The sequence below is a fragment of the Hemitrygon akajei genome, unplaced genomic scaffold, assembly GCF_048418815.1.
Source record: "Hemitrygon akajei unplaced genomic scaffold, sHemAka1.3 Scf000146, whole genome shotgun sequence".
NCBI classification, from domain to species: Eukaryota; Metazoa; Chordata; class Chondrichthyes; order Myliobatiformes; family Dasyatidae; genus Hemitrygon; species Hemitrygon akajei.
This window is the reverse complement of record NW_027332032.1, coordinates 1,489-73,577: the sequence shown is the minus strand read 5'-3', so window position 1 is coordinate 73,577 and position 72,089 is coordinate 1,489.

Here is a 72,089-nt window from a genome sequence, read left to right as displayed (position 1 = left end):
TCTGATGAGCGCCAATTCTATAGTGTCAAGATGAAAAACACTGCGACTGCCTCCGGGAAGAACTTAGATATTATGTTTATCAATTAATGGAATAATTGCCAGAAATGGACATTTCTTTACACTGATGAACTGTTGCTTGAACTTGGTCTTCGTTACCCCATAAATAAAAGTGTTTGTGCAGCAACTTAATGTTAGCAACATCTCTCCGGAGTTGTTCTGTGCGTTAGATGTAGGAATTCTGGGATATCTCCAGCGTTCCTGATATACACATCTGCTCCAGGGTGGGGAGCAGGTGGTCGCAGTGATATGGTGTCTGGCACTCTGGTAGCATGGAAGAACAGAGAGATGAAGACTGCGATGGTGATGGAAGATGAAATAGTCAGAGGAACAGAGGCTAGATTCTGTCGACTCGATAGTGGCACCTGGACGGTATGTTTCTCCGAGGCACAAGGGTCAGGGAAGTCTCTGATTGCTCCACGGCATTCTCACGGGGGAGTGTGAGCAACCAGAAGCCGAGATACATCTGACCACCGATAACATACACGGGGAAATAAGCAGACACTGAAGAGAGATTTTATGGAGCCACACAGAAAGTGGACGAACAGGACATTCATGGTAGTTATATCTAGACCACTGCCTGTGCACTCGCCAGTGAAGGTAAGGATAGGATGATCTGACAGGTGCATGTGTGGCTGAAGAACTGGTGTAGGAGGGAGGAATGGATTATCGGGATCATTTTTTTAGGGAGACATCTGTGGAGGCCGGGTTATTTGATATATAAAAGGCAGAAATTGATAGATACTTGATTAATCGGGGCATGATGGGTTACGGGAAGACAGAAGATTGGTCTGAGAGAGATCGGAGCAGACTCGATGATCCAACTGGCTTAGAGCTTTTTCGTATATGTTACGGTCTTATTGTCTAGCCGGAAGGGTCAGTTGGGAGGTAACCCGACAGGACGCGTCTGATCGCAGAGTGTCAGCAGAGGATGGAAACCGGAGGGATTCGGTGAAAGGTATTTGCCGGGGAGGGAGCAGAACAATTTTCACGCTTAAGCGCGGCACGGGGTCATTCGTTCTCTCATGTAGCTGCATCCACTAGTTAAAGTGGAGACGGGTGCATACTTAAATGATGGAGGAGCTGTGGGCGATGGTGTCCGGCATAGGAGAGGAGCTGAGACATGGGAGGATTAACCATGGTTATACAGATTGCCAGCGGTAATTTTAGGGGTCGTTTGGCCTCCTGTGCTTTGCTCTGCTGCGAATACCGGAACAACCACAGGGTCGGTCCATTGCAGTTCGCAGGCAGCCTGTGTGCTCCGCGTCCCTCACTGTGTTAACGAGATGGGTGGACAGTCAATCTCCCAGAACTGCTACTCCTCCCTGAACTCTCAGTGATCAACCCTCCGACGCTCCACCCATTTCTCAGGGGGCCACTGCGCAGGATCGGAAAGGCTACAGAAAGTTGCAGTCTCAGCTAAATTGATGTCGGGCATTGTCCTCTCCAGCTCCAAAGGCATCTTCGACAGGCGATGATCAGAGATAGGGCATCGATCACTAAGTATCCCCATCACCCAGGACACGCACTCTTCTCATTGCTAACGTCAGGGGGAGTTAACGGTGCCTGAACACCCACATTCAACATTTCAGATACAGTTTCTTACCCTCCGCCATCAAATATCTGAATAGAAAATGAGCTCATATATACGCCCACATAATTTCCCTCTCTTTATGAACTACGTATACATTGAAAAATACGTAATTAATATTAATATATATTTTTCAATGTAATTTATTCTTTTGTAACTTTGTATTTTCTGTCGCAGTGCCATAAGACAACAAAAGTCTAGATATGCGCCAGTGATATTAAATCTGATTCTGACATCCCCACCGTCAAACACACGGCGCTCCCTCCCGGGACCCTCGGTAATCAGACTCTCCGAACTCATCCACATCTCCCCCCCCATCACCTCCACAGTCACGCCCAGCCACAGCTCCCTTCTCAGATGTTGCTGTTTACGTCTCCGAGCCCCTCGTCCTCTCTTCACCCCAATACTTTCTCTCTCTAAACAATTATCACCCCCTCCGGCAGCAACATCACCTCCAACGGTATCCACACCACGCCCCTCCCTGGCCCGTCATCGAATGCCCCCTCTCCACACGCTGATTCATAATATCACTGTTCTCTGATTCTCACACCTCCCATTCCAGATGTCACTGTCTCTCTGCAAGATAACGTTATGGGTTTGGTGCTTCTCCCCGAGTAGATTGACAGTCGTGCGAAAGGATGGAGGTGGTTAAGAGGGGGAATGTTGTGGGTATGGCGTCTGTCCAGTGATAGCTGGTAAGTCAGGCATTACCCCACGGACAGGTTATCCTCCTGCGCTCTGACTATCCGAGCCATCAACTCAGACCTATCTAACCTCACGGCATGTGATACCAATATGGTGGGAGAGACAATTTGGGCTGTAGGCCCACGTTAGTAATGTGACTGCTTGCATTTTCCCTGACGGTGTACCGCTCCGGTTCCACACGACCCTCCCCGCACCCCAGGCGGCGTCACTATCAGCTGACAGTTTTCCACAGAGTGGCTCAGTGTTGGAAGGGAAGAGGGGTGAGCTGTTAGTATGGGTGTGTCAGCATGCTGTTTTCACTGCCCTAGGAGCTGGTTATTCCCGGTGGGGCTGAATGTACCTTCCCAATGAACAGTCGGATTTGACAGCAGCGAGCGTTTGACAAGAGATGCAGACCAAGTTAATGCAAACAGAGTTGGCTTTATTGATTCATGCAGTTAATTTGGGAAATGGTTATACCACCGCGGGACAGATGTCAGAAAGGCAGTGTGGTCAGTAGTGAGCTCCGAGAAGGAGCTGCCACATGCCGTGGAAAAAGAAATATTAGAACCCCTGCTACCATCAGAGTACACGAGAGTGTTTACAGTTACATCAACACAGGAGGTGGATCATATCAAACATCCGCCGGCTGTTCTGCCCAGTATTTACATAGCTCTGGTGCCGAAAACCCGTGCGGTCCGACAAAAGTGGCCCGTGTCTCTTGACTTTCCGCCGTGCACTCGCATAAGAGACACAGACCTCCACTCGAAACTCAAACGTCAGTCTGGGATTCCTCGTGGTTTTGGACGTGTTATCTATCATACTGTTACGCCGGGAATGAAAGAGATCCTAGGAAACGTCCAATCTGTCTGGTAATCGTGACAAATCGAACCAGGCCGACAAGGTAATATCATTTTTGGGCCACATCGCATTACAAAGGTCAGATAGTCCTGTGTCAGCCGTAGGACCATGGTTGCCAATGTCCCAGAACTGGGCTCCCAATACAGCCACTCTGCGGCCCCTGTGAGAGTAGGTGATGATCCCACACGGGTTGGTCACGGGTATTCGATCTCTGGCATTACCCCACGGGTGAACAGGCCAGTGCTGAGATTACTGAGTGATGGTGTTGGGAGTGAATTAACAGTGGAGAGCATGTAGAAAGCGGCGTTTAACAGGAAGCAAGCGGAGGATCCAAAGCGTCCTCGTTGGCCTCACGGGGCCGGGCAGTCGAATCCGCCAGTGGAAACGAGCCATATCTCCTGACTGAAAGATATAACAGAGAGTTGAGGGGAATGTTCCTGAGTGTGGAAGAGCAGTCCCTTTACTGAAAGTATTGTTCACTTCATCATTAAACCGGTCCCCCTCCAAAGGAAAAAAAACAGCGGCGTCACAGAAGCAACGGGTGACTTATTGCTAGAATTTTCTAAGCTAGAAACTCCCGTGTCTGTAGTCTGACTTCCTACGCCCATGAGATTCTTTGTTTCCGCCCTTTCAAGCAAAATCACATCCCTTCAATATTGTAGTGACCACAGGTGTGTACACAATCCTGCAGGTGAAGTGTAAACAACATGATGAACAGTTGTCAGGTGACCTCTCAACTCTGGGTGCCAATGATTTTACAGCTGCAGGGCAACGGGTCAGACATCTTCACCATCTCTCTGTCTGTGTTTCCAATCCCCCCGATCCACCATTTATCCAGAGGGATCCATTGTATGTCACCTTTCAGCTATCTTACAATTTGGGACCGTGTCAGACCTCTTGTTTACCTATTCCAAACACCTGATCAAATTTATGGAACGTGATTTTCCTTCTACAAAGACACCCTGGCTATGCCTAATCACACCAACCTTTCCAAATAGAGGTGGATCCTGTATCCCAAAACCCGCTTCGGTAACTACTTCGCCTCATGAACTGGAGGGAAATCTTGCAGACAGGTTTGATAGAGGTTGCGGGGAATGGAAACATAATTCGGGAGGGGAATGGGATATGTCAGAGGTAAAATCAGTGGCGTATTGGGACATTGTGAGGAAGGAGAGGCGGTGAACCTACAGATAGTAGGTTGGATTGTACTGCGCCTATTTTAATGCGTGAAGTGTGGGAACAAGGGAGCTGTATTTCGAGAGCAGCTCAGTACATGGAACTACAGAGTTATGGCCATAACTGAGGCTTTGTCGTTACAAGGGCAAGAATCACTTCTGGATGTTCCAGAGCTTCTATGTTTCAAACGGGACTGGGGGGAAAGTGCAAGAGTCAGATAATCTCACAGCAGCACAAGTAGAGGAGTCGAGGTCGGATCATTCAGTGAGTCAATATGGATGGAGTCAGAATCCAGAAAAGTAGATATGTTACTGGAAGTATGAAGTAGACGGACCAGTTAAATAGCCAAATAACAACCGAGGAACAATTCAGGAGATTAGTTTTGGAAATATGTAAGCATAAAGACGTTTAGTATTGTGACATTAACTTCCCTTATATTGATTGGAACCTCCTTTGATAAAAAAAAGTTTAGATTGGCAGAATCTGTTTGAGGAACCCATAAATGGTTTCTGACTCATTAGTGGCAGAACATCTGAAGGAAACGCCATATTAGACCAGTGAACCAGGTCACCTGCCATATTTCCCGATGCGATACTGCCAGACCTCCTATCACAGACAGTGACCACAACTCCTATTCTTTACCCTGGCATTGAATGAGGATAGGAAGAGACGGTATTATAAATCAGTTGATTTCTGGGAGATCGAATTACGATGCTATTAGTCAGGAAGTTGGAAACGTAAATTGGGAAGAGAAATACACAGGGTAATGCACAACTGAACTGTGGATTTTTTTTTTAAGGAAGAGCTGGCATGTTCTTCTGGATAGGTTTGTCCCATTGAGACAGGGTCGGCGATGGTAGAGAAAAGGAATCATGGTTGACAAGAGATAGTCCAGAGAGAGGAAGAAGCAGACTTAAGATTTAGGAAGCAGGGATCAGAGAGGTTTCAAATGAACTACAAGTTAGCCAGGCAGGAGCTTAGAAACCCAAAGGCCATTTACACCTATGTGAAGATCAGACGGATGACTGCGTAGGACCGATCAGGAATAACAGAGGAAATATGCGCCTGAGGTGGGCCCAGATAGTGAAGGTCCTTAATGTATATTTTCTTTCAGTGTTCACAATTGAGAGGGAATTTTTCAAATGTGAGCATGATGTAGAAGAGGCTGATATGCTTGCACATATCGATGTTTAGAAAGAGGATGAGCTGAAATTTTCGAGAACAATAGGGTACATAAATTCCTATTGCTGGAGGGGATGTATCCCAGTTTTCTACAGGAAGGGATGGAAGATACTGCTGCGCCTTCGGTAATGACCTTTCTGTGTCATCTGGCTATTGCAATAGTATCACAGGATTGGACGTTGACATTTATTCGTTTATTCGTTTGACCAGAGAAAGAATGGGGGAAAACGCTGGGAATCACAGACCAGTAGGCCCAACATACCTGCGGTCAAACTGTTGGAGGATATATTTCGACAGTATTTCTGGACAGTTGAAGAGCGATAGTCTGATCATGGCTGTGAGAGGGGCAGGACATGTCTTAGGAACTGAATCAAATTCTTAATTATTAGACAAAGCACACTGATGAAGATTTTAGGAAAACTTTCTGAGCTATGGGCGGCAGACAAACGTGGCTACTGTAGATAGAACTAGCTTACCCACAGAAAACAGAGTGTGGTAATAGGTGGAGGGTATTTCGCTTGGAGGTCAGTGACCAGTGGTGTTTCGCAGAAATCTGTTCGTGAAGCGGGTGATTAGGCTGTTCCATTTCCAGATGACATTTCGGGATAGTGTGGATTGTGATGTAGGTTGCAACAGGGCAATGAGGAATGCAAAGTTGGGCTGAGAATTGGCAAACTCTGAGCTCAATGTGGAAAAGTGTGAAGTGATACACTTTGCAACGTCGAATTTGAATGCAAGATGCAGGGTTCATGACAGGTTCATTATCAGTGTGCAAGAACAGAGTCATCTTTAGTTTCACGCTCATAGACTCATGAACGTTGACACGCAAGTTGACCAGGTTGTTATGAAACTGTATGAGATGTTGGCCTCAGTCGTTGAGGGGTTGAGTTCAAAGCCGCGAATAATGTTGCCGCTCATTTAAACTTGGGATATTGTGCTCAATTCTGGTCGCCTCAGCACAGGAAGTACGTAACAGCTTTCGAAGCTAAAAAACTGAGATTTACCAGTATGATGCCTAGACTAGAGGGATATTCATATGAGGATAGGTTTAGCGAGCTATGGCTTTTCCTTTTAGAGCGAAGAGGGTGAAAGGCGACTGCATAGGGTTCTACAATTTAAACGGCATAGGTCATGTGGTTGGCCAGACATTTTTCCCAGTGTGGAAATAACTACCAAGAGATATAATTTTAAAGTATTTAGACGGAGGTATAGGGGCTGCCTGGCGTATCTATTTACACATAATGGTGGGTGTGTGGAACGCGGTGTCTGGAGTCCGGTAAGATACATATTTATCAGGTACATTTAAGAAACTCTTAGACGCATCGATAATAGAAAAAAAAAGACAGCTCTGTAGGAATGAAGGTCTTGAGGCGGCAACAATCAAGGATAATGGGCGAACATAGAGGTCTAGTGTTCTATACTTCCTGTTCCTGACCGACCGTCAGCATGAGCACCCACCTGATACTGCAGCATCTCTGATTCATTAACTGACCCAATCACAGTCACAACATTCCCCTGCACTTACCCTTGCGACCAATGATCGAACTCCACTGGCTCCCTAATCGTGGTTGTGAAAAAAACAAACAAAGAATTAGAGACCGCACATCAACCAATTAACTGTGACCAACTCTTCCCTTATCACTGCCACCCTACGCCTGAACCCTTCCAAAGATGCTCAGTGGCAGCGCTGGGATACCAGCCCACCTTCCCTCTGGGCACACTGACCCCTTAGAAGTCAACATCAAGTTCAACAATCCCACCAAATTCCTTCCCTCTATTGATGCCTGAACCGGAGAGTTCTCTGGAACACTGACCGAGCTTCTCTCTCGGGACACACAGTGTAGCCTTTCACACCGTTTCACCCCTCGGAGAAGCAGTGTGATAAGCGAGCCTTCTATCTGACAGCGCCAGAGCGTTCCCACCATTCCGTAGGCACGGACACCCAACCGATCCTGCAGCGGCTCTGGTTCATCTACCGTCCCGCTCGCAAACAGAACAGTCCACATCCATTTACACTCTTTTACCTAAAGCTACAGACTGTTTCAAGGATAAGATGAAGGTATAAAATTAGCGAGAGACTCTCAGGTCAACGATAGATGTAGTTTTGAAGAATGAGCTGGAAAACCATGGACCATTGAACGGCCTGGTTAGAGTAGCTGGAGAGAGGACGTTTCCTATGGGGGATTGGGGTTTGGAGCAGAGTGCGTAACCTAAGAGAGGATGAAGAATTCCTTTCGCTAGAACATAGAAGATAGAATAGTACAGAACAGTGCAGGCCTTTCGGCCGCAATGTTGTTGTCGACTCTTAAACCCTGCCTCCCATATAATCCCCAGCTTAATAGAACATGCTGTAGTACAGCACAGCACATGAGGATCGGAAGATGCTGAATTTGAAGAATTCATTGCCATGGATGTGGAGGCCATGTTTGTGATTTTATTTAAGGTGGAGTTTGATCGGCTTTTGATTCGTAAAGGTAACAAAGTACAGAGAATTAAACAGGAGAAATGAGACGAGCGGGATAACAAATCAGGCAAGATAACATGGTGGAGAGTCTCGATTGGCCGAATGGTTCAATACTTCTCCCACATCTCATTATCTTATGGAAAACTAATTATAAATCGTCCGTGTACCGCTACCTGCTGATGAGATTTTTGAGTCATTATTGAGGGTGAAACTTTGGAGTATCTTGTGATAAAACAGTCTCAGGCCAGCAATGTTTTGTACAGGGGAGATCTTGACTGAGAAATCTGTCAGGAAAATTTAAAACGCTTAAGAATTTATTGCAGGGCTCTGTGATCGAACAGCATTCAGCCATTCACTTTTAGAGACGAGGACAGTCGTTCAAACGGTCCCTTCCCTTTGAAAGAGCAGCGTGAGGTGATGGGGTTTACCAGGGGAGAGTTTCCACCCCTCTGTCAGCGTGAGCACCCTAATGATACATTGCCTCTGATTTATTTATCGCCTCGCTCACAGAGACAATCTTCCTCATGCATTTACTCGCCTATTCCGAGCCTTTGGCCGCTAATTGTTTTTTGGCACCAGAATCTGAAGAAGCCTCAGTCGTGTGCAGCGAGGTGAACCCAGAGACGTGGTTCACTGCTCGCTCAGCAGGACGTACACAATGCCGCCTCGCACAACACGGGGATTCATGGTGCCTTCATGCGAGGTGCTGTCTTTAGATGGGACAGTGATAATGGTATGATTCTGACAGTGCATGAAGTGACTTTGCAGGAAGGTGGGACAAAGATGCTGATCAACTGTGTCTGGGCATCCAAAACAGGACACTACATGGTGGCTCTGCTTTCTGCTCTCCGTTGTCTCAGAGCACCAGCAGATCTTTTGCCCGGGACAGGGATTGGGAGAGGGAAGAGTGCTTGTTGGTTAACCTGGGTGAAATCTCGTGTTTCACTTTCCAGTGCTGTATCTGCATGGGGTTAAGACATTTGCTATTGGTGACGTGGTGAGAGTGATGGATTCACCCTCGGAGTAAGTGTTCCTCACACCACGGGTGTGTGGTTGTCCTATGTGGAGGCATGCTGCTGTCATTGGATATTGGGAAACTGTGGGATTGGATGAGGAAGATGTGCACATGATATGTTGGCTCCTAATACATGGTTACAGCACGTTCTAGGAAAGTGTTAATTAGGCTGCCTGGTAATCTTTCTTCTAGAAAACACTTGTGAGAGAAAACCCTCAGCCCGTTGGCCACTGATCACACAAAAGACCCAACTAAACGCCCTCTGTGTGACCTACCCCAAGCAGGAATACACAAAGAAGTTGGAATTGTTGACAGCGACATTCTGCTCAGTGAGCGTGCGGATGAAATCCTGTGCGTCGATTATGACTTCCCAAAGGATAATCCTGGCAAACACATCCATCATTGGGAAATGAGTGATAAACACCTGAAAGATGCAAACAGCGTAAAATTGGAACAGGGAAATTCCAACTCACCAACCCCCTCTCTCGGCCCTGTTCTTCCATTCAATCAGTTGTCAAGTCACATCTGAGATCACTTTGCAGTTCTGCTCACCGCCCAGATTCCGGACCCGCGATACTTTCCCCTGCAGCCCCTACACCTCCTCTCCCTTCAGTATCTCGGGACATAAACAACCCGTTAGAAACGCACCCACCATGACTCACTGCATCTACCTCAGGTTCAGATTCAGATACACTGATTTATCACACTTCCTCGCCTTGTTTCAGACCGGACTGTCGTTTCCTCAAAGAATACCTGCATATTTGTCAGGCATGATTTCCCTTTCAGATAATCATGCTATGTTCGTCCTTTTGCACCGTGTGCATTTAAGTAACCCCAAACTCTTCCTTCGTATTGGACAGCAAAAGCGTCTTGCGGTGCCGAATTCCACACCCTCCTGGAAAACATTGACATTATTCGGTGCTGACAGATCTCTGGGACTTAATCTCAAACACCTGAACCAACTCCAGTTTTTCCTCCTGGTCAAGTACTTGTGTCTGATTTCAGATGCTGATAAAGAAGTTACATTCAGACGATTCTGCAGGACTCCTTCCTGAACACCTGCCTCTCTAGAGATTGAGGGGGATGGGGGTCAGACACAGTACAACGTATTGTCCGCTTTCAGCTGGTACTCACTCGTGGGTCGGTTGCTGTTGGAGGATTGTCCCAGAGCTCTTTGGGAAGCATGTGGTAGACTGCAAACGTTCCATGCCCGATGAATGAAATGAGAACTTGTTGAGACAATTGGATCTCCATCCCTAAAAGTGTTGTAGAATATTATAATCCTTAAAACATGTCTTTGGAAACACTAATATACTAAAGCGTTAGTTTCAATACAAACCCTACGTTCCGCGGTGTTGTGACTACATTACAAGCTATTTTAAGATCAATCTGAATTTTCACTCCCACACAGACCTCCATATGCTTATCAAGGAGTTTCCTAAGTGATCTATTGTGCCTGCTTCTGACACTACCCCGGGCAACACACCACACGCCTTCTCAATAACCATGTCAATTTCTGCTGCAGGTTTGATGGATCTGTGGTGCGGATCCCAAATTTCCTTCTACAATCTAACTTCACACTTGTCGGGGTTGAACAACGCCTACTCTTTATTAGCCTTCCGCCACATCCTGTCTCTGTTCTGCTGCAGCCTACAGCAATACTCCACATTATCTCCAAGACAGCAAAGCTTCTTGTCATCTTCAAGCTTAATATTCCAATTTACACTGCCTCATCCAGTTCATTCTGAGTCATGGAGTCATTGAGTTATAGAAGAGAGCAGCACAGAAACAGGCCATTCGGCCAACCTGCTCCGTGCTGAACGAGTTAAAGTGCCCGATTCCTTCGATCACCACTGGGATCCTAACCCTTCGTACTCCCCCCATCTATGTTAGTATCCAAACTTCGCTTAAACTTTGAAGATGATCTCGCATGCACCAATATTTGCTGCCAGGTCTTTAAACGTTGCCATAACTTTTGAGTTCAGACGGATCCCCTCAAACTTTTCAACTTTCACTCTTAACCTCTGCTTGTATTCCCACCTAGCCTCAGTGGAAAACGCCTGAATGGTTCAACCTATCTATACCCATCATAATTAATAAATCTCTGTGAAATTTCCTCTAAATGTTCTGTATTCCAGAAATTAAAGCCCTAACCAATTCAATATTCCCTGATAGCTAAGGTCCTTAAGACCCAGGAATTCCCTATAAAAATTCTTCTATTCTCTTGCAAACTTGTTTATTTCTCAGTTTTGACAACTTAAACATAACTTCGCATCTCCTTTACTCAATATTTTTATTTAAGACTAATCTACAAACATCTTTTATTACGACCCGATCAACCTGTGACGCTATTTTCAGTCAAATATGGACCTGTATTCCCAGATCCCTTTGCTCTGCCGCACTCCTCAGTGCCCTGTCTTTCACTGTTTTAGATCTACCGTGGCTGGTCCGACCGAAGTTGCAAATCTCGCACTTGACTGAATTAAGTTCCATCTGCCGTTTTAAGCACAATTTCCAGCTCGCCCAAATCCCACTGCAAGCCATGACAGTATTCCTCACTGTCTACTACATTCCCAATCTTAGTGTGGTCCCTGAATTTTACTAATCGAGCTAACCACATTATCATTCAGATCCCTTAGATAGATGGCAAACAACAACGGACACGGCATCAATCCCTACGGCTCTCTACTAGTCACAGGTCTCCAGCCAGAGAGGCAACAATGTACTTCGCTGCTCCGCAAAGCCAGTGTCTAATTCAAATTACTACCTCATCTTGAATGCATCAAAACTTCTTGACCAAACGCACACGGGGGCACTCCTCAACCGGAATACTGAAATCCATGTATACAATGTCCATAGCCTTGCTTTCATCAACTTTAGTGGCAACGGCCTCAATAATGTATAAGCAGGAGCTAAGCTGATTAATCTTCATCCATGTAAAAAACAGATACTTATGTATCCATTTGATTAGAATACCTTCAACTAATTTTACCACTATTAGTACCCGGCTGACCGCCCGATAGTTTCCTGCTTCATGATTACAGCAACAACATTACCTATACTGCATTCCTCTGATACATCACATACTGCTGACTATCACTTTTAACACGCCGTTGATGTTTCCACTTGCATCCCTAAGTTGCGACAGGGCAACAAACACGTCCTCCTCTGTGAAGATGTTGCCGCTTTGCCTCTGTGCTATAGATGCTGTAGCGGTCTACTGACTAAATACAGATGAAAAAGAAAAATCATTTATGACCTCCCCACTTCTTTTGACTACACACATGGAATACCATTCAGTTTTTCCAGAGGAATAAAATTTGTCCTTTGCAATGCTTTTGTTCTTAACATATATGTAGTATCCCCAATCATTCCCCTTTACTTGTCTTTTGGGGAAAACTCATGCCTTCCTGTGGGGCTCCTGATTCCTTTTTATGTGTTCCATTGCATTAGGGTTACTCCATAAATACATATGTTGTTCCTACCTGCTTATACGTGATATACATCTCCAGTTCTTCTCAGCCTGCGCCTCCACATCTCTAGATAACCACGGTTTTCTACACTTGTAATTTTTACCTTTTACATACAAGCATTGTACTCTCATAACGACAATTTTCAAAGCCTCCAACTTAACAAATACATAAGGGTCTGAAACAGCCTGTCCCAGTTGACAGACGACAGATTCTTTCCGATACCATCAAAATTGGGCGTTCTCCTACCTTCCGAGTTTAGCTGTTTGAAATAGTGGTACAGCGGTGCCATGACAGCTCTGCGAAAGATGACCGGGCTGACGTGCATTCCGACCCAGACCGATTCATTGTAATGGCGGAACTGTTGACAGAGGATGGAGTTCTTACTGTACGGATTTGTAAGAGGGGTTCGGTGATGTGCGTCTCAGAATTGAGGAGGAAGGCTAGCTTACGGGGAGGCAGAACGATATGAGCATAGCAACGAACAGAATGTCATGACACTGACCAGTGTAAGGGCTTAAAGTAGCAGAAGTTCCTCTGAACAGATACACTCAGTAATGCGCACATGTATCAATAGTCCCTTCGTGGTCCGAAGGTACCCTGGCAAGGCGGCAGCGTATTGTAACAACCAACGTAGAGTTTTATAGCACTCGCAAATGGGTTCAATTCCCCGCCGTCCACATCATCCTTCTCGGCTGTAAAGAATTCTCCGTTCTCCCCGTGATCGCGTGGGTTTCCTCTGGGTGCTCTGGTATCCTCCCATATTACAAGGACGTTTTGGTCATGGAGAGTCATTGGTGGGAAGATATGTTGGCCCTCGAAGCGTGCCAATCCTGGCGAACTACCACTGCACATCCTCAGAATGTGTTGGGGGCAAATGATAACGGCGGATTTACTGTCTGTAACAAGGTAGCTGTGACAAATCAAACATGGAACAGGGAACATAGAGAAGTAGAGGAACAGGCCCTTCGGCCTACAGTACTGTGCCGGGTCAATTAAAATCGTAATCAACTGGCTAACTAAAATATGTCCCTCTCTCTTCACGTTGTCCATACTCTAACATTTTCCTTCAGGTGTCTATCTAAATGCCTGCGAAAAAATCTCTAATGTAACTGTTTCCACTAAAATGAAAAGGCTGAAAGGGATATTGTATGAAGAAAATCTGGCAGCTCTTGGGCTATATTCCCTGGAGTTTAGGAGAATGAAGGGGGATCTCCTAGAAACATTTAGAATGTTAAAATGCCTGATCAGAGTAGATTTGGCAAAGTTATTTCCCATGGTAGAGGATTCGAAGACAATTTGCTCCGACTTCAGAATTGAAGATCGTCCTTTTAAAACTGAAATGCGGAGAAATTACTTTAGTCATAGGGTGGTAAATCTGTAGAACAGGTTGCCACAAGCGGCTTTGGAGGCAAAGTCATTGGGTGTATTTAAAGCAGAGATAAATACATTCTTGATTAGTCAGCGCATCAAAGGGTATAGGGTGAAAGCAGGAGAGTGGGGATGAAGGGAAGAATTGGATCAGCCCACGTTTGAATGGCGGAGCAGTCTATATGGGCCTAATGGCGCATTTCTACTGCTATACTTTATGGCCTTATGGTCTAACAACACAGGTCGCACGCACGAAGCATTCAGCGCACTCGGGGTGAAAAACCTTGTCCGTAAAATCCCATGGAGACATAGAGAAGTACAACACAAGCCCGTCAGCACATCTAATCCATGCAGTGACAAGTTGAACTGTTATTGCAGTCGATCTGCACCGAGACCAAAGACTTACATACCTCATCATCCATGTAATGATCTAATCTTCGCTTAAACGATCAAATCCAGTTCGCATCCCTCACTTGTGCGGGTCGCTCATTCCACACACTCATGATCCTCTGAGTGAAAAGGTTTTTCCTCATGTTCCTTTCAAACTTTTCAACTTTCACACTGGACCCAGGATGCTGGTTGTAGTCCCACTCAACCCCAGTGGAAAAAAGTACTCCACTCGTAACATTGTAAACATCTTTCAAAACCACTCTCAATCCTTTAAGAAATACTGACGAAACTTTTTACAATATTTCCTTGTAATGCAGATGTTCCGGTCGTGGCAATATCTTTGTAAATTTTCACTGTACTGTTTAAATCTTAATTACATCTTTCCTTTATGAAGGTGACCACAACAGCAGACAATACACTAGATTGGGCTTAACCAACGTCTGAAACATGTTCAACTAAACATCTCATCTCCAGCACTTAATACATTGATTAATGAAGGCCAATGTGCTGAACGATTTTTCTACGACCGTATCTGCACATGATGACGCTTTCAACGAACTATGGACCGTATTCCAGATCACTTTGCTCTACCACATTCTTCAGTGTCCTGACGTGTGTTTAGTCCTGCCAAAGTGTAAAGCCTCGAACTTGTCTGCTTTAAGTTCTACCTGCCATATTTTAGGCGATTTTGCCAGCTGGTGCATATCCCACTGGAAGCCAAAATAGGCTTTCTCGCTGTCCACTACACCCCCAGACTTGGTGTCATCGACATTTTGCTGATCCAGTTAACCACATTATCATCAGTCGCATTGATATAGATGAAGGAAAACAACAAAGAACACAGCACACTTTGTTGTCTATAACACATCAGTACTCCCCGGCCCCAGTCTGAGAGACAACCATCTACTACCACTACCTGGTTTCTCCCACAACGCCTTGCCTTCATCCATTTATTTTCCTGATAACTTCCTCGAAAAACTCTAAAAAATGGTTAGAAATAAACTACCAGGCACGAGCCCATGCCGATGGTACTTAATTAGTCAACATCTATCCAAATACTTCTAGATCACGTCCCTTGGAATAACTTCCTGTAACGTTTCCTCAACTGATGTCAGAAATTTCGGCCTATAATTTCGTGCTTTATGCTTAAAGCCTTAAAAACAACGGAATAACATTGGTTATCCTCTCATGCTCTGGTATCTCTCCAATTGCAAAGGATGTTTTAAATGTTTCTGCTCAGGCTCAAGCAATATGTGAGTTGGCAGCCTGTGGCGTCCGAGAGAACACATTGTCAGGTCCTGGGTATTTATCCAGGCTGGTAAGCCTCAGGTTATGAAGTTTCTGCCGCTTGGCTTCACTTCCAAACAATCCGTGTGCAAATCTTTAGGAAAAACAAATGCATTAAAAGGTACTTAAGATCTCCCCCATCTGTTTTGGCTCTACATGTGGATTCTAATCTTCCAGGCAGGCAAATTTGGGTCCTTGGCAATCCCTTTGTTCTTAACATTTCTTTTTTTTAAATTTTTTTATTAGTTTTTCAAAACATTTTACAAATTAAAAACCCCAAATCCCAATGAGGAACATTAATACAGTGCAAAATTAAGCATACAATAACAATATGCTACAAAGGAAGAGAATTTAACAAAAAAGCACCTAAATTAAAGACAAGTAAGCTTAGTATCCTCCCCAAGCCCCACAACACAAGAAGAAAACAACAACAACTCCAGATCGACCACAACACAATATAGAGAGTATAACTCAGGACAGTCAAACTCCCAGACTGTGAATACACTTAGCAACAGAGGATAATAATGCCTACTACCAGAAAAAAAAGGGAGCTGAAAGCATGGGACCGAAAAGAAGGAAAAAAAACCCTAGTCAAGAGGAAGGTTATGAAAGTACTCGATAAAAGGACCCCAGACTTTATGGAACTTCAGATCCAAATTAAGAACTGAATAATGAATTTTTTCGAGGTCCAAGCAGGCCATAATGTCGTTAAGCCATTGTGCATGAGTGGGCGGGGCAACATCTCTCCATCTAAGGAGGATCAAGCGTCTAGCCAGGAGAGAAGCAAAGGATAGTATTCGGCATTTGGTCGGACCCAGACATAAATCTATCTCGCCCCAAAAACCGAACAGAGCAATTAAGGGGTTTGGTTCTAGGTGCTGATTCAGAATACACAATAACGTAGTGAAGACATCTTTCCAGAATTTCTCCAAGTTGGAACAGAACCAGTACATATGGATGAGAGAGGCCACGCCCCTCTTGCATTTATCACAGAGCGGGCTAATGCCAGGGTAGAATCGAGATAGTTTAGATTTAGACATATGGGCTCTATGAACAATCTTAAACTGTAAAAAGGCAATGGCGACCACAAAGAGAGGTTAAGTTAACCGATTTGAGAACTGAGTCCCAGCTCTCCTCTGATAAGGAGATATTTAAATCCTGCTCCCAGGCCATTTTAATTTTATCCACAGGGGCCCGTCGTAAGGCTTCTAGTTTATCTCGGATAATTGATATTAACCCTTTACCTAGTGGATTAGTGGAAAGAGATAGGTCCATTGCATTTTTCGCAGGCATTTCAGGAAAGTTAGGAATTAAAGGAGGAATAAAGTGTCGGATTTGGAGATATCTGAAAAAAGGAGCGTCAGGCAGATTGAACTTAACAGAGAGCTGCTGAAAAGAAGCGAAGCGATTATCAATGAAAAGATCTTCAAAATGTCTAATGCCCTTCCTATACCAAACATGGAATGCTGAATTGTACGTAGTAGGTAGAAAAAAAAGGTGATTATGTGCGACACGGCTGGAAACGGAAAACCCCTGGAAACCATAGCATTTCCTGAACTGAGCCCATATACGCAAAGTGTGTCTAACAAGAGGATTAGCTATTGATCTGGGCATACTACTAGGGAGTGCAGAGCTAAGAAGTGCAGAGATAGATAATTCTTTAGTGGAGCTCAACTCCATTGCCACCCAGTTAGGGCACTCGGGGTGGCCGTGGAAGAAAGACCAAAAGGTAGCACAACGTATATTAGCTGCCCAATAATATAAACGAACGTTAGGTAAAGCCATGCCACCCTCTTTTTTAAATTCTTGGAGATGGATTTTATTAATTCTAGAGCGCTTATTCTGCCACAGATATGACAAAATAATAGTCTAAGGAATCAAAACAAAGATTTGGGAATAAAAATTGGGATAGATTGAAATAAGTATAAAAATTTGGGGAGAACATACATTTTAACAACATTAATATGACCTACCAAAGACATAGATAGAGGTGACCATTGTACCAGACTCTGTTTTATAGCATATGAAAGATTGGCAAAGTTTTCACGAAAGAGATCTTTAAACTTCCTTGTGACTGTAATTCCAAGATAAGTAAATTGATCATGGACTACTTTGAAAGGGAGATCACGAAATGTTAGTTCTCTGCTTCTTTATTAATTGGGAAACGTTCACTCTTATGTAAATTAAGTTTATAGCCAGAGATCTGGCTGAACTGGTCAAGAAGTGAAAACATTAGAGGTAAGGATGTAGACGGATTTGAGAGAAGGAGTAATAAGTCATCAGCATAGAGAGAAACTTTATGCTCAACACCCCCTCTCCAAATCCCGGTCAATTCAGGACAGTTTCGAAATGCTATCGCCAGAGGTTCTATAGCCAAATTAAAGAGAAAGGGACTTAAGGGGCATCCCTGACAGGTGCCACGTTTGATATGAAATACTTGGGATTTCTGAAAATTAGTTAAAACAGAAGCAGTAGGACACAGGTACAGCAATTGGATCCAAGAGATGAAACTTTGGCCGAGGTCAAATTTTTCTAAGACTGCAAAAAGGTCGTTCCACTCTATACGATCAAATGCTTACTCCGCATCCAGTTGGAGCTGAGTATAAGATATTAAATAAGCGCCGAATGTTAAAAAAAGGGAGACGGTTTTTAATAAAGCCTGTTTGGTCATCAGAGATAATGGAGGGAACAACGGTTTCTAATCTATGAGCCAAAACTTTAGCTAAGATCTTTACATCAACATTGAGCAGAGAGATCGGCCTATACGAGGAACACTCTGTTGGGTCTTTGCCCTTTTTTAAAAGAAGAATAATAGATGTCTCATTGAAAGAGGGTGGCAATTTGCCGTAATTAAACGAGTCAGATAATACTGAAAGTAACTGAGCAGAAAGAAGTGAAGAGAATGATTTATAAAATTCTACAGGGAACCCATCAGGTCCAGGAGATTTCCCTGAGAACAGTCCAGAAATTGCAAAAGATATTTCTTCTGATGATATAGGCGCATTGAGTTTGGCTTTGAAATCAGATGAAAGTGAGGGCATATTCAGATTCTGTAAAAATTGATCAACAGAGATATTGTCATTCAGAGATTCAGAGGAATAAAGCCGTGAAAAAAAATGTTTAAATGCGTCATTAATTTCTAACTGATCAGATGTAAAGTCTCCGTTCTCCTTCCGGATCTTTGTAATATGTTGTTTGGCTTTGGAACGCCTCAGCTGAGTGGCTAGGAATTTACCAGACTTATCCCCATGAATGTAAAAGCGACTCTTGCTTTCGAGAAGTTGGCGCTCGACAGGTTGAGTGGACAGAAGGTTAAATTTGGTTTGGAGTTCAACGCGCTTCTTGTATAATTCAGGGTTCTTAGTTTGGGCATATAATTGGTCCACATCTTTAATCTGGTTAATGAGGTCTGCTCGATCTGCACGGGATCTTCTATTGAGATTTGCTGTGTAAGAGATTATTTGACCCCTCAGATATGCTTTCTTGGCATCCCAGACAATCTGGGATGGCACTTCAGGTGATGTATTTGTGTTAAAATAAAAGGGTATCTGATCCTTAATAAATTTTAAAAAATCATCATCCGATAATAAAGTTGAATCAAACTGCCAGTGTTTATTCCTCTGAGGGACACCAGGAAAGTTCAGAGAGAGGGTAATTGGGGCATGGTCAGAAATCAGTATACTCTGATAGTCACAAGAGTGGGCAAATGGAATAATTTGGTTATCGAGTAAGAAATAGTCAATTCTAGTGAAGGTATGGTGAATATGTGAGAAAAAAGAATAATCTCTCTCCGTAGGATGGAGGAAACGTCATATACCAGAGATACCAAAATTAGAGAGAAACGATTGGATAGTTAAGGCAGATTTAGTAGGTGATCTGGTAACAGAGGACGATCGATCCAGATTAGGATCCAACCAACAGTTGAAGTCACCACCCAGTATAAAAGAGTATGAGTTTAAGTCTGGTAGTGAGGAAAAAAACCATTCAAAAAGTTAACATCATCAAAGTTGGGGGCATACAGGTTTGCTAGTGCAACTTTAGTGTTATATAGTTTACCAGAAACAATAATAAAATGGCCATTTGTATCAGATATTTTATTATGGAGTTTAAAAGTAATATTTGAGTTAATAAGAATGGAGACTCCCTTAACTTTAGCGGCAAAGGATGAATGAAAATGCTGACCCTCCCACTTTGACAGAAGCCGGGAGTTATCAAAACAACGAATATGAGTTTCTTGAACGAAAGCAATGTCAGCTTTGAGTTGTTTGATATGTGAGAATACCTTCCTCCTTTTAACAGGGTGATTCAATCCCTTTGCATTCCAGCTCACGAATTTAAGTGCACTAGCCATTATCAATTACTAATGCATAAAAGGCAGCAGGCATGTAAAAAGTCAAGCAGTACAATAGCAGTCTGGGAGCAGAGATGTAAATATAGATTCGTAAAATCAAAACATATACATGTCCTGAGCAATAAAGAGAAACAATAAATACAGTGAGTAATGTTGGAACTGGAAAACCCACCCCATTCACACAACCCAAAACTAGACGGCTACCAAAACAAGTAGCTAGCTCTACCAAAAAAATTAACCCAAATACAATTTCCAGATCTGCGTCATTAACAGCAGTTCCGTACAAATACTATAGCAAATAGTAACTAATTTATGCACTAGAAAACATAACTACAGATTAGAACACCTTCTGCAGAAATATAAAACTTAATACAGAGAAAATCGGAAGAAAACCAAAACTAACCTACCCGCGAAAAATTATAGAAGAATAAAGTAAGAGAAAGGGAGAAAAAAACAGTAAAAAAAAAGGAGAGGAAGGAGAAAATCATAAATTCAAGACGAGTATTTATCAACTCTTTACAGAGAGGAGAGAAAAAAATTCAGAGATTAGAAAAAAGGGGTGAAGAAAAGAAAAAAAAATAAAATAAATTAATATTAAAAAAAGGAAAAATAAATCAGCAATTAAACTGTGAACCAACAAACAGGGAGGCCTTCACTAAAGACTTTGAACCTACAAAACAAGTTAGAGTCAGTTGTAGAACTCTGTAGATAAAGTTATACAAGAATAAAAATAGATTACACACACACCAAATCCAGTGAGAGATTGTCAACAGCCGTTAGAGTTTCAATGAATAATGTCTGAGTGATTCAAGTAAAGTCTGAGTCCAGAAAAAGTAATTTTACTACGAGGAGTACTTATCCACCATTTTAGGAGGTCCGATCGGATTCCGAAAATGACTGGATAGCCGGAGGAATTGCCACAAATGCTTTAGCTTCCTTCACTGATTTGAACCACTTGTATTTTCCAGTCTTAAGCTTGATTCGTAGATTGGCAGGAGTACGAAGAGAAGGTTTAAAACAACGTTCAAAAAGCACTTTCATTGCGCCTTTAAACTCAGCGCGCATCTTTAAAGTCTGGGGTGCAAAATCTTCCACAAAGTGAATGGTTGTATCCTGGAAAGTAAACGAACCCCTGCGACGTGCCTCTACAATCAGACTGTGTTTTACCTGGTATTGATGGAAGCACAAGATTACTGGTCGAGGGCGGGAGCCCAAAATTCTGGGGGGAACGTAGACTCTGTGTGCCCGTTCGAGCTCAGGCGGGTTCAGAAGCAAATCTTTCCCGAATATCTCACAGAGAAACTTGGCGATAAACTTTACGGTTGATCCCTGTTCGGTGGCCTCTGGCAATCCAAGAATTCTAAGATTGCAGCGTCTGCTGCGATTTTCGAGATCCACCATTTTGGAAAGGAGTTTGTTACATTTTTCCTCTAAGCTGGAACAGAGAGTCTCCAAGTATCGAACACGACTTTCTAAATCTTCAGAAGTCGAATCGATGCGAGATAGGTGTTCAGCATGCTTGTCCACTTTATCGTTGATCCGATCCAGTTTGTCTTCCAACTGTTTGAATGCGGTTTTAAATTCCTTTAAAATTTCGTCTCGGAGCTTTCCGAGCGCAGCCAGGGTCTCGTCTGAGAGAGCCGTAGCTTCCTTTCTCCCGGATTTAGAACTCTTGCTCGACATTGTAAGTTAGATATGTTCACAGGCAAGTAAGAGATACCGAAAAAATTCCTAACTAAGGTTTAAAGAATGGAGACATTTAGTGCAAAGATAGCAACAGTAACGGAACAAAAGTTCGGAGCAGCTAAACAATCGCCATCTTACCGGAAGTCTCCTTCTTAACATTTCTGTATAATTGCTTAGGGTTTATCTTGCCTACTCGTTATGCCTTCGTTTATCCTTCCTGAATCCTTTCTCAAGAGTTATCTTGCAATTCCTGTACCCCATAATCACCTCATTGGTTCCTACCTGGCTATACTTGTGACGTTCTTTTTTTTTTCTTTTTCTTAATCAAGGCTTCAATAACTTTTGAAAACCAAGTTTCTCTACACCTGTTATTCTTACCTATTATTCTGACACACGCATAGAAGTTTTGTAGTCTCAACATGTTGTATTTGAAGCCCTTCCACCGACAGACAAAAAAACCTCACAATTGACGGCCTCCTACATACTTTTTATTATTACCGCCTCTCACGTGAAACACGTCAGCGTTACTTCTAAAACTTTTCAACCAATAATGACTTCGCTCAGCTACCGCTCCTGCAACGAAAGCATTCTGAATGCGCACAAATTCCTACTAGAACACGGACCCACTAATTCAATAAACATCCTGGTAAAGCTTCTTCGTACACTCTTCAAATGACACATCTTTCTTATAGTCCTTAATTTACTCTTCACCCTCCCTCCCTGGGTGAAGTGGGGCCATGGTGGGTATTCAGCCGGCTGCTGTTCTCAAGCTGCGTCTGACTCCCCGGTGCTGACGGAAAGCAATTCCAGGGTTCAAAACCAATGACGGAGGAGCGGAGACAATTCGTCCCTACGGCCTGAGGAATAATGGCGTGGATGGGAATCTGCACGTAGCGGTGTCGGGTAATTAGAGGCTCAAGTGTCAACAGTGAACAATGACCTGTGACAGGGAGGGTCTCGGGAGAACGGATGTGGCTGAAGGAGAGACGGGACGTCCGGTGGAAGGAGGAGGAGAAAAGTAATAGTCAGCAATCACATTACCTGATAATCCGCAGTGGTACAGAGGACATCATATCCCCAGCAAGGACTGGAAGCAAAAACACAATGAGAGAATCAGAAACTCAATAGACAATTCAAACAAGCATCCCACACTTTCCACAAAACAGTGGATTCTTTGATGTGTGCCATCAGAAGAGAAGGGCTCTCAGATCAAACGCGACAGTGTAACAAGTTACGACATTGAGAGAGCCGTGCGCTAAACATGGGGGATGTTATCTGGTGGGAGGCTGGTTTGCAGAAGGACGCCGTGTTGGAGAGGGGAGCGCGATTGTATATTGTTAAAGGAGCTCGGTTCGAGGCTCTCATTTGGTATGTTGCCGAATGTCTACGGTTACTAATTTGACTCGGTACAAATGTTTAATCCGAGTAGCAAACACGAGGAAATCTGCAGGTGCTGGAAATTCAAGCAACACACACAAAATGCTGGTGGGACGCAACAGGACAGACAGCATCTATAGGGAGAAGAGCTGTCGACGTTTCGGGCCGAGACACTTCTTCAGGACCAACTGAAAGGAAAGATAGTAAGAGATTTGAAAGTAGGAGGGGGAGGGGAAAATGCGAAATGATAGATGAAGACCGGAGGCGGTGGGGTGAAGCTGAGAGACAGACGGGTGATTGGCAAAAGAACTAGAGCTAGAGAAGGGAAAGGATCATGGGACGGGAGGTCTAGGGAGGAAGAAAAGGGGAGGGGAGCACCAGAGAGAGATGCAGAACAGGCAGAGAGAAAAGAAAACTAAATATATCAAGGATGGGGTAAAACGGGGAGGGGCATTAACGGAAGTCAGAGAAGTCGATGTTCATGCCATCAGGTTGGAGGCTACCCAGCCGGTATATAAGGTGTTGTTCCTCCAACCTGAGTGTGGCTTTATCATGACAGTGGAGGAGGCCATGGATAGATATATCAGAATGGGAATGGGGGGTGGAATTAAGATGTGTGGCCTCTGTCATATCCTCCTTTCTCTGGCGGACGGAGCGTAGGTTCTCCCATTTCCCGCACATCTGCCCTCACCCCATCCGCCCACCACAGCACTCAGGATGGGGTTCCCCTTGTCCTCACCTACCACCCCACCAACCTCCGGATCCAACGTATAATTCTCCGTAGTTTCCGCGACCTCCGACGGGATCCCACTACCAAGCACATATTCACCCCCCCCCTTCTGCTTTTCGCAGGGATCTCTCCCTACGCGACCTCCTTGTTCATTCATTCCCCCCATCCTTTCCCACGGAACTCCCTCCTGGCACTTATCCTTGCAAGCGGAACAAGTGCTACACCTGCCCTTACACTTCCTCCCTCACCACCATTCAGGGCCCCAGACAGTCCTTCCAGGTGAGGCGACACTTCACCTGTGAGTCGGCTGGTGTGGTATACTGCGTCCGGTTCTCCCGGTGTGGCCTTTTATATATTGGTGAGACCCGACGTAGACTGGGAGACCGTTTCGCTGAACACCTACGCTCAGTAAGCCAGAAAAGGCAGGATCTCCCAGTGGCCACACATTTTAATTCCACGTCCCATTCCCATTCTGATATGTCTATCCATGGCCTCCTCTACTGTCAAGATGAAGCCACACTCAGGTTGTAGGAACAACCTTATATACTGGATGGGTAGCCTCCATCCTGATGTCATGAACATTGACTTATTTAACTTCCGTTAATGCGCCTCCCCTTCTTACCCCATCGCTGTTATATTTAGTTTATCTCTCTCTCTCTCTCTCTCTCTCTCTCTCTCACCCCCCCATCAATCTGCCTGTTCTCCGTCTCCCTTTGGTGCTCCCCTCCCCTTTATTTCTCTCTAAGCTTCCCGTCCTGTGAACCTTTCCCTTCCCTAGCTCTGTATCCCTTTTACCAATCACCCGTTTGGCTCTCAGATTCACCCCACCCCCTCAGGTCTTCTCTTATTATATCGCATTTTACCCTCCCCCTCCTACTTTTAAATCTCTCACTATTTTTCCTTTCAGTTAGTCCTGACGAAGGGTCTCGGCCCGAAACGTCGACAGTGCTTCTCACTATAGATGCTGCCTTGCCTGCTGTGTTCCACCAGCATTTTGTGTGTTGTTTAATCTGAGTACTCAGTTGTCGTTCTTTCCCCAGGTTCCGTGCAGGGAGAACCAGGATTTCAGCGATGTGGATTGGCGAGGCGGAGATTGTGAAAGGACGCAGGTTTGGGAAGGGAGGCTGGTCCAGGAAAACTGATGGAAGGTGGGAGGCGAGGCAGGCAGTGCCTGGTCGGAGGCAGCACTGGGCACTGAGGCAGCACTGGGCAGTGAGGCAGCACTGGGCAGTGATACAAGGCATCGGGATAGAGCGGCAGATGTGGCGGAATGGTGGAAGGAAAGGAATTTGGCTCACGTCTCACCCTTTGCTCAAGACTTCCACGCTGACCAGCGAGGCGACAAGCAGAAGCACAGGCAGCATGGTTACCCTGTGGGGAACAGAAACAGTCACTATCCAGTATTTGCCATTCACAGGGTTATACAACAAAGTGTCCATCGGCCCGGCAAGGCAATTCTGGTATCATTATATTGTATTGCTTTGTATGGTATTGTAGTGTATTGTATTGATAAAGATTTCGTAAATTGACTATAATGCCACAATTTTAGTTGGTTCACCTCGACTGAGGATGCAGTGCCAGCGTATCTCTATCCAACCACTATCCATCCCACTCCGCCGCAGCGCAGTCTAGTTTGCATCCTCGCCACCAGCAGAGCGAGCCCTAGTTGTTTCCGGTCACTTTACTATCCTGGTGAGCCTCTCAACCCGCCTCTTAAATCTATATTAGTTCATATTGAAACATGGGATAACGTTCCCACTGTGTGAACTATCCATACCCTCCATTGCTTAGAACACATCAGGTAGACTCCTCCGCGCCAGGAAAATACAGAAAGCCTGCAGAGTTTCTGTTAGAGAGATGCGGAAGGAGGAAATGCGATAGAATAAGCGGGAGAGGAAAAGTGATTAAGTGGAAGTGGACGAACGCGGTAAGAAAGGTGTAAGAGCGGGTTGAGGGTACGACTGGTCGGACACAAGGAGAGAGTTTGGTGCAGAGTGTAAAAATAAGCTTTGCAGTGTACCTCATACAAGAGATAAACCAATTCAGTCAAATCTCAACCGAGCAGAGATATTTCATTTCTAAAGCGTCTTCCCACCTTCTCAGCTGCCCTGACCAACTTATGTTTCTCTCCTTCCTCAGTTCTAATACAGTGTACTTCATCTGACGTCTCTCCCCTTCTTCCCCCGACAGCTCCTGTCTGCCCTAAATATTTATTTACTGCAACTTACAATTTTTCAGTCTCAAGCTGTGCAGTTGGAACAGAAGCAGAAATTGTACCGAATATGTCAACGATGATACACTTCATTATGAGATTGATTGTCAATGACATCGCCGGATGATGGAGCAGGTCCCTGAGACAAAACATCTGAGTCAGGGAAAACATCCTGCTGAGACTTTGCCCATTGGTGCGTGTCTATCTATCTATCTATCTATCTATCTATCTATCTATCTATCTATCTATCTATCTATCTATCTATCTATCTATCTATCTATCCATCTATCTATCTATCTGTCTGTCTATCTATGTATGTATGTATCTATCTATCTATCCATCTATCTGTCTATTTCACTATCTATCGATCTATCTATCTGTAAGGTGTTTCTTCTTTTATGTTGCTGCTAAGGCTAATAAAATATCTCCTTTGTTATGATAAAAGTAAAAATGCTTTTTCCCCAGATTATTCCCAGATCGGGAATAATGTCACTGTTTGTACCTAGATTGTTTTTTTTTTGTGACTGCAGGAAGGGTTGGCGAGTTATTTAGAAGTCATGAGGACATGACTAAATTTGGTGGGGGGGGGGGGGTGGAGTGTAAGAGCTTTCTTCTTTTATGTTGTTGCTAAGCCTAATAAAGAGGCTTCTTTTTTATGTTAAAAGTAAAAATGTTTCTTAGTTATGTTAACTGCTGAGAGTGCTTTCTCTCACAGCTTGTTTGGTTTATAATTACTGATATTGAGATTTGTATTAATTTGTTAACCAATTGTGATAGATGTTATTCTTTCTTGTTGGTCTGTAAGCGGGCTTTGGGGGAGAGACGCGATGCTGTAAACTAGGAGACAGAACGGACCCCGGGCAGGAGTCCGAGGTTCAGGGTCTTCGGCGAGGAGAGGAGATGAGGAGAGATTCGTGTGGAGCATCTGGTCGACCACCGTTGTCGGACCCAGGCGGCGGATCGAGTAGGTCGGAGGAGATCGAACAGTGGCAAGAAGACTTTGTTAACTCAGCTCCAGCGGTTGTGCACGAAGTGTTTGGACTTTGATAAGTTTGGAACCTTTTACTTTTCCTTTAAAATTGTATCTGTATTAAGTACATAGTTCCAATAAGATCTATAATGTGTAATCATTTAATCGCATATGGTGTACTGTCTGTTATTTTGCGCGGTGGGCACATTGCACAGCGTCGACACAAGCAGATTACACAGTTCAGCGGGGCTGAAGGCGGCTCCAACTAGACGGAAGGGAGTTGAGCGAGCCTGAGACTTACCAGGGGGCTACATATCTATCTATCTATCTATCTATCTAATTTATCTATCTATCTATACTGATGTACTTATTGCTAACTTTCTGTCTTTGCACTGTATTGCAGACACTGTATGTCAGCGATAGTAAATATGATCCCGAATTCTCAAACGAGAGAAAATCTGCAGAAGCCAGAAATCAGAGCGAAACACAAAAATGCTGGAGGAACGTAATAGACCAGAAAACATGAAAACATCTATGAAAAAAAACATATACAGTTGACGTTTCGGCCGAAAACCTTCGACAGTACTGGATTGAAAAAAAGCTGCGGAGCAGTATTACAAGGTGGGTGTGTGTGGGGTGTGAGGAAAAGAGAGGGGGGTAGAGCGAGAGGGGGAGAGAGAGAGAGAGAGAGAGAGAGAGAGAGAGAGAGAGAGAGAGAGAGGGATAGAGAGAGAGGGATAGAGAGAGAGAGAGAGAGAGAGAGAGCGAGAGAGAGAGAGAGAGAGAGAGAGAGAGGAAACATCAGGTGATAGGTGAAGCCTGCAGGGGGAGTGATGAGTTTGTTTGGTGAAACAGACAGACGGCCATGGAAGATAAATAAAAATGGGGGAGGAATACGAGGGAGGCGATGGGCGGGAAAGGAGATAGGGTGAGAGGGGGGGAGGGGGAATGGGAAATGGTGAAAAGGGAGGGGGCGTGGGGCATTACACGAAGATTGAGACATCTCTTTTCGTGCCGTCAGGTTGCACCTATACCAACGAAATATAAGGTGTTGTTCCTTTAAACTAAGCGTAACCCCATGACGACAACGGAAGAGGCCATATATGGAGAAATCGGAATGGAAATACGAATCGGAATTAAAATCGGTGGCCAGTGAGCGATTCCGCTTGTTCTAGTGGATGGATTGTCAATTTTCTAAACGTCCAGTAATGCCCTCCAACCACACCTCCCCCCAACTTTCTATTTCCCATCTCTTTACCCTCTTTCACTATATCTCCTTGACTGCCCATCGCTTCCCTCTGGTGCTTATCCACTTTTTTCTTCTTCTATGGTCTTCTGTCTCTTTCACCTTCCAAGCTATTTACTTCATCATCCCCTCCCCGCCCCCAGCTCCTGGTTTCACTAAACACCTGGTGTTTCGCACTCCCACCCGGTGCCTTTTAAATCTACTTCTCAACTGTTAATTTTCTGCAGTCCTGCCGAAGTGTTTCGCCCAAAATTACGACTGTGCTTCTTCTTTCAGAGATGCTGCTTGGCCTGCTAAGATCCTCAAGCATTTTTTTGTGATTCTGATTCTGATTCTCCACAGATCAGAGACCAGTTTCCACCATGTTTAATCTTAAATTAAAGCTGTCCACAACACAGCGGGTACATCAGCAAAAACAACGCGCAAAATTGGACGCTTCTGTAGTCAACCTGCCCGGGAAAAAGTACCAGCTATAGACTGGATCAGCGACTGTTCCCATAAGGTGATCTTTAGTCTCTGGGTATGGTGGTACAGCTCCACAAACTGGGCATCACCACCAACAAATCTTTTTCCGTTTAATAATGACTCTGTCTTCTGCAGCAAAGTAGATACCCTTATAGGAATCCACATGATTTTCCATTGCCACCTTCCCACACACTCATTCAGTCACAACATATCCCCTTTCATCATCCCACGCCCTGCCCTTCGCTCATACCTTCACTCTGGCGACTGTTGTCGGAAACGTTGTTAATAGGAACAGTGTCACCCCTCAGTTCATGGACTGACGTCGCTGGGACCTGAGCACCACTGACCATGATTTCTCTCTTCTCATAGATGACAGAGATGCATGTAGACCAACTGTTCGTTTTGTAATTATTAACCGACCGCCGAGTTTAACCTCGCCAACATCTCCGGCACGCTGATTTGTCTGACACAGATTCCCTTTGTATGGGATGAAGACGATATAGGAGGGTAGAGATCGAGGTGGATACATGTACTTTAGCAGAAACGGACGGCTGGGGGCGGGGTATTGGATAATGGGGACACAGGCAGAGGGAAGAATGACGCACAGAGAGAGAGACAAAGAGAAAGAAATGATATTGTAAGACCGATACAGGAGGAACTGGGAGATAAAAGAGCCATAACAGAGATAGAGAGGTAGGAGATGGTGAGACTGAGAGAGGGAGAGAGAGAGAGAGAGAGAGAGAGAAGGAGAGGGGAGAGGGAGAGAGAGGGGGGAGGGAGAGAGAGAGAGAGAGCAAGAGCGAGAATGATATGTACAGAATAATTACTTGCCTCTCTCATCCAGTGACGACAGTTCCACTGCAGAGACGCCTGGTGCTTTGGCTGACAGTGTACCGTGCTGTTCTGATTCTGTGCTTGTCCACAGCCTGTATATATGGAGAGATGACACGGGCTGTTGCTATAGAGAACAGCCAATGCAGGAGAAGAAAAACAACTCATGATTTTAAGTTCTTCAACCGCAAATGTTACATCATCTTGTGCAAACCGAAGTTCATTATTTGACTCGGAAACCAATTCAATATCACAAACATTAGTCGATCCAGACATCTGAATCCAGCTCCTACTTTGCCTACTGGGACGTCAGTATCTGAGACAGCTCACGGTTCTCCAGATGAACCTGAAACACTTATGCAAACGAGGAAAGGCATCTGTATCGTTAAAGTCCCAGTTTGATCACCATCGCATTTCCGCGGTGACAGGGAGCTGCACCTGTTCTGTTGTCCATCTTATCCAAGTTAATGTGTATTATCGGGGTAGGTTGGGCTGCGATAGAACTGTCAATCCCCAGGTCAAAACCAGTGGCATCAGGTCCTGCGACTGACCTCAGGTAAACATCCCTCCATATAGGAATCCCTCCTGCAGAACTGTGTTGTCATGTAGTATCACGATAAGTAAAAGCAAAGAGTCGGCAAACAATGAAGCCAAAGTTAGTGGGAAGATAGAGGATTGGGAAGAGTTTAAAAACTTGCAGAATGAAACTAGGAAGGTCATTAGTGCGGAGAGGCTGGCGACTAATCACAACGAAGATTCTGAAAGATATTTTGAAAGAATGATTGACATTTTATTTTGGTCACTACAAAAAAAAACAAAAAAAAACATCAGTTGTAACGATGGTTTCACAGAACAACAAAAACGTAGATATTCTTTAAAACAGACCAAAAGGGTGAAGGCTGAAGCTACAGCTTATTACGCCTATCCCTCTTCCTTATACAAAAACATATTTGGCATCAATCTTCATAACAAAAGAAAAAAATTATTATCTTTAACACAAAATTCCAATTCCGAGAATCATTTGTTTACATTACTCCCATTCATTTTAAATCATGTATTTTATATGTGTTCATTAAATTATTTTTAAATATTTTAAACTTGTGAAGTGTGGTACATGCTTTTTTTTAAAAAATTCACACTACAACTGTTCCATAGCTTCACCCCTCTGACTGAAATACAATGAATTTTTTACATTTGTTCTTATCCCTTGTTTTTGAAATATACATGTTCCTCTCAAATCATGTTGCTTTTCTCTCATTTTAATCAACCTTTCGATATTATGTGGTAATTGACCATTTTTACTTTATTTATTATTTTGAAATCTACGAAATCTCTGAATGTTAAAGTGTTTAGTTGAATAAATAGTGGAATGTTTGGCTCATAATAACTTGTCTTACTTACAATTGGTATGGACTTCTTTTGAAGTAGAAAATTTGAGTTTCAATTTGTTTTGTATGTATTTCACCATAACTCTACACAGTCAGTCATGAATGGGACTATGATAGGAAATCTTGTGCTTTGTACATTATTGCAATAAATTTTGACATTTTTGCTTTGACATAATTTATATTTTGTTTCCAGCTTAATTTATTATCTATTACCACTCCTAAATATTTGTTTCAGATACCTTAACAAATTCAATGTCATTTATTCTAAGTTTACTATATGAATTTAGTGCACGGTTTCCAAATATTCTGAATTTAGTTTTACCTATATTCAGTGATAAATTGTTAGCATCAAATAATTTCTTTATGTTTTTTTATTTTATCTCCACTGTATCCAAAAGTTGTTTCAGATGTTCCCCACTGCAAAGTATAGTTGTATCATCAGCAAGTAATATACATTTTATATCTGAGAAACCATTCATGTATTGTTTTTTATACAAAATGAACAGCAATGGACCAATCACTGAACCTTGTGGAACCCCACAAGTTACCCTCAAAAGTTTTGAATTCTCAAAAATTAGTACCCTCAAGTTGTTTATATGTACATACTGATACCTGTCTTCCAAATAACTAGTTAACCTGTCATGCGTCTCCCCTCTAATACCATATCTTTTTAATTTTGTTAATAATAATTGATGGTCCATGGTGTCAAATGCTTTTTGTAAATCAAGGAATATTCCCACTGTACATTCAATTCTTTCTATAGCTTTTGATATTTCTTCTAAAAAAGCTATTAATGCTCTTGTAGTGGTTCCTTTTTTTTCTGAAAACATTGTTGTTCACAAAGTATATTATGTATTGTTATGAAATTATTTAACCTTCTTAATAATATGTTCCAATATTTTGGAAAAGTATGAGAGTAAAGAAACTGGTCTATAATTAGAAAAGAGAGATTGGGGGGAGAGGGGCCAGACTGCGCAGGTGCGTGACGTCAGCTAGTTGAGCGCGAACAGTTTAAACAGAAGGCAGCCGTATCCAGCGGGCAGTGTCGGGAGCAGGCAGCAGATTTAAAGGGCCTTGGAACAACGGGCTTGGGCGGTAACGGGAGGAGGCGGGGCAGATGTTGATTCCGAAAGGAAGTAGTATGTGTGTGAGGCCGGTTTTCTGTGGTCGGTGTCAGATGTGAAAGGTCCTGGAGTCTCCCGGCGTCCCGAACGGCCACATCTGCACCCGGTGCATCGAGATGCAACTCCTAAGGGACCGTGTTAGGGAACTGGAGATGCAGCTCGATGACCTGCGTCTGGTCAGGGAGAGTGAGGAGGTGATAGAGAGGAGGTAAAGGCAGGTGGTCACACCGGGGCCACGGAGAACAGAGAAATGGGTCACAGTCAGAACAGGGAAGGGGAAGAGTCAGGTACTAGAGAGTACCGTTGTGGCTGTACCCCTTGACAATAAGTACCCTTGTTTGAGTACTTGGGGGAAGCGACAGTTGTCGTGCCTCTGGCACAGAGTCTGGCCCTGTAGCTTATAGGGGTAGGGAAAGAAAGAGAAAGGCAGTAGTGATAGAGGACTCTACAGTCCGGAGGTCAGACTGGCGATTCTGTGGATGCAGTGAAGAAACTCAGATGTTACTTTCCCTCCCAGGTGCCAGGGTCCCGGATGTTTCTGATCACGTCCAAGATATCCTGATGTGGGAGGGAGAACTGCCAGAGGTCTGGTACATATTGGTACCAATGACATATGTAGGGAAAAGGAAGATGTCCTGAAAGAAGATGAAAAGCAGGACCTCAAAGGTAGTAATCTTGGGATTACTGCCTGTGCCACGCGACGGTGAGAATAGAAATAGAATGAAGTGGAAGATAAATGCGTGGCTGAGGGGATGGAGCAGGAGTCAGAGATTCAGATTTCTGATCATCCGGACCTCTTTTGGGGCAGCTGTAACCGGTACAAAGAGGACCAGGTGCTCCTGTATACCATGGGGACCAATATCATGGCGGGCAAGCTTGATAGAGCTGTTGGGGAGGGTTTAAATTAGTTTGGCAAGGGAGTGGGAATCAGAATGTGAGTGCAGGGATTAAGGTAGAAGGACAAGGGCATGATGCTAAGAGTTCTGAGTTGATGAGGAAGGACAGGCAGGGGACAAAACATAATTGTAGCCAGTTAAATGGGTTGAAATGTGACTATTTCAATGCTAGGAGTATTAGGAACAAGGAGGATGAACTTAGAGCATGGATTAGTATGTGGAACTACGATGTTGTGGTCATTACAGAAACTTGGTTGTGGGAGGGAAGGATTGGATGATGTAGGTCCCGGTGTTCAAGTGTTTTAAAAGGAATAGGATGGGAGGTAAAAAAGGGGGGGGGGGGTGGAATGGCATTGTTGGTCAGGGATATTATCACGGCTATAGAAATGGGGACTTTGCAGAAAGAGCGGCAATGGAGTCAGTCTGGGTGGAAGTCAGAAATAGGAAGGGATCAATCACTGTGCTGGAAGAAGTCTGTAGGCCCCCAAATAGCTCTCGGGACACGGAGGAGCAGATAAACAGGTAGATTTTAGAATGGTGCAGGAAAGTCAGGGTAGTAGTTATGGGTGATTTTACCTTCCCTCATATTGACCTGCACGCCCTGAGTGCAAGGGGGATAGATGGGGCTGAATTTGTCAGGTGTGTGCAAGAAAGATTCCTGACACAGTATGTGGACCGGCCGAAGAGAGGAAAGGCTATATTGGATCTAGTTCTGGGTAATGAACCTGGTCAGGTGACAGACCTTTTGGTGGGGGAGCATTTTGGTGAGAGTGACCACAATTCCCTTAGATTTAGCATAGCTATGGAAATGGATAAAATCGGAAGATATGCTAAAGTGCTTAATTCGGGAAGGGATGAGGCAGGAATTAGCGAGAGTAAATTGGAAGCAGATGTTCAAAGGGGAAAGCACAGAAATGCTGTGAAAGAAATTTAGGGACCACTTGAGCTAGGTTCAAGATAGGTTTGTCCCACTGAGGCAAAGAAAAAATGGTTGGAAAAGGGTACCGTGGTTGACGAAACACGTGAGGCAACTCGTCAAGAAGGAAAAGGAAGCATGTGTTACATATAAGAAGCATGAAGTAGGAGGGCCTCATGAGAAATATAGGGTAGCCAGGAAGCGGCTAAGGAAAGGAAGTAGGAGAGCACGAAGGTTGCATGAGAAGGCCTTGGCATGTAGGATTAAGGAGAACCCCAATGCATTCTAGGGGTGTGTGAAGAACAGGAGGATGAAGAGCACGAAGGTGGGACCGCTGATGGACAAAGAGGGCAACATGTTCCTGGAGGCTGAGGAGGCTGGGGAGGTTGTAAATGAATACTTTGCTTGAATATTCACATGTGAATAGGATCTTGATCAGGATGAGGTCAAAGTAGAGCAGGCCTGTGTGCTGGACAATGTGGAGATTAAGGAAGAAGAAGGTGCTGGATCTTCTTAAAAACATTAAGATTGATAAATCCCCAGGACCGAATATGATACACCCCAGGTTTTTGTGGAAATTGAGAGAAGAGATTGCAGGAGCATTAGCTATGATCTTTGAAACCTTTCGGGCTACAGGGGAAGTGCCGGAGGACTGCAGAATGGCAACTGTAGTACCCTTGTTTGAAAAAGGTAATAGGGAGAAACCTGGGAACTATAGACCGTTGAGTCTTACGTTGGTGGTCTGCAAACTACTGGAAAGGATTCTTAAGGATAGGATCTACGAGCATTTGGAGAAGTACAGTCTACTCATGAATAGTCAACATGGCTTTGTGAAGGGAAGATCTAGCCTCACGAGACTGACTGAGTTTTTTGAAGAGGTAACAAAAGAAATTGATGAGGGTTGGGCACTGGACGTAGACTACATGGACTTTAGTAAGGCATTTGACAAGGTCCCTCACGAGAGACTCATCCAGAAATTCATGAGAATGGGATAATTGGAACCTTGGCTGTTTGGGTAAAAAAATGGCTTAAAGGAAGAAAGCAGAGGGTAGTTGTGGAAGGAAAGTGTTCTGCCTGGATCTGTCCTGGGACCCCTGCTATTAGTAATTTTTATAAATTACCTGGATGTAGAGGCAGAAGGATGGGTGAGTAAGTTTGCGGATGAATCGAAGATTGGAGGAATTGTGGAAGGAGCTGCAGGTTGTCGAAGGTTGCAAAAGGATATAGACAGGCTGCAGAGTTGGGCAGAAAAATGGCAGATGAAGTTCAATCCGGATAAGCGTGAGGTCATGCATTCTGGAACCAGAAGACTGAGTTAGGATTAATGGTCAGTTACTTAAGAGTGTGGATGAACAAAAGGACCTTGGGGTTGACATTCCTACTAGGGGTAATGCCATAGTAGATCTAGTATTAGGTAACGAAACGGGTCAGGTCACAGATTTCTCAGTGTGTGAACATCTGGGGGACAGTGACCACCGCTCCCTGGCCTTTAGCATTATCATGGAAAAGGATAGAATTAGAGAGGACAGGAAGATTTTTAATTTGGGAAGGGCAAATTATGAGGCGATAAGTCTAGAAATTGCGAGTGTGAATTGGGATGATGTTTTTGCAGGGCAATGTACTATGGACATGTGGTCGAAGTTTAAGGATATCTTGAAGGATGTTAGGGATAAATTTGTCCTGGTGAGGAAGATAAAGAATGGTAGTGTGAAGGATCCATGGGTGACAAGTGAGGTGGAGAATCTAGTCAGATGGAAGAAGGCAGCATACGTGAGTTTTAGGAAGCAAGGTTCAGATGAATCTATTCAGGAATATAGGGTAGCAAGAAAGGAGCTTAAGAAGGGGCTGAGGAGAGCAAGAAAGGGGCATGAGAAGGACTTTGTGAGTTGGGTAAAGAAAAACCCCAAGGCATTCTTCAATTATGTGAAGACGAAAAGGTTCACAGGAGTGAAGATAAGACCGGTTAGGGATAAAGGTGGGAAGATGTGCCTGGAGGCTCTGGAAGTGAGCGAGGTCCTCAATGAATACTTCTCTTCGGTACTCACCAATGAGAGGGAACTTGATGACGGTGAGGACAATATGAGTGAAGTTGATGTTCTGGAGCATGTTGATATTATGGCAGAAGAGGTTTTGGAGTTGTTAAAATACATTAGGACGGATCAGTCCCCGAGGCCTGATGGAATATTCCGCAAGCTGCTCCACGAGGCAAGAGAAGAGAATGCTGAGCCTCTGGCTAGAATCTTTATGTGCTCGTTGTCCACGGGAATGGTACCGGAGGATTGGAGGGAGGTGAATGTTGTCCCCTTGTTCAAAAAATGGTGGTAGGGATAGTCCGGGTAATTGTAGACCATTGAGCCTTACGTCTGTGGTGGGAAAGCTGTTGGAAAAAAAGTCTTAGAAATAGAATTTATGGGCATTTAGAGAATCATGGTCTGATCAGGGTCAGTCAACTTGGTGCTGTGAAGGGCAGATCATGCCTAACAAGCCTGATAGAGTTCTTTGAGGAGGTGACCATGCACATAGATAAGCGAAGTGCAGTGGATCTGATCTACATGGATTTTAGTAAAGCATTTGACAAGGTACCACACGGTAGGTTTATTCAGAAAATCTGAAGGCATGGGATTCAGCGAAGTTTGGCCAGATGGATTTAGAATTGGCTTGCCTGCAGAAGGCAGAAGGTCGTGGTGGAGGGAGTACATTCAGATTGGAGGGTTGTGATTAGTGGTGACCCACAAGGATCTGTTCTGGGACCCCTACTTCTCGTGATTTTTATTAACGACATGGGTGTGGGTGTAGGAGGGTGGGTTGGCAATTTTGCAGACGACACAAAGTTTGCTGGTGTTGTAGATCGTGTTGAGAATTGTCGAAGATTGCAGAGTGACATTGATAGGATGCAGAATTGGGCTGCGAAGTGGCAGCTGGAGTTCAGAACGGTGAGGTATGAGGTGGTACACTTTGGAAGTACAAACTCCAAGACAGAGTACAAACTAAATGGCAGGGTACTTGGTAGTGTGGATGAGCGGAGGGATATGGGGGTACAAGTCCATAGATCCCTGGAAGTTGCCTCACAGGTAGATAGTGTAGTTACAAAAGCTTATGAAGTGTTAGCTTTCATAAGTCGAGGGATAGAGTTTAAGAGTCGCTGGGGAATGATGCACTCTATAAAATTCTGGTTATGCCACACTTGCTGTACTGTGTCCAGTTCTGATCACCTCACTGTAGGAAGGATGTGGAAGCATTGGAAAGAGTATCGAGGAGATTTACCAGGATGCTGCCTGGTTTAGAGAGTATGCATTATGATCAGAGATTAAGGGAGCTAGGGCTTTACTCTCTTGAGAGATGGAGGATGAGAGATGACATGATAGAGGTATATGAGATATTAAGAGGAATAGATGGAGTGGACAGTCAGCTGCTCTTCCACAGGGCACCACTGCCCAATACCAGAGGACATGTCTTTATGGTAAGGGAAGGAAAGTTCAAGGGGGATATTAGAGGAAAATGTTTTACTCAGAGGGTGATTGGTGCGTGGAATGCACTACCTGAGTCAGTGGTGGAGGCAGACACACTAGTGAAATTTAAGAGACTACTAGACAGACATATGGAGGAATTTAAGGTGGATAGTTACATTGGAGGCAGGGTTTAAGGGTCTGCTCAGCATTGTGGGCCGAATGGCCAGTACTGTGCTGTGTAGTTCTACGTTCTATATTCTATGTTCTAACATTCTGCAGAAGTGGAATAGATAGCTTTGTGGCAAAATCTTCAGACGATGCGAAGATAGGTAGAGGGGCAGATAGTTTTGAAAAAGCAGACAGGCTCCACAGTGATTTAGACAGATTGGGAGAATGGGCAAAGAGGTAGGGAATTGAATGCAGTGTCTTCTCCTATATGATTAAATAAAAGCACGGGATATTTTAGAATTCCTTAAACGTTTATTGGCCGGTTGAGTCACTGCTGCGAAATGCCAATGCGATGTTAGCATTCATTTCAAGAGGAATAGAATATAAATGCAAGAAGTAAGGCTGAATGAAACTTCAGAAAACGCTGGGCAAGCTGCTTTTGGCGTACTGTGACCCGTTTTGGTCTCACTAAGAAGGGATGTGCTAACATCGGAGAAGGTGAGTGCGGTATCATTTGTACAGGAGGGGAATTATTTTTAATTAATTAATTTTGAAGGATTAAAATGCAGGAAGAGCTGAGAAGATCAGGCAGCAACTGTGGAAAAGAGTGCAATCTGTATTTAGGGCCGCAGAGAGAAGGTAACTCTGATCTGGAATGGAGGCCCCATTCTTGGAGCAGATGCGGATGAGATGAAGGAAAGGGTAAAAGGGAATAGCAGTTTTACAGGAAACTGTGAGGGAAGAGATATGGACCGGACAACTGTTGGAGCCGGTATGTTTCTAATGAAGAGGTTCGACTATTTATCTCCAGTGATGGAGACACAGAGATTGAGCAAGGGAAGGGAGTTGTTATAATGGACCAAGTGTAGTTAAGGTCAGTGTGGACGTCGGTGGCAAATGTGATGAAATTCACGGCCTCAGAGCAGGTGCATGAAAAGCATCAATGCTGTCATCAGTGTTCTGGAGGACAAGATGGGGAACATTTCTGGGAAAAGTTTGGCACAGGGACGAAGCCCATAAACAGCCTTCGTGCCTGGATAAAGTAGAAGGAGCCGAAGGAAAAATATTGAGGGTGAGGATGAATTCTGCCAGACAGAGGAAAGTGATGGCGGATCAGGGTAGAGGCGTATTGAGAGTGGTCATTCACGCTGAAAATGAGGCAATCGTCGTCAGGAAATTGCTCATTAGAGAGGAGATCATGAGCACGATAAGCTTCGCTGATGTAGCTGGTAAGAGACTGAATCTGGGAAGACAGAATCGGTTTGAGGTACGAGCATTGGAGTACAGTGGGTCAGGAACAGGCAGCAAATGGGCCTACCCGGAACAGTCGCGATTGTGGATCTTGGGTATTGGGTCAAAATAAACAGATCTGGGCGAAGGATCTGTGAGTTTGATGACAGTGGATGGGAGTTCTGCAGAACTGATGAGGTCAGTAACAGTGTCGGAGACAGTTTTGTGACGCTGCTGAGCTGGGCTTTCTTCATGTGGTAGGGATAAGGAGGTGTTGGACTCCACAAATTCAGTCCGAAACATTACAACAGCACAAACTTTGTCTGGGTTTTTTTTTGGTAAGTTTGGGATAGGCGCAGAGAGAACGGAGTTTAGAGTGGGTAAGACATGAGGAGGAATGAGGCGTGGTAGTGTACCTGACTGATGTATCGTTGGAAATTAGGGATTAAAAGATCCAAATCAGGGCAGCGAACCAATGCGATCTGTGGAAGGAGTTTTGCAGAAGGGAGAAGTAGAAATCTGTGTGTCGGCTAGAAAGAGCAACACCTTGTATTTATTACTGTTAACACTGATTTAGAAAATTTGGACTTTGTGTAAAAAAAAGTATGACCTTCCCTTCTCAGGCTCAAATTGCACAAACAAATAAATACGAAAAACAAAGTTTGTTTGCAGCATTCTACGGGAAGATTTTAATTTAGAAACTAGCAATATTGCACAGTCAACTTTTATAGCAGAGTCACTTGGTTCTCGGACTGAAGCTTTCACTGTAGGAAGGGTCGCATCATGTTTAATAAGTTATTGTGTTTTTATTAATCCAAAAACGTGGCCAGGAAACTCAAAATAATCAAAAAAATTAAATATGTGGGCAAACTAGCCAATGACACGAAGTAGGATGCTAAAAGTCTGTTTTTCAGTTACGAAAAGAGTAAAAAGGAGGTGAGAGCTGAAAATAGACCTCTGGAAGTGATGCTGGTGAAGTAGTAATAGGGGGAAAAGAAATGGCATATGAGCCGAATGAGAACTTTGCATTAGACCTTACTGTGGAAGACAGGGAGAACGAGTGAGAGCCTTTGCTATTACAAACGAAAAAGTGCCAGGGAAACGAAAAGGCATACATTGTACAACACGAAGCTCTTAAAGATGTTGCCGAAGAGATAGCAGATGCATTGGTTATGATCTTTCAAGAATCACTCGACTCTGGTATGGGTTCGGAGGACAGTATAATTTCAAATGTTACTGCACACTTTAAGAAGGGAGGAAGGCAAATAAAGAAAAACATTTTAAGACTTATAGACTAACCTAGGTAGCTTTGAACGTTTTGGTGTCCAGTAATAACAATGATGTTTCTGGTAATTGGAGATGAATGATAAAGCTGTCAAAAACAGCATGATCTCTGTCAATGGACATCGTGCCTGACAAATCTGAAACAGTTCTTTAAGGATGTTAGAAGTAGTATGGAGAAAAGGAAAGGCAGTGGATGTCCTTTACTTGGATTTTTGAAAAGCAGTTGATATGGTGCTACTCATGATGCTTCATAACAAGATAACATCACATAGCATTCAAGAAAAGATACTGACGTGGTTGGAGGGATTGTAGAATAGCAGGAGTCAGCAAGTGGAATAAAGGAGGCATTATCTGGTTGGCTACCAGTAACTGGCAATCTTCCTCAGGGGCCTGTATTTAGAATGCTACCTCTCATATTGCTTGTCAATGATTGAGATAATGGAATTGATAGCTTTCTTGCAACGTTCAGAGATGTTCTGAAGATAGTTGGATGGGTCGGTAGTGCCGAGGAAGCAATACGATTGAGGAAGGAAATTTGAGCATCAGGGTATATGGTGAGAGGGCAGGTGTATGGGGTTGAATCGATCCGGGATCAGCCATTATAAAATGATAGACAGGATCATTGGTTTGAATGGATTAATTCTACTCCTTTGTCTAATGCCTTCATGGTCTAAGGACTTATACAAATTGGCAGAATGGTCGAAAAAAATAGCAGATGGAATACAGTTTTCAGAAAGGAATGAAAATGCATTTTGGCAAAAGGAACAAACGTGCAGAATGTTATCTAAGACAATTCAAACATGAGAGGAGCAGAGGGCCTGAAGAGACGACTTGCTAGACTCCGTGAAGGTTGACTTACAGATTGAGTTGATAAAGAAGGAAAGTGCAATGTTTTGATTCATTTCAAAGTGGAATATAATATAAAAACAACAAGATGTTGCTGAGGTTTTATAAGATACTCTTCTGCTCTTGGAAAGATTGCCAATAAGGTTGGCCTTTTAAGTTCTTCCAGTATTTTAATCCTTCAAAGATATGTTTTCCCTTCCTCTGCGATTGATGCTGCACTGCCCTTGTCTGATGATAGCACATCCGTTCATAGTTGGACCAAAACGGCTCACTGTACTGCATGAGCGGCTTCCCCAGCGCTCGATAAAGCTTCATTCAAAATTACGCCTTGCTTTTATATTCTATTCCTTCTGAAATGAAGGTTCCACTGCTAATGTAATGGCCATTCTGTAGAAGCTGGGTATAGGATATGTTTAGAGATAACGGGTGTTTTGGAATGTGATCCTTTTCAGTTCTTACTGTTCTTTGTAAATTTTCGAGAATGATTTCGGCCGAAATATGTTGCTAAAACAAAGACGTTAACACGGATATCACAGAAGCGTTCTTTGCATTTGTTGTAAATTTACTATTGAACTTTGTTCGGCAGATTTTCGAAAGCCTGAAGTAAATTATACGGAACGCTTTTTTTATTTGTCGGAATATGATCCATTTTGCTTGTTGTAGACACCTAAATACCTATTGTATATATTTCATGTTCATCCATCTGTTGTATCATCTCATGGTACTCATTTTTGAATTCAACTAACTCTACTACATCTTCCCCTCTGCTTAATGTTCTGTGGTTATCTAGTCCAATCTATATGTCAGACTTTTTTTCAAAAAAAGTTCTACTATTTGCATTCATAGCTTTAGCTTTAAAGGTGAACTAGCATTTAATTTCAAATCATCAGGAAGGTGTTTTAAGGTGTAATTGGTTTGGTTGCTTCTGAACGGAATCCCTATATTCCTCTGTTTCAGTTGAATTAGAGAGTGGGTTTGAAGACTGTCAAAACCTCAGTAGTCTGATAGTGTCGCTGGGAATTGCATGGGTAACCTGCACTGCCGTCTTAGGGGGCGGAACAACGTGCTGGGACCATCTCTTACAGTGACTCTACATGAGCGCACAGTTCTGCAGTATGGGTTGCTGTACGAAGTGATTTAACCTGAGGTCGGTGCCCAGAACTGCTGCCACTGGATTTGACCCGTGATTTTACTGTTGTATTCCAAACTCACCCTGCTCGGATTATAGACAATGACGGTCAGTAGCTCGACAACAGAATAGGTCCAGTTCTGTGTAACGTCCGAAATGTGATGACGATCAAACTAGGATTCTAACTACACAGATGTCTTCATCTATTTTGCATAAGTGGCTGAGGTTCATTTGGAAGCATTGTGGAGAACGGTGAGGTGTCTCACATACTGTCCTCCTCGTAGGCAAAGTAGGTCAGCTGTTGTCTGGATCCACTCATGTTTGTGACATTGCGGCGGTGTCCTAGTTAATCAATGAACATCTGTTTGCACAAAGTAGCTCCATACGATCATAAGAACATTAAAAAAATAAGAAACAGGAGCAGGAGTAGGCCATCCGGCCCATCCAACCTGTCTCGCTATTCAATAAGTTTATGGACGATCTGTCTGTAAACTCAGCTCCATCGACCTGCCTCTTCCCCATAACCCTTAATTGTCTTACAATGTTAAAAAAAACTACCTAACTGTTTCTTAAATATAGTTAGTGAAGATGCCTCAACTGCTTCCCTGGGCAGAGAATTCCATAGATTCTCCTCATGTCCTTGCTAAATCTTCTCCCCTGAATCTTGAGGCAATGTCCCCGAGTTCGAGTCTCACCTACCAATGGATACAATTTTCCTACTTCTATCTTTTCTATCCCTTTCAAAATGTTGCATGTTTCTATAAGATCCCCTCTCATTCGTCTGAACTGCAGAGAATATAATCCCAGGCTACTCAATCTCTCCTCATAGGTTAACCCCTTCATCCCGATGCAATATTTGCGGGCGAAGTACTTAAAATCACGAGTTTCTTTTTTTTTCCGTCTCCTGCAATGGCTGTTCTGCACAGCAACAGCCTGTGTTATCTCGCCGTATATAGAGGCTCTGGGCAAACACACAACCAGTACAGCAAGACAGCACTGAGCTAAGCCGTAGTACTTAGTGTCTCAGTATTGGAACAGTAGTCAGTGGATGTTAGAAACAAGGGGTTATTCTGGACTTATCACCCCCTATTTCCACCTCTCTCTCTCTCTCTCTGTCTCTCTCTCTCTCTCTCTCATTTCCTCTCACTCCTCTCTCTCAATATCATCTCTCTCACTCTTTCTCCTTGTCTCTCTCGCTCTCTCTCTTTCTGTCAGTCTCTCTCCCTCCCCTTGCCTCTTCAACTGTGCTTTCTCTCTCTAATTCACACAATCTTACATCTACATCTCTGTTCCAGCTGCTCTCTCTCGCAACTCCTGCAGTCTCTATTGAGCAATTTCATCTCTCTCCCCCATCCGTCCCTCGGCCCCTGTCCCCATTTCGCCATGTTCTGTCCCCATCCCTCTGTCTCCGTCTGGAATATGTTCAACCACCTCGCTCTCTACCCTGCCATATCATCTTCAACCCACCCGCAGAGACTCAGTATCAGACAAAACACCGTGCCGGAGATGTTGTTGAAGTTAAGCCTGGGTCTGGGTTATTGATCACAAAAGAAACACTGGGTCTAAATGCACCTCCAGCATGTTGGCAGTCTGTAAGAGCGGGAAATCACGGTCAATGGTGTTCAGGACACAGCGACGTCACCCATGAACTGAGGAGTGACACAGATCCAAGGACCAAAGTTTCTGACGACATTCACCATGTGTAGGAGTGAGCGCAGAGCAGCGCTTGGGATGATGAAATGGAATATGCAGCGGCCGGGTAAGTGTGTGGGAAGGTGGCAATGGAATATCGTGTGGATGGTTGTAAGGTCATCTACGATGGTGCTGAAGACAATGTCTTTATTAAATAGAAAGTGATCTGTGGGTGCTGATGCCCAGTTTGTGGAGCAGGGCCACCACACCACAGACTGAAAACCAGCCTGGGAGAACAGTCGCTAACTCACTGCACTGATGGCGCTCGGCTTTCTCCCCAAAGAGCTTGCTCAGTGAAGAGGGAAAAGTTCGTTCGAATTGTGCGCGACGCTTTTGCAGATGTACCGAGTGTATTGTGGACAGTGTTAGTCTCGGAGAGGGCAGTGAAGATTACCTAGGGAGGGGTACTGGTCTGTCCTCTGGAGTAGTTATTAACAATTAGAATCAGAATCACAAAAATTGCTTGAGGAACTCAGCAGGCCAGGCAGCATCTATGAAAAAACAAGTAGAGTCGTAGTTTCGGGACGAAACACTACTCTAAGACTGGAGAAAAAGAAAAAGCTGAGGCATCGACATAAATCGTGGTGTGGTGGTAGTGTCCTGAGGTTAGAGCGAAACGCCAGGTGATAGGTGAAACCTGAGGGGGAGGGATGAAGTAAATAGCTGGGAAGTTGGTTGGTGAAAGAGAGAGAAGGACATAGAAGAAACAAATAACGAGGAGTAGCACCAGAGGGAGGCGATGGGCAGTCAAATAGATAAGGTGAGAGAGGGAAAACGGGATGAGAAATAGATAGGGGGTGTTGCTGGAGGGCATTACTGGAAGTATGTAAAGTCAATGTTTGTGCCATCAGTTCGATGCAACCCAAGAGGACTATAAGATGTAATTACTCCATCCTACGTGTGGCCTCATTACGACAGTGGAGGAGGCTGTGGATGGATACACCGCAGTGGGAATGGGAAGTGGAATTAAAATGTCTGACCATAGAATGCAAAGCCTCATCCTGAGAGAATATGCGGCGTTGCTGGAGGAATTGAGAGAATAGGATGGTGTTTTACAAGTAGCAGTGTCAGACGAGGTATAGAACAAGTACCAGCGTAGAACGCCATCCCCTTCTCTCAGTTCCTCGGACATCCACAACCAAGCACACCTCTCCCTATCTCCTTATCCACGTTCTGCTCTCCATATGGATCTCGCAGTGTGCGACTTTCTTATCTTTGCAAGCAGAAGAAGTGCCACAGATCCTGACCTAAACAGTCCTTCCATGTGAGCCGACACTTCCCCTGTGAGTCTGTTGCGGTCACTTATTGTGCCGTTGCTCCCGGTGTGGCCTGCTGTATATCGATGAGACTCGACGCAGATTGGGAGACCGCTTCGCCATGCATCTACTATCCATCCGCCAGAACCAGCGGGATCTTGCAGTGGCCACCGACTTTAATTCCAATTCCCATTCCCATTCAGATTTGTCCATCCATGGACTCCTCCACTAGAACAACACCTTATATTCCATTTGGATATCCTGCAACCTGATGGCGTGAACATCGATGGCTAAAACTTTCAGCAATGTGCCCAGGCCCTTTCCCCTTTTCTCCAATTCCCATTGCCTTTTCCCTCTCTGACTTCATTTGCTTGTCCACCCGTCGCCTCCCTCTGGTGTTCCCCCTACCTTTTATTCTTCTTTCTACCATGGCCTCCATCCTCTTTCACCAATCACTTCCCATCTATTTACCTCATCACTCCCCCTCCAGCATTCACCTATCACATGGCGTTTCTATCTCCCCTCCACCCAACTTTTTACTCTACTCCTCAGTTTTCTGTTTTCCAGTCCTGCCGAAGTGTTTCATTCGGAAAACTCCAGTGTATTTGTTTCCATAGATGTTTCCGAAATGGGAAATATAAAGGTTTGTGTGTGTTGGAGAGAATTACTGGAAGTTTCAAAGATCACTGTTCATGCCATCGGGTTGGAGGCAAGCCAATCAGAACATCAGACGCTCTTTCTCCATCCTAAGTGTGGCTTCATCATGACAGAGTGGAGATCAGGGATGGACATACCTCAATGGGAATGGAAGTGGAAGACCACTAGAATGAAAAGCCTCACCCTGAGAGCATATGCGGCGGCGACTGAGGACTTGAGAGCAGGGGATGGTGTTTTAACATGCAGCAGGGTAGAACATGTTATAGTTACTCTTGCCCTTTGCCGCTTTCCATACGGATTGTATATTTGTCTCTGCCCACTGATCTTCCTCCTGGCAAACGGAGCAGTTGCTACACCTGCCCCTGCACCTCCCCCCTCACTGACATTCGGTGGTCCCGGTGTGGCCTGTTGTATATCAACGAGACTCGACATATATTGGGAGACGGATTTGCCAAGCATCTATGTTCCGTCCGCCAGAACAAGTGTGTTCGGAAACTGGCAACCGAGTTTAATTCCATTTCTCATTCCCATTCTGATATGTCGATCCATGGCCACCTCAACTGTCGTGAGGAGGCCACGCTGAGGGTGGAAAACAACACCTTATATTCTGTATGATTACATGCAACCTTACACCACGAAAATCTTCCTGTAATATCCCACGCACCCTCTCCCTTTCACAATTTCCCATCCCCTTTCACCCCTCTCACTTTACCAGAGAAAGGGAAACTAGTTTCAATTAAGTACATTTCCTTAGAACTGAGGAGAGAGAGAAAAGTAAGTTGGTCTGGGCAGAGAAGTTGGGAAGGTGCTGTAGTAATCAAATAAATATCCCTGTTCGGGTGAGATTTGAGCACTCCATGTTGTAGATAAGTTGATTTATCTGATGTACGAGGTAGAGTGCAAAGATTGTTTTAAGCACTGTACCAAACACTCCGCACCTTCTGTCCGACCACCCCATCCCTCTATCCGCCCTTAAACCTTGCAAATCCTCCTCGGCAGATTTCACCCAGTCACTCTTCCTCTCCCGCCTTATCTCTAGGAACCCTCCTTCCCTTTCTCTCTAAGAGAGTTCCGTGCAGGTTTTCTGACTTTTTCTGGAATGGAGGAGGCTGGCTGGGGTGTTCTAACCGTTGGAGGGCATGGATAGTTCACACAGTGGGAACGTTATCCCATGTTGCAGATGTGTTTCTAAAGTACACCATACAGATTTAAGAAGCGGGGTGAGAGGTTCACAGGTTCACTAGCCGTAGGGCTAGCTGAGGTGGTGCTGGGGTTTCTGGAGCCGGATTGCGGTGCCCTGGTGCGGGAGGGTGGATATACTCTTGCCTGCAATCCCTAATATCATGATGAACAAAAGAAAATTGTGGCTTTTTTAACAATATACGAAATCAATACGAATTGACCCAACGGGCCGAAGGGCCGCCTGCTGTATGACCCTATCAATGACCCTATGCTGATGGTAAATACTGGGTAGTGACTGCTTCTGTTTACACAGGGTGATTATGCTGCCCGTGTTTCTGGCCTTCGAAGCTGGCTTTTCCTTCTGCAGTCCCACATCTGCCGCTCAGTCCCGATCCCTACCTAGCCCAGCCTCCCTGCCCTGTACCACCTCCGACACGACCCTGCCTGCCTCGACTCCCTCCTTCCATTCCGTCTTCCTGCACCAGCCTGCCTCCTCAACCCTGCTTCCCTGCACCAACTCGCATCTCCAATACACAGCGCTTAAACCCTGATTCTCCCTGCTACGTAGACCGGGGCGAGGACGACAACGGAATAGTCGGTTTACACAAATGTATTCAGCCACGTCAGTAACGGTAGACACTCGGCAACAGCCAATATAAGAGCGAATATACGAAGCGAGCTCCTTTCACAAAATATATTCACACCAAGTCAAACCAAGTCAAACCAAGCGTACCTCCTGCACGTCAAAGGATTGGTTTCACCCGCATGGGCACTCACCACATCATCACAATCGATAAGATGTAGTACTCTATCCAGTCTCACCACTTATCAGCCAGGCTCCATCAACACATTATCAGCCCATTTCCTTCTGGCTTCGTACTCATTTCTGTGCTAATACTCAGCCCATCTTAGCAACTTTCTACACCCAGCGCAACTCCCCTTTCATACCTACTCTCGAGACCATCCAGCAGGCCTTCCATTCCTACTCACCAATCTTATCCCCTAGCCCACCTTCGGCGTTTCTCTCTCCAGGACCCTCTCCTCACGATTGCTCTATGTACAATGTCCATGTTTCTTACAGGCATTGCTTACATCATTGTGTTCTGCATCGCTACCCTTCACGACTGAATACCAGCCCGATGACCCTCTACAAACGTGGCTCAGTATAAATGTTCAATTGGACTGTTCCCTTTGCGTTTTTGGCCCGGCATATTGATTAGGGAGAAACCGGAAATAATAAGTGCGGATCGGATAGGGAGAGTTTCTAAAACGAAGCATGTTTGGGGAAGGACACTGGCCCAAAAAGACGGGACGGGAGAAGGGAGGCGATGGAGACGGCCGGTTATGGGATGGGGCAGGCCAGGGCAGTGAATAAGAAATTACTTCTTTCTGACGTTCTGTGACTACAGTTCCACTGCAGAGACGCTAAGTGTGATGGTTTACCAAAGTGTTGACTTGCTGTACTGGGTCTGCGCTTATCCACAGCCTCTATATACGGAGAAATGACAGAGGCTACGGCTATGCAGAACTCTCAGTGCAGGGGGACAAAGACAACTCATGATTCTTAATACAGCTGCCGCAAGTGTCCCATCATCGAATGGAGCTACCTGTGCAAACCAAAGCTCATTATTTAACTGGGACACAACATCAATATCACAAACATGAGTGGATCCAGACAGCAGCTGAAACTGCCACCTACTTTGCCTACTGTGAGGACAGGATGTGAGACCCCTCACCGTTCTCCACAAAGCTTCCAAATTAACCAGAATCACTTCAGCAAATAAGAGAAGGCATCAGCATCGTTAGAGTCCTAGGTTGGTCGTCATTGCTTTTCCGCGGTTACACGGAGCTGCACCTGTTCTGTTGTTCCGGTAAAGACACTGAGTGAGTGTTATTGGAGTAGAGTCCAGGGTAGAACTGTCCATCCACAGGTCGGATCCAGTGGTAAGAGGTGAGGAACCGACCTCATGTTACAACCCTCCGTAGAGCAATGACTACTGCAAAACTGTGCGCTCATGTAGACTCACGGTGAAGAATGACCCCGGCACGTTCGACCGCACAAGAGACGATGGCGCAGGTTCCCCGTGCATTTGAAACTAAACCAAGGCATTTTCCCGACGGTACTCAATGCTTGCTCGGGTTTGGACTTTCTTTGAACACGGTCTGTAATTGACTGAATCAGAGAAACATAAGGTTTCAGATCAGAAACAACCAAACAATTTATACCTTAACAAACCTTCCTGGACGATTTGAAATTAAACGCTACTTCACTAGTAAAGCTAAAACAATTAAAACAATATAACCAATGTATCACAATGCCATTAGTTTCAATATAATTATGGAGAAGGATAGGTCTGGACCCAGGGTTGAGATTTTTGATTGGAGATAGGCTAACTTTGAGGATTTAGAAGGAGTGGATTGGGACAATTTGTTTTATGGGAAGGATGTAATAGAGAAATGGAGGTCATTTAAAGGTAAAATTTTGAGGGTACAGATTCTTTATGTTCCTGTTAGGTTGAAAGGAAAGGTTAAAGCTTTGAGAGAGCCATGGTTTTCAAGGGATATTGGAAACCTGGTTCGGAAAATGAGAAAGATCTACAATAAATATAGGCAGCATGGAGTAAATGAGGTGCTCGAGGAATATAAAGAAAGTAAAAAGAATATTAAGAAAGACATTAGAAAAGCGAAAAGAAGGTATGAGGTTGCTTTGGCAAGTAAGGTGAAAATAAATCCAAAAGGTTTCTACAGTTATATTAATAGCAAAAGGATAGTTCAGGATAAAAGTGGTCCCTTAGAGAATCAAAGTGGACAGCTATGTGTGGAGCCAAAAGAGATGGGGGAGTTTTTGAACAAATTCTTTTCTTTGGTATTCACTAAGGAGAAGGATATTGAATTGTGTACGATAAGGGAAACAAGTATGGTAGTTATGGAAACTATGATGATTAAAGAAGAGGAAGTACTGGCGCTTCTAAAGAATATAGAAGTGGATAGATCTCCGGATCCTGACAGGATATTCCCTAGGATCTTAAGGGAAGTTAGTGTAGAAACAGCAGGGGCTCGGAGGGAAATATTTCAAATATCATTAGAAACGGGGATGGTGCCGGAGGATTGGCGAATTGCTCATGTGGTCCTATTGTTTAAAAAGGGTTCTAAGATTAAACCTAGCAATAATCGGCCTGTAATTTTGATGGCAGTGGTGGGTAAAAAAATGGAAAGTATTCTTGGAAACGGAATATATAATTATCTGGATAGACAGTGACTGATTAGGAACAGTCAACATGGATTTGCGTGAGGAAGGGCATGTTTGACAAATCCTATTGAATTTTTTGAAGTGGTTACCAGGAAAGTTGACGACGGTAAAGCAGTGGATGTTGTCTATATGGACTTCAGTAAGGCCTTTGACAAGGTTCCACATGGAAGGATAGTTAGGAAGGTTCAATCGTTAGTTATTAATATTGAATTTGTAAAATGGATTCAACAGTGGCTAGATGGGAGATTCCAGAGAGCAGTGGTGGATAACTGTTTGTCAGGTTGGAGGCCAGTGACAAGTGTTGTGCCTCAGGGATCTGTACTGGGTCCAATGTTGTTTTTCATATAAATTAGTGATCTGGATGATGGGGTGGTAAATTGGATTAGTAAGCATGCAGGAGACACTAAGATATGTGGCGTTGTGGATAGTGAAGTAGGTTTTCAAACCTTGCAGAGAGATTTAGGCCAGTTAGAAGAGTGGGCTGACAGATGGCAGATGGAGTTTAATGTTGATCAGTGTAAGGTGCTACATTTTGGTAGGACTATTCAAAATAGGACGGACATGGTAAATGGTAAGGCACTGATGAATGCAGTAGAACAGAGTGATCCAGGAATAATGGTGCATAGTTCCCTGAATGTGGAATCTCATGTGGATAGGGTGGTGAAGAAAGCGTTGGGTATGCTGGACTTTATGAATCAGAGCACTGAGTATAGAATTTGTGATGTAATGTTAAAATTGTCCAAGGCATTGGTGAGGACAAATTTGGAGTATTGTGTACAGTTCTGGTCACCGAACTAAAGGAAAAAAGTCAACAAATTGAGAGAGTACAGAGGAGATTTAGTAGAATGTTACCTGGGTTTCTGCACCTAAGTTACAGAGAAGAACAAGTTAGTTCTTTATTCTTTGGAGCGTAGAAGGTTGAGGGGGGACTTGATAGAGGTATTTAAAATTATGTGGGGTAAAGATAGATAGAGTTGACGTGGGTAGGCTTTTTTCATTGAGAGAAGGGGAGATTCAAGCAAGAGGACATGGTTTGAGAGTTAGGGTGCAAACGTTTAGGCGTAACACAACGGGGGACTTCTTTACTCAGAGAGTGGTAGCTGTGTGGAACGAGCTTCTAGTAGAAGTGGTAGAGGCAGATTTTAATTACGTCATTTAAAAAAATGGATAGGTATATGGACAGGAAAGGAATGGAGGGTTATGCGCTGAGTGCAAGTCGGTGGGACTAGGTGAGAGTAGGCTTTCGACATGGGCTAGGAGGACCGAGATGGCCTGTTTCCATGCTCTAATTGTTATAAGATTCTATGGTTATATCGAATTAACGTCTTCATTTGACAAGATATTTTGACTCGACATCAATCTGGAAAATTTACAAAGAAAGATAAGACGTCACAGGTCAAACTTTCTAAAAAAAAACACACTCCAGCACAGTTAGATTAACATTACCGAGGACCGAAGGGGGAAGAATAAACAATAACATGAAACCCCGCTGGTTTCCCTGGCTGAGTAAGTCTAGGTTAATATACACTTTGGTCTGGCCTAACCCGTGATATTGAAAGGGCTCTGCCAACGCAAACCCCGTTTTGTGTGGATGCTATGCACTTTGCTGCCCTTTACAAAGTCAGTGCCAAGGAATAATCGCACGCGACATAAGATAAAAGGATTTAAATTTATGAATCTTAACTGAAGGTTTAGAAAAGAAAATAAGGATAGCAAAAAACAAAAGTGGCCCAGTATAATTAAACTTAACTTTTGCAAGAGGCATATTAACCTATCCTCTGTGAACTACGAACCCTTGCTCCATCTAATCACGGTTACTCCTGACAAAAGATCCAGTTCACATTAGAAAACTCCCGTTATCGCTAACCATAATTCAAACCCAGCTGCTACAGGAGGTTGCTACAGGAAGCTGATACATTACTTTAGCAGTGGAACCTTTCCCAGGGTGTTACATACTGAGAGGTTAGGTAACCCTTCTAATAATGTAATTTCATCAAATAAAGCAGAATTCATAGCCCATATGAGCATATGCATTCTGACAAGAAGCACACGCCATTATACCTAAAGGAAAGAACAACCCAGAGAGCTTATGAAATAATCACTACAGGAGAAGAAGTTAACAAATGTGGGAACATGAACGTCTCTGGAACAATGCCCTGTCATCTGAGCAGACTAGATGTCTACAAGGAAGCTTTGAAAGCCTGGCGCAGATCGGGAGACCTCATCCCAGAAACAAAGGGATCCCCGGTAGCATTACAGGGCCACCTGATGAATACAGAAATATCAAAAATACAGTATAAACGACCGAGAAATATGTCAGAAACTCGAGAGTGTCAAGGACAATGTGTGTGAAGTTGCTATTGGAAGGGAGAATGTTCTTTGGATATCAAAGTCTGAATTTTGAAAAGTCTCCTGGACAAGATATAATGCCCTCCAGGGTCCTAATATGTGGAGCACGTGATTATGGAAGCAACAATAGTCATCTTTCATGTGTCATTTGATTCCGGCATGCTTCCGGAGAAATGGAAGATTGCAAATGTCACTCACAGCTTCATGAAGCGAGAGAGCCAGAAGAAAGGACAGGACAATTAGGCTGATCTCAGTGTCTAAGAAGATGTTTAACTCGATTATTAGAGTCAACATTATTTCTGACAAATGTGAGCATTTTTTTTTTATTTTCTCAGGGATCGGTTTTGCTTGACAAAACTACTGGAATTCCTTGAGAGATTATCAAACAGAATAGACAATGTAGAATCGGTAGCTGGTGTGCACTTGGATTTTTAGAAGACCTCTGATAGGGCATCAGACATGAGGCTGCTTAAAAAGTAAAGATCCACGGTATTGCATGACCGATGCTAGCATAGAGAAAGCAATGACTGTTTTGCAGGAAGGAAAGAGTGAGAATAAAGAGAGCCTTTTCTGGTAGGTTGTCGGTGACTAGTGGTGTTCCACAGCGGTCTGTGTTGGGTCCGCCTACGTTATAAGTAAGAACTATCTGTGAATTTGGAATAGATGGCTTTGTGACAAAGTCTTCAGATGATGCGAAGATACGTAGAGGGGTAGATAGTTTTTAGAAAGTAGACAGTCTCCATAATGAATTGAACGGATATGGAGAATGGCAAAGAGGTAGCTAATTGAATGCAGTGTCTTCCCCTGTATGGCCATGCATTTTGTTAGATTAAATAAAGGCATAGAATATTTTCTTAATGGAGTGAAAACAAAATAAAAAAAAAATCTGAGGTGCAAGGTGACTTTTGCGATCTCTGCAGAATCCCCTAAACGTTTATTGGCAGGTTGAGTCAGTGCTGTGAAATGTCAATGCGATGTTAGCATTCATTTCAAGAGGAATAGAATATAAAAGCAAGAAGTAAGGCTGAATGAAACTGTTTAAAGCGCTGGGCAGGCCAATTTTGGAGTACTGTGAGCCATCTGGTCCCACTAAGAAGGGATGTGTTAACATCGGAGAAGATGAGTGCAATATCAATTGACGAATAAGGGAACATATTTTAATCATTTTTGATAGATTGAAATGCAGGAAGAACTCAGAAGATCAAGCAGCAACTGTGGAAAAGAGAGCAATCGATGTTTAGGGCCGCGGAGAGAAGGCAGCTCTGATCGCCTGGAATGGTGGCCACATTCTTGGAGCAGATGCTGATGAGATGAAGGAAAGGGGAAAAGTGAAAAGCATTTTTACAGGAAACTGCGAAGGAAGAGGTATGGACCAGATAACTGTTGGAGCCGGTTGTTTCTCATGAAGAGGGTCGACAATTTGTTTCCTTTGATTGAGACAAAGAAATCGAGCAAGGTAAGGCAATTTGTTAAAACGGACCAAGTGTACTTAAGGTCAGTGTGGATGTTGGTGGCCAATGTGATGAAATTCACGGCCTCAGAGCAGGTGCCTGAAACAGCATCGATGCAGTCATCAATGTCATAAGGGGACAGGCAGCTGGACACAAGTGCAGGACGCAGACACTTAAGTACTAGGGGCAGGATGGGAACAACTAAACGATAGACAAGATGTGGGGACCATGGTGTGCGTGAGGGACATGGCGTTCAAGGCGATTCTGGGGTTCCAGGAGAGGCTTAGAGTTCAGGCAAGGCAGGATCCCGGAGTTCAGAGGAGGTTTTTGGAGGTCCAGCAGGATCTAGGAGTTACGGCAGGATCTTGGAGTTCTCTGGGGGAGTCGCATAACTTCTGGGCAGGGCCCAGACCTCCGAGGAAGGAACACAGGGGCCTACGCAGTTTGCAGGGCACCTGGGTAGGTTGCGGAGCACAACGCGACGGCAGCAAAGGTTGGAAGGGGCAGAGTCCCCAGTCGGGCAACGGCAGTCCAGCCAAGCTTGCCCAACGGAGGCAAGGGATAGAAAGGAAACTTCCTCCAGGGTGATTGCCAGACTTACTTGAAAAAATTGTCTTTATCGATGGTACTCCAAGCCAGGCAAACTGGAGGAATAGGATAAGCAGGACAACCAGGGGTGAGCAGGATATGCAGGACAACCAGGGGTGAGCAGGATAGGCAGGACAACCAGGGGTGAGCAGGATAAGCAGGACAACCAGGGGTAAGCAGGATAGTCAAGACAACCCCCAACTCCACGCTGTCCCAGAGGCCCCTCTATACACCACCAGCCGATGGGCATCAAGAGCGCCACCTTGAGCCCCAACAAGCCGAGGTGATCCACAGGTGTGACTAATTAGGCTCAGGGGTGAAAGGCGGACGGCTACAAGACCCGGAGTCTGCAGCCCGGACCAAGAACCGGAACACCGGCTCGGGACCAGAGCATAACACATCAATGTTCTGGAGGAACAAGATATGGAACATTTCTGGCGAAGGCCTGGAATAGGGACGTAGCCAATGGCCAACACACTAGATTAGATAATGCGGACGGAGCCAAAGGAAACATTGTTGAGGGCGAGGACCAATTCTGACAGAAGAAAGTGGTAGTGGATCGGGGGTAGAAGTGTATTGGGAATGATCATTCATGGTGCAAATGAGGCAATCGTGGCCAGGGAGTTGAATGTTAGAGAGAAGATCGCGAGCATGAGAAGTTTCACCGATACAGATTGGAAGGAACTGACCGGGGAAGACAGAATCGAGTCGAGCTATGAGCATAAGAGTGCAGTGGGTCAGGAGCAGACAGAGATAATATGCCTGCCCAGCACAGTCGGGATTGTGGATCTTGGGTATTGGGATAAGGTAAGCAGTTGTGGGCGAAGGATCCGTGAGTGGATGGGAGATCTCCAGAACTGATGAGGTCAGTAATGGTGTCAGAGACAGTTTTATGTAGTTCTGGAGTGGGGTCCTCCTCATGTGGTAGGGATAAGCAGATGCTGGATTTCACAAGTTCACTCGGAAACAGTCCAACAGCACATCCTTTGTCTGGGGGTTTGATTGTAAATTTGGGATACGCACAGAGAGAGCGGAGTTCAGTCGGTAAGGTTTGAGGAGGAATGAGCTGTGCCAGTGTGGATGATTGATGTCTCGTCGGGAATTCCGGATTAAAACATCCAGAGCAGGGCAGCAAACCAGAGCGATATGTCGAAGGAGGAGGTTTGCGGAAGGGAGAAGGGGACATCAGTGCGTTGAGTGGGAAGGGAAACGCATTGTATTTTTATTTTACTGTTAACACTGCTTTAGACAATTTGGACTTTGTCTGATAAAAATGACTCTGCCTTCTTATGCTCAAATTGTACAATCAAATAAATACATAAAACAAAGTAGTTTGCATCATTTTTCTAAATGATTTTACATCAGAAATCAGAAATAATGTACAGTCGACGTTCTGGGTGAGGAACTTGGTTCTCGGCCTGTAGGAAGGGTCTCTGCATGTTTGAGGATTTTCTTTTTAATCCAACAGATGTCCACTAAGAAAGCCATACAAATCCAAAAGAATAAACATGAGGGCAAACTGGCCAATAATATAAAGTGGAATGCTAAAAGTTTGTTTTTCAGTTATATAAAGAGTAAAAGGGCGGTGAGAGTTGAAACTGGACTACCGGAAATAATGCTGGTGAAGTAGTAATGGGGGATAAAGAAATGGCATATGAAGCTCATGAGTACTTTACATCAGCTCTCCCTGTGAAAGACTTTAACAGTGTTCCTGAAGACCGTGAGTGCCAGGGAGCATGAGTGAGTGCCTTTTCTATTATAAAGGAAAAAGCGCCTAAGAAACGCTAAGGTCTTAAATAGGACAAGTGGACCATATGGCCAACATCCCACAGTTCTGAAAGAGGTTGCTGAAGAGACAGCAGATGCAGTGGTTATCATTTTTCAAGAATCACTAGATTCTGTTATGGTTCCGGAGGAATGTCAAATTGCAAATGTCTCTGCACTCTTTAAAAAGGGAGGAAAACAAATAAAGAAGGAAATTATAGGCCCGTTAGGCTAACCTGCCTGAAAAATCTGACAGGGTTCCTCGAGGACTAACAATTAGCATGGAAAAAATGAAGGGAGGTGGATGTCTTTGGCTCAAATGTAACCCTTGGGCTCGCCCAGCTCCTGTTCGTCTAGGGGAGTCGGCCTTCAGCCCCACCAAACTGGGTAATCACGTTGTGTGGATGTTGTGCAATGTAACCCCAGCTACAAACCCACAACGCAAAATACCAGATAGTACACCATATGCAATTAAATGATAGAACGTTGTGAATCTTAATCTGAATATAGTACTGAAAATTAAAAAAGTGTCCAAGTCAAGTCAAAGTCACGTTTGAGCTCACTCAGTAGTCATTCTTCCACCATCGGTCTCCTCCGAGCGTCGCCGAACGTCGGACTTCCACATCCCAGTCCACTCCACCTGGTGGTCTACCCGCTCTCTTCACTCGCGTTTCCCTCTTCATCTCTCCTCGACAAAAAACCACGAAGACAACGTCCTTCCTGATACACAAGACAAAGCAACAATCTCCGATGGGCTAACAGGCATAACCCAAACATTGCTGCTACAGAGAAACAATTATCTCAGCAGGGAACATTACTGAGAAGCCATTACTTTTGCCTTAGCAGTGAAACATTTCAAAGAAGCCATTACATAGAAAGATAGAAAGCCTATGGCACAATACAGGCCCTGCGGCCTAAAACGCTGCACTGAACATGTCCTTACCTTAGAATCTACCTAGGGTTACCCATAGCCCTCTAATTTTCTAAGCTCCATATACCTATCCAGAAGTCTCTTAAACGACACTATCGTTTCCACCTCCAAGACCGTCGTCGATTGCCCATTCCGCGAACTCACCTTCACTGTGTAAATAAACGTACACCTGGCATCTCCTCTGTACCTACCTCCAAACACATTACAACTGTGCCCTCTCGTGCTGGCATTTCAGCCCTGGGATAAAGCCTTGGCTATCCACACAATAAATGCCCTTCATCATCTTATACACCTCTGTCAGATCACCTCTCATCCTCCGTCCCTCCAAGGAGAAAAGGCCAAGTTCACTCAAACAATTCTCATAAGGCATGCTCTCCAATCCAGGTGACATCCTTGTAAAGCTCCTCTGCACCTTTTCTATGGTTTCCACATCCTTCCTGCAGTCAGTCTATCAGAGCTGAGCACAATACTCCAAGTAGAGTTTGAACAGGTTCCTATATAGCTGCAGCATTACCTCTCGGCTCCTAAACTTAAACCCACGATTGATGAAGGCCAATGCACAGTCTGCCTGCTTAACCACAGAGTAAACCTGCGCAGCAGCTTTGCGTGCCCTATGGACTCGGACCCCAAGATCTCTCTGATCCTCCACAATGCCAAGAATATTACGATTAATACTATATTCTGCCATCCTACTTGACCCACCAAAATGAACCACCTCACACTTATCTGGGATGAACTCCATCTGTCATTTTGCAGCTCAGTTTTGCATACTATCAATCTCCCACTGTAATCTTTGATGGCCCTCCAAACTGTCCACAACACCACCAAACTTTGTGTTATCAGCAAATTTACTAACCCAACCTTCCACTTCCTCATCCAGATCATCTACAAAGATCATGAAGAGTAGTGGTCCCACAACAGATCCCTGAGACCCACCACTGGTCACCGGCCTCCTTGTAGAATGTGACCCACCTGCAACCACTCATTACCTTCCTTGGTCAAGCCAACTCTGGATGCTCAAAGCAATGTCCCCTTGGAACCCATGCATTCTTATTCTCTCAATAAGCCTTGCATGGGGTATCTTGCTGAAATCCATATACACTACATCTACTGCCTTGCTTTCATCAATGTCATATGTTCAAAAATTTCAGTCAGGTTCATAAGACACGACCTGCCTTTGACAAAGTCATGCTGAATATTCCTAATCATATTATATGTCTCCAAATATTCATGAATCCTGTCTGCAAGGATGTTTTCTATCAACTTGCCAACCACTGAATGGAGACTCACATCTATAATTTCCTCGTCTATCTCTACTCCCTTTCTTTAATAAAGGAACAACATTCACAACCCTCCAATCCTTTACTTGTATTTCCAGAAGGCATTTCACAAGGTGCCACGCATGAGGCCGCTTAACATGATAAAATCACATGGGAATACAGGGAAGTTGCTGACATGGTTAGAGGGATGGCTGACAGGCAGGGACCAGCGACTGGAATAAAGGGGGGAATTTCCTGGTTGTCTGCCAGTGACTAGTAGTGTTCTCCAGAGGCCAGTATTAGAAACCTACTTTTTATACTTTTGTCAATGATTTAGATAAAGAAATTGATAGCTTTGCAGCAACGTTGTCAGAAGTTATGAAGATAGTTGGAGGGGTATGTAGCTCTGAAGAAGCAATGGGATTACAGAAAGAAAGTGGGGCATCAAGGGAAATGATGAGAGGGCAGGTGTATGGGGTTGAATCGATCCAGGATCAGCCATTATGAAATTGTAGACGGACTTACTGGTTTGAATGGCTTAATTCTACTCCTTTGTCTAATGGTTTTATGGTCTAAGGCATATATGTCAAACTCAAGGCCCGCGGGCCAAATCCGGCCCGCGGTGTAATTATCTTTGGCCCGCGAGATAATATCTAATTACTATTAAAGCTGGCCCCAGTAATCGAAGCGCCTATGGCGTATGATATGGCTAATACTGAGTTTATTCAGGTACCAGGTTTTCAGGGTTTCTAGTGTTTATTCGGCAGTCTTGCTCGGCAGTCTTCTTCATAAGAAACGGAATTTGTAAAGTGAAACACTTTGTAGTTATAGCAGAGACTGAGACACATGAGAGTAGGCTGAACAAATGGAGGCAACGAAAGCTGCGTTCGCACGCGTCCGACTGATCCGGCCCGCATGAAGCTGCATTTTGCTCAATCCGGCCCGTGACCTAAAATGAGTTTGACACCACTGGTCTAAGGATATAAAAATTGGAAGAATGGGAAAAAATTGGCAGGTTGAATACAATGTTCAGAAATGAGCTGGTCATAAAGAAGGCAGATGTTGGTATTCATTTCAAAGTGGAATATAATATAAAAACAGCGAGATTAGCTGAGTACTTATAAGCAACAGTCCGCACTTGGCATACTGTCAACTGTTTTATGCCCCGTATCTCAGAAAGCATGCGTTCACATCGGGGGGCGGGGGGGGAGTCCAGATTACGAGGATGATTCCTGGAAAGAAGGGTTAAGATGTAAGAGCTTTGGCCCTGTACGCACTGGAATTTAGAAGAATGTGGGTAGATTGTATTGAAACCTACCAAATGTTGAAAAGACTTGTTTAGGTGAATGTGGAGACAATGTTTCATATACAAAGTCTCCAGAAATTGCAGGCACAACCTCAAATTTGAGAGGGACCACTTTAGAACAAAGTTAAGTAGGATATTGTTTTTCCAGAGAGTGGTGAATCTGCGGAATGCTCGGCCACGGACAGGTGTGCAAGCCAAGTCCGTGGAAATATTGAAAGCAAAAAAAAAGATAATTTCCTGATTCGTCAGGGCATCAAAGGTGATGCGGGATTAAACATAATTGATTGACGAAGCAGCTTTGATGGGCTGAATGGACTGTCTTAATGTACCACACAGTGACTGCCATTTCGTTGCCAGAAAGCCAGGTGCAGCTCTCCATCATCTCATAAATGGGCGGGTGATTGAATCACCGAGTTAGCAGATGCCTTGCCAGCTTTGCATATGTGATTCATGCTGAGTTGGAAGCTTTGGGCAGAATGGCCAGGTGCTTCAGAAACAGTCTTCCCAATAGGCAAAGTAGGTGGTGGCTTCAGCTGTTCTCTGGATCCACTAGTATAGGTGCTCCTGATGCAGTGTCTCCCGGTGAATTAATGAGCTTCTGTTTGCACGAGGTAGCTCCATTGGATGATGCAAAACCTGCGGCTGGAGACACTAAAATCATGAGTTGTTTTTCTTCTCATTTATATCAATATCCCGTGTTATCTCTCGTACGTACAGGCACCGGACAAGCACACACCTTGTACAGCAAGGTGACACAGAGGGAATGCGGACCACTCATGGTCTTTGCAGTGAAACTGTGAACTCTGGAGATGAGAGCTCAGAGAAATTGTAATCATTAGGCATGAGAGACAAGAAATCATACTACATCTATTGTTCTTTCCCCCTTTCACTCTGGGTTTCATGATTCACTGTATCTGTCTAACACACACTGCAATATCTCACTCTCAGCTCCTCCTCCCTTCTCTTTCCCACTGTCCCTCCAGCCTCTAACTATTTCATCAATGCTCCCTCGCTTTTCCTTATTCTCTCTCTCTCTTTCTCTCTCTCTCTCTCTCTCCCCCTCTCTCTCTCACACATATCCTTCGGCATTAGTCTGTTAATATGGATATCTGTTGCATTCTTTGCTCTCCCACATTGCCTTCATGTCACCCACAGGAACTCAGTATTTGACAGAACACTGTGCTGATAATGTTGGTGAAGTTAAAAGCGGGCACTTGGTTAATGATTACACAACAGACACTGGGATTAATTTAATTTCTGGAAAGGTGACAGGCTGAGAGTAGTGGGAAATCACGGCAGTGGTGCTCAGTTCCCAGCGATGACAGACATTGAACTGTAGGGGGCGCATGTCCAGTTCCCATGGTACGGAGGATGAGTGAAAAGTTTGTTTTGAACACCATACAAAACACGGTCCCCTTCCTGCATGGTCTCTCCCACCAGCTCTTTCCCCTCCACCTCCTTTACTCCCGATCAGCTTCTCCCCATTACACACTCTTCCTCTTCCTCTCCAGAACCTCTTTCAAGATCGTCCATTTCCCTTCTCTTTAAGGCAGACTGCGCAGGCTGGATTGACCCTCATGGACCGGAATAGACTAACTGGGGTGTTCTGACCGATAGCAGGGGAGGAGTATGGATGGGTTACACAGTGTGAACGGTCTCCCTCGTAGCACAGTTCTCAATAGTACAGAGGACAGATTGACGTGGCCGTGCAAGAGGTTCAGAGGCACTGTGAGCAATGTCACCCAGAGGTGGTGGTATGGTGGTGAGGAGTGCTGGAACCAGGAATACGCTGTCATGAGGCGTAGATAGTGGATGTATGCAGTGATTCTGACTGTCCATCCCCATTATCCAGGTGAACATACAGAAACATTGGCATTGCCGCCTGCGGACGAAGTGTTTGTAAATAGAATGGTGTTGGGTACTAGAATGGGCATGGTGGCCCGAAGGGGAGCTTGATCAACAACCTGTGAATTGCCCTATGCCTATGGAAAATATAGGGTAATGGCCGGCACAGCACAGTTTTGTGTGCTTAACACTGCTCTACCTTCTCTATGCCCATGACTATGTGTCTAGGGGCATCTCAAATATCAACTGTAAACTGCTGTGAATGTAATCATTGTTGGCAGAATTTAGGTCTGTGAGGTAAGGGCGTACAGGAGCAAGATATACCAGTTAGTTGAGTGGTCCCGCAACAACAACTTTGCACTCAACTTCAGCAAGACCAAAGAGCTGATTGTGGAGTTCAGGAAGGGCTAAGACGAGGGAGCAAAATCAAATGGCATAGAGAGGTCAAGAGTGGAAAGTGCGAGCAATTCCTGGGTGTCAATATCTCTGACACCCTAACATGGACACAAAATATTGTGCAGGTGTAAAGAATGCAATTAAGTGACTTTATTACATTCCAATTTTGAGGAGATTTGGGTTGTCAACTAAAATACTCGAAAATTTCTAAAAATGCATCATGGAGAGAATTGTCACTGGCTGCATCACAATCTGGTATTGGGGCGGGGCAAGGCACAAGATCGAAGTAAGTTGCAGAATCTTGTACCATTCGTCGACTCTATCATGGGTACCAGCCTCCGTAGTATCCAAGACATCTTTTCAAGGAGCGATGCCTTAGGAAGGTTGCGTCTGTCATTAAGATTCCCCGATCTGTAATAATGGATTTGTCATTATAGTTTTTAGGACTCACACTGTAAACTGGATCAAGCGTGTATTTCTGGAAGGTATGGTGGCTTATAAAACAAATTTACACTGGAAGCCTCTGGAAATGCGGCTCGTTAGTTCCTCGCTAACAAGCACTGGACACTGTGAGGAGAAACCCACCTTTGTCAGGCTTCGTACATCTAGCGTGATACAACTGTGGACCCGCGAAATCCATGAGGTTGGGTTGGCTCGTTTGCCCACCCACACGCCGGTTTGTGTGAATGCTGTGTGATTTTCTACCCGCGGCAATCGCCCTTTGGCAAGACATAACATTTCTTACACTGAATACAAATTATAAAGAAGTATATTTACGAATGTTAACTTAAGCACCTAGTTACCAAAGGAAGGACAGGAAAAAAATGACCCATTATACTGAAGCAGTCACCTGTGCACAGTGGAGATCAAATCATCGAGAAACATTTGTTTCCGCTTGAAATCCACGTCGAACAAAAGGACTCTCTTGATGAAGGATTTCGGCCCAAAACGTTGTCACTACTTTCTTCCATAGATGCTCTCTGGCCTGCTGAATTCTGCCAGCATTTTGTGTTTTTATTTATTTCCAGCATCTGCAGATTCACTTGTGTTGTCTACTTCCAGAGTATTGGTTCTTCCTCCTGAAGACATTTATTTGCATAAAGCACCTTGAGGAAGAGGCAGCATCTTCATCCGTCTTCCCTCCTGCATTCTCCCAGCTCCCACCATCAAAGAGCTGCCCTCACAGCATTCTGTAGAAGCCTTTGTCAATTCTACTATCCTGATTGGCTGACACTGCATTCCTAAGTTGTATATTAAGTCCCTTTATCTCAGACCAAACCCTACAAGCTTATAATAAAACCGACTTCTCTCATAAAATTGATAAAATGAAATGCCTACAGTATAGCAGACAGAATGTTAATCAGGGTGTTACACTTACATGATGTTATTTCTTAGAACAAGATTTTGATGAATGATAATTGCCACTTAATTGTACCTGTGTAAATTGTCAGATTGAGTTAAACTGCAGCAGTATCCGGCGATGTGCTGTACGGTGGGGGCGGGGGGTGGGGGTTGATTGCTAACTTCGTGGCCTGAGGTAGAAAGAGTCAATTTTAGAAAACCGAGCACATTTAATTTTCAACATAGCCCCATCCTGCATTTACACAGTTTGTCCGGCGGCAGTGGAGCATACGGATCTTGGTCATCTGCAGGTGTGATAGATAGGTTCGTGACCTAAGAAACATAGAACAATATAGCAGAGTACAGGCCCTTCGAGCCACAATGTTGTGCCGACCCTTAAACCCTGCCTCCCATATACCCCCCTCCACACATTAAATTCCTCCATATACCTGTCTAGTAGTCTCTGAAATTTCACCAGTGTATCTGCCTCCACCACTGACTCATGTATGGCATTCCACGCACCAACCACTCTTTGTGTAGAAATCCTTCATCTAATATCCCCCTTGAACTTTCCACCCTTTTCCTTAAACCCATGTCCTCTTGAATTAAGCAGTGGTGTCCTGGGGAAGAGGCGCTGTTTGTCCTCTCTATCTATTCCTCTTAATGTCTTGTATACCTCTATCATGTCTCCGCTCATCCTCCATCTCTCCAGAGAGTAAAGCCCTGGCTCCTTTAAATTCTGATCATAATCCATACACTCTAAACCAGGCAGCATCTTGGTAAATCACCTCTGTACCCTTTCCAATGCTTCCACATCCTCCCTACAGTAAGTCGACCAAAAGTGGACACAGTACTCCAAGTGTGGCCTAACTAGAGTTTTATACAGTGGCATCATTATCCCGCAACTCTTAAACTCTATCCCTCGACTTATGAAAGGTAACAGTGCATAAGTTTTCTTAATTACCCTATTTACCTGTGAGGCAGCTTCCAGGGATTTGTGGACGTGCACCCCCAGATCTCTCTGCTCCTCCACACTACCAAGTATCCTGCCATTTAGTTTGGACTTGGAATTTGTCCTTCCAAAGTGTAGCACCTCACACTTCTCCGGTTTGAACTCCAAACTTCTCAGCCCACTTCTGCATCCTGTCAATGTCTCTCTGAAATATTCGACAATCCACTACACTATCCGCAACACCACCAACCTTTGTGTCATCTGCAAACTTGCTAAACAACACTTCTACCCCCACATCCAGGTCGTTAATAAAAATCACGAAATGCAGGGGTCCCAGAACAGATCCTTGTGGGATCTGTTGTGGGACCACTAGTCACAACCCTCCAATCTGAATGTAGTCCCTCCACCACGACACTCTGCTTTCTGCAGGCAAGCCAATTCTGAACCCTCCTGGTCAAACTTCCGTGGATCCCATGCCTTCTGACTTTCTGAATAAGGCTACCTTGTGATACCTTGTCAGATGCCTTACTAAAATCCATGTAGATCACATCCACTGCACTACCCCCATCTATATGCCTGGTCACCTCCTCAAAGAACCCTATCAGGCTTGTTAGACACGATCTGCCCTTCACAAAGCCATGCTGACTGTCTCTGATCAGACCATAATTCTGTAAATGCCCAAAGATCCTATCTCTAAGAATCTTTTCCAACAGCTTTCCCACCACAGACGTAAGGCTCACTGGTCTATAATTATCAGGACTATCCCTGCTACCTTTTTTGAACAAGTGGACAACATTAGCCTCCCTCCAATCCTCCGGTACCATTCCCATGGACAACGAGGACATAACGATCCTAGCCAGAGGCTAGGCAATCTCTTCCCTCTCCTCGTGGAGCAGCCTGGGGAATATTCCTTCAGGCCTCGGGGACTTATCGGTACTAATGTATTTTAACAAATCCAACAGTTCTTCCCCCTTAATATAAACATGCTCCCGAACATTAACCTCAGTAATATTGTCCTCACCATCATCAAGTTTCTTCTCATTGGTGAATACCGAAGAGAAGTATTCGTTGAGGACTGCGATCACTTCCACAGCCTCCAGGAACATCTTCCCAACTTTATCTCTAATCGGTCATATCTTCACTCCTGTAAACCATTTGTTCTTCGGATAATTGAAGAATGCCATGGGGTTTTCCTTTACCCTACTTGCCAAAGGCCTTCTCATACACCTTGCTTGCTCTCCTCAGCCCCTTCTTAAGCTCCTTTCTTGCTACCCTATATTCCTCAATAGACTCATCTGATCCTTGCTTCCTAAACCTCGTGTATGCTGCCTTCTTCCATCTGACTAGATTTTCCACCTATCTTGTCACCCATGGTTCCTTCACTCTACAATTCTTTAACTTCCTCTCCGGGACAAATTACTAGATCTGGTATGGCATTCCCCCTAGTCGGCCTGTCAACATACTGTGACAGGAAACCTTTCTGGACACACTTAACAAACTCTGCCCCTTCTAAACCCCAGTGCATTCTTCAATTATGTGATCACAGGACCGATTAGAGGTAAAGGTGGTAAGTTGTGCCTGGAGGCTGTGGAAGTTAGCGAGGTCCTCAATGAATACTTCTCTTCGTTATTCACCAATGAGGGGGATCTTGATGACGGTGAGGTTGATATGAGTGAGGTTGATGTTCTGGAGCATGTTGATATCAAGGGAGAAGAGGTGCTGGAGTTGCTAAAATACATTAGGATGGATAAGTCTCCGGGGCCTGACGGAATATTCCCCAGGCAGCTCCACGAGGCGAGGGAAAAGAATGCTGAGCCTCTGGCTAGGACCTTTATATCCTCGTTGTCCACAGGAATGGTACCGGAAGATTGGAGGGAGGCGAATGTTGACCCTTTGCTCAAAAATGTTAGTAGGGATAGTCAAGGTAATAATAGACCAGTGAGTCTTACGTCTGTAAAAGATTCTTAGTGATACAAACTATGGGCATTTCGAGAATTATGCTCTGATCAGAAACAGTCAGCATCGCATTGCGAAGGGCAGTTCGTGTCTAACAAGCCAGACGGAGTTCTTTGAGGAGGTGACCAGGCACATAGATGAGGGTAGTGCAATGGATGTGATCTATATTGTTTTAGTAAGGCATTGGACAAGGTCCCTCATGGTAGGTTTATTCTGAATGTCAGAAGGCATGGGATCCAGGGAGGGTTGGCCAGGTGGATTCAGAATTGGCTTGCCTGCAGAAAGCAGAGAGTTGTGGTGGAGGGAGTAGATTCGCATTGAAGGGTTGTGACTAATGGTGCCGCACACGGATCGATTCTGGGACGTCTACTTTTCGAGATTTTAATTAACGTCCTGGATGTGGGGGTAGAAGGATGGACGACACAAAAGTTTGCAGACGACTCAAAGCTTGGTGGTGTTGTGGATAGTGCTGAGGATTGTCGAAGGTTGCAGAGAGACATTGATAGGATGCAGAAGTGGGCTGAGAAGCGGCAGATGGAGTTCAACCCGGAGAAGTCTGAGGCTGTACACTTTGGAAGGTCAAACTCCAAGGCAAAGTAAATGGCAGAATACTGGGGAGTGTGGAGGAGCAGAAGGATCTAGGGGTACATGTACACAGATCCCTGAAAGTTGCCTCACAGGTAGATAAGATAGCTAAGAAAGCTTATGGAGTGTTAGCCTTCAAAAGTCGAGGGATAGAGCTTAAGAATAACGGGGTAATGATGCAGCTCTAAAAAAATAACTCTAGTTCAGGCGCACTTGGAGTACTGTGTCCAGCTCTGGTCAACCTGACTATAGGGAGGATGTGGAAGCATTGGAAAGGGTACAGAGGTGTTTTACCAGGATGCTGCCTGGTTTAGAGTGTATGCATTATGATCAGAGATTAAGGGAGCTAGGGCTTTACTCTACGAAGGATTAGAGAAGACATGATAGAGGTATACAACATATTAAGATGAATAGATAGAGAGGACAACCAGTGCCTCTTCCCCAGGGGACCCCTGGTCAATACAAGAGGACATGGATTTAAGGAAAGGGGTGGAAAGTTCAAGGGGGATATTAGAGGAAAGATTTTTACTCAGAGAGTTGATGGTGCGTGGAATGGACTGACTGAGTCAGTGGTGGAGGCCGTTACACTAGTAAAATTTAAGAGACCACTAGGCAGGTATATAAAGGAACTTAAGGTGAGGGTTATATGGAGGCAGGGTTAAGGGTTGGCACAGCATTGTGGGCCGAATGTCCTGTACTGTGCTATGTTGTTCTATCTTCTATAAACCATTGGAATTAATCAGGTGCCAATCAATATTCGCGAAGTTATAGTCACCCATAATAACAACCCTGTTATTTTCGCACCTTTCAAAAATCTGCCTCCCAATCTGCTCCTCGGTATCTCTGCTGCTGCCAGGGTCTATAGAATAATCCCAATAGAGTAAATGCTCCCTTGCTGTTCCTGACTTCTACCCATACTGACTCAATGGAGGATCTTGCTACATTTCCCACCCTTTCAGCAGCTGTAATAGTATCCCTGACCAGTAATGCCACCCCTCATCCCTTCCTCCCCCTCTCCATTTAAAGCACTGAAATGCAGAAATAATGAGAATCCATTCCTGCTCTGGTGCCAGCCAAGTCTCTCTAATGGCCACTACATCATAATTCCATGGATGTATCCAAGCTCTCAGTTCATCATCTTTTTTCCTGCTGCTTCTTGCTTTGAAGTACACGCACTTTTGCCCTTCTACCTTACCACCTTTACTCCCTTTATTCTGCTTCTCTTTCCTCAAAGTATCTTTATATGTTAGATCTGGCTTTACTCCATGCACTATACTTGCAGCTCTCACATGACCTTTATCTTCTTCCACCTCACAATCTGCTCTAACACTCTGGCTCCCCTCCCCCTGCATATCTAGTTTAAACCCCCTGAGTAGCATGAGCAAACCTTCCTGCAAAAATGGCAGTCCCCCCTCCAGATTAGGTGCAACCCGTCCCGTCGGAACAGGTCCCACCTTCCCTGGAACAAGACCCAATTGCTCAGAAACATGCAGCCCTCCCGCCTGCAGCAACTCCTTAGCCACGTATTTAGCTGCATTAACTTCCTATTTCTAGCCTCACTAGCACGCGGCACAGAAGATTGCAACCCTGGATATCCTATCTTTCACCGTTGCACCAAACTCCCTAAATTCTCTTTGCAGGACTTTCTCCTTCTTCATGGACCAGGACATCAGGCTGCACCCACTCGCTCTTGAGAATGCTGAGAACTCGATCTGAGATATCGTGGACCCTGGCACCAGGGAGGCAACAGACGATCCGAGAGTCTCAATCTCTTCCACAAAACCTCTTATCTGTCCCATAACTGTCGAATCCCCTATCACTATTGCTCTCCTCCTTTCCCTCCTTCCATTCTGAGCTGAGGGTCCAGTCCTGGTGCCAGATACGAAACCACGACAACTAGCCCCTGGCAGGTTGTCCCCACCAACAGTATCCAAAGCGATATACTTATTACTGAATGTAGTGTTAGGGCTCACCCTAGTTTGGAAAGGGGTCCAGAAGAGGCTCTATGAACTGTGCTGCTTTTAAGAGACAGAGGGGGAAGCGTCCAGACAACTGAGAGAGAGAGATAGAGAGAGCAACAGAAATTGCTCGAAAGAATCATGTTATGGTTCCTGTGCTGATTGTTTACCTTTCACAATGTTACTAGTCCGCTTGTACGGTTTCTGCAGAAAGCGGTGGGCGAAGCAGGTTGATGGACAGCTGGTGTCCAGCATGTGCAGATAAAGAGCAGATCCACTGTTAAACAGACAGACACACCAGGAGACACACACAGTGCCGGACACTGAACGAGATTTGTGCAACCACATGAAGGTGCGGTTTTCGAGGATCGATTCGGGGAAATCGCTCAGTGGCTCACAGTGTGAAAAAGGTGCGACAACAGAAGAACGGTTGCACGTATCATGGTTCATATCGGTGACCACAGCAGGACTTCGGAAGACAACGGGAAGATCAAAGGCATCACCTCTCTCTCTCTCTCTCTCTCTCTCTCTCTCCAAAGTAACTCAACTAAATACCACGAACTGAATTGAACTCTCTTCATCATCGTTAGATTATATCCAATTACCACTATGTTTGAAAGAGCCTAGTTTTGTTCCACACATACATATATATCTATATCTGTAGCATTGCTAACCTGTGATATGTTTGCATTTATATTACTGTATTGGGTAATTTACTAATAAACATTATTAGTTTATAGCAATACCAGACTCCAGTGTGTTTTTGATTTCTGCTGGTTATTTAACCCCGTCACGGTGGACACGTCCAAAATTGGGGCCTATGTCTGAGGCTTTGAACAAAATTGTGTGGGGAATTTTTGAATTAATTGGGACACATTCCCTTATTTTGATTTGCTTGTGTGGAAAAATAGCAGCAATGGAGTTTGAGGTTACTAGTTGTAAGGCGGAGCCAACCCCTGACACGTTGGATGAGGCTAAGAGGGATGTACTGATGGGAATTGCTCGTAAGCTAAAGATTAAATTGACCACTCGCACGTGGAGGGCTCAGGTACAGCTGTTAATAACACAGCATTATGTAGCGGAGGGGAAATTCAAAGAGGAGGCGTGGAGATGTTTGTTGAGAACAAAGCACTTACTGAGGCTGAGGTTCAGCTTCAGACAGCGAAAATGAAGTATGAACTTATGTTCAGAGTAAAAAAAGAAACTGGCGGCTGAGGAAGCAAAAAGGAAGAGTGAGGAGCAAAATAAAAATCCGGAAATTGTGACTTTAAAGGAGACAGCTCTCACAGAAGAAGAGGTTCAGAGAGAGTCAGTGGGATATTATCTTAGAGATGGGGTGTTGATGAGGAAGTGGAGAACACCTACTGTGCTTGCAGATGAGGATCGGGCTATTGAACATCAAGTTGTGGTCCCGGAAGTTTACAGGGCTGAAATTTTAAATGTGGCTCATAGTATGTCTTCAGGTGAACACTTTGAAGTGGAAAAGCCAATAAATGGAATTGTGAAGGAATTCTACTGGCCTAGTTTAAGGAAGGATGTTGTGAACTTGTGCAGGACTTGCCATACCTGTCAGCATGCAGGAAAATATAGTCAGGTGACCCAAAAGCACCATTTAAGCTGATACCTGTTTTTGGCGAACTATTTTACAGGGTTTGTGGTGGATTGTGTGGGCCCATTGCCAAAGACTGCAGCTGGCTACGAGTATCTGTTAACCATCATATGTGCTGTGTCCAGGTTCCATGGGATGGTGCCCCTCTGGAACATCAAGGTAATAGCCCTTATCAAATTCTCCATACAGTTACTTCTACCTGAGGAAATCCAATCTGACCAGGGTAGAAACTTTACATCGAGAACAAACCAGGGGATAGTTAAGGAGTTCAGAGTTAACCTTACTCAGACAGCAATCTCAGGTCAGAATGTAAATGTGATCAAGTGTTATCATGACTCCGACACTGCACCAGTGAGCACTGTCATGACAACGGAGGAGATTGCAGTGTCTAGTACAAGAAGACCAGATCATTTTACTGAACTGCCTGTATTTTTCACAAGACTCAGAAAGTATGATGTTTTGAAAAATATTGATAGGAAAATTCAACATTTGAAGTCAAAGCAGCAAAAACAATGCAACATTCTAAGGGCTTCCGAGGGCGGTGCATGACATCACTGTAAAGTCAGCCCAGCCCATTAAAAAGCATCCCGACAGAATGAAATTTGAGAAAAGCAAGCTGGTGGAAAAAGAAATTGAGTACATGCTAGCAGCTGGTATTATTTGGAGATCTACCTCAGAGTGGGCAGCGCCTTGTATACCTGTACCGAAATCGGACGGTATCATGAGATTCTGTACTGACTACAGGAAAGTCAATGCCATCACAAAGACAGATGCTGATCCTATCCCGAGAGTAGATGATACATTGATAAAGCCGGGACGGCTGTGTACCTTACCAAAAATAGACTTGCTGAAAGGATATTGGTGTGTTCCTTTGACTGAAAGGGCTAAAGAAATCTCAGCACTTGTCACGCCTCCAGGGCTGTATGAAAATAATAATTTACCTTTCGAAATGAGAAATGCTCCAGGACATTTCAAAGGATGATTAACTCGCTAATACGAGGGATAGAAAACACAGGGTCTTATTCGATGATTTACTGGTCTGGAGTGACAGGTGGGACGAGCACCCGGAGGCTGTGGGAAAATTGTTTGACGAACTGTAAACTACATTGTGTTATAATCCCAATGCTCAGAGCATCAGACTTTTCCAAACCATAGTCCATAGCAACAGATGCCAGTGACAAGGGTGCTGGAGCAGTATTATTGCAAGAAGGTGCGGATGACATTGAACACCCAGTGCTTATTTCTCCAAGAAATTTAATGTAAACCAGAAAATATATTCCACTGTGGAAAAAGAGTTACTGTCCCTTATTCTGTCTTTGCAAAATTTCGCAGTTAAGATTTGTCCTGCCCAGAAACCACGGATAGTTTACACATATCATAATCCTTTAGTATTTCTGGATAATATGAAAAATAAGAACAGAAGGTTGGTGATCTGGAGTCTGATATTGCAAGAATATGATCTAGAAATTAGACATGTCAAAGGTACGGGCAACATTGTAGCCGATTGTTTATCTAGATGTTAAGTCTGAAACTCTACCCGTTTTACTCGGTATTTTGATAATTACTCATGTATTCTTTTAAACTCTGTAATACACATATAACCTGAAATTCTCCTCCGTAAGGATTTCTTAAAAGGAGGAGGTGTTAGGGGTCACCCTAGTTTGGAAAGGGGTCCAGAAGAGACCCTATGAATTGTGCTGCTATTAGGAGACAGAGGGGGAGTCGTCCAGCGGAGGGGAGGCGTGGAGCGAGAGGGAGAGGGAGACGGAGAGGGAGAGAGGGAGCGAGGGAGAGAGAGAGAGAGAGACTGTAACTGCTCGAAAGATTGATGTTATGGTTCCTCTGCTGATTGTTCACCTTTCACAAGGTTACTTGCCTGCTTGTACGGTTTCTGCAGAAAGTGATGGGAGGAGCAG